At 55.1% G+C, this 66,812-nt stretch overlaps 5 protein-coding genes and 2 non-coding genes across 15 annotated transcripts in view; 1 reads left to right on the top strand and 6 right to left on the bottom strand.

The window, feature by feature from the left end:
• PLXDC1 (plexin domain containing 1) overlaps positions 1–5,682 on the bottom strand; it is a 62,708-nt gene extending 57,026 nt beyond the window's left edge. Inside the window, exon 1 of one of the 2 annotated variants that reach the window (XM_039227953.1) lies at positions 5,458–5,682. In XM_039227953.1, coding sequence (XP_039083884.1) covers positions 5,458–5,533 — 76 coding nt within the window. In that variant the 5' untranslated portion in view covers positions 5,534–5,682. Of the gene's footprint in view, positions 1–4,469; positions 4,522–5,457 lie in introns of those variants that run through there. The other variant, XM_039227954.1, reaches the window with a different exon arrangement.
• A 1,864-nt stretch (positions 5,683–7,546) lies between these two features.
• TRNAC-GCA lies at positions 7,547–7,618 on the bottom strand. The gene has a single exon. It is a non-coding gene; the product is annotated as a tRNA-Cys (tRNA).
• A 696-nt stretch (positions 7,619–8,314) lies between these two features.
• On the bottom strand, positions 8,315–8,386 carry TRNAC-GCA. The gene has a single exon. It is a non-coding gene; the product is annotated as a tRNA-Cys (tRNA).
• A 713-nt stretch (positions 8,387–9,099) lies between these two features.
• Positions 9,100–14,728, bottom strand: ARL5C (ADP ribosylation factor like GTPase 5C). 2 transcript variants are annotated; one of them, XM_039227881.1, is made up of 7 exons: positions 14,644–14,728; positions 13,973–14,033; positions 13,753–13,848; positions 12,728–12,875; positions 11,934–12,017; positions 11,313–11,464; positions 9,100–9,884 (listed from the first exon to the last, which is right to left on the bottom strand). In XM_039227881.1, the coding sequence occupies exons 1-7, from the start codon at positions 14,687–14,689 to the stop codon at positions 9,836–9,838; spliced, it is 636 nt and encodes a 211-aa protein (XP_039083812.1). In that variant the 5' UTR covers positions 14,690–14,728; the 3' UTR covers positions 9,100–9,835. The 2 variants fall into 2 exon arrangements, with proteins under 2 accessions (XP_039083812.1, XP_039083813.1); XM_039227882.1 differs by lacking the exon at positions 13,753–13,848.
• A 4,759-nt stretch (positions 14,729–19,487) lies between these two features.
• On the bottom strand, positions 19,488–37,854 carry CACNB1 (calcium voltage-gated channel auxiliary subunit beta 1). 6 transcript variants are annotated; one of them, XM_039227731.1, is made up of 15 exons: positions 37,619–37,706; positions 35,609–35,688; positions 35,017–35,103; positions 31,613–31,732; positions 30,629–30,751; positions 29,985–30,121; positions 29,691–29,767; positions 29,125–29,585; positions 27,903–27,983; positions 27,416–27,474; positions 27,142–27,251; positions 26,842–26,993; positions 23,863–23,958; positions 23,253–23,438; positions 19,488–21,353 (listed from the first exon to the last, which is right to left on the bottom strand). In XM_039227731.1, the coding sequence occupies exons 2-15, from the start codon at positions 35,612–35,614 to the stop codon at positions 20,889–20,891; spliced, it is 2,160 nt and encodes a 719-aa protein (XP_039083662.1). In that variant the 5' UTR covers positions 35,615–35,688; positions 37,619–37,706; the 3' UTR covers positions 19,488–20,888. The 6 variants fall into 6 exon arrangements, with proteins under 6 accessions (XP_039083662.1, XP_039083661.1, XP_039083663.1 ...); XM_039227730.1 differs by lacking the exon at positions 35,609–35,688 and having other exon boundaries at positions 37,619–37,854; XM_039227732.1 differs by lacking the exon at positions 35,609–35,688 and having other exon boundaries at positions 29,125–29,456; positions 37,619–37,854.
• Positions 37,855–40,448: 2,594 nt separating this feature from the next.
• On the top strand, positions 40,449–45,311 carry RPL19 (ribosomal protein L19). Its single transcript, XM_039227736.1, has 6 exons — positions 40,449–40,546; positions 41,490–41,596; positions 43,008–43,130; positions 43,751–43,871; positions 44,635–44,745; positions 45,103–45,311. The coding sequence occupies exons 1-6, from the start codon at positions 40,542–40,544 to the stop codon at positions 45,224–45,226; spliced, it is 591 nt and encodes a 196-aa protein (XP_039083667.1). The 5' UTR covers positions 40,449–40,541; the 3' UTR covers positions 45,227–45,311.
• Positions 45,312–49,753: 4,442 nt separating this feature from the next.
• Positions 49,754–63,221, bottom strand: STAC2 (SH3 and cysteine rich domain 2). 2 transcript variants are annotated; one of them, XM_039227652.1, is made up of 11 exons: positions 62,828–63,221; positions 55,239–55,545; positions 54,784–54,881; positions 54,512–54,602; positions 53,807–53,919; positions 53,619–53,691; positions 53,460–53,521; positions 52,891–52,988; positions 52,441–52,492; positions 51,920–52,057; positions 49,754–51,339 (listed from the first exon to the last, which is right to left on the bottom strand). In XM_039227652.1, the coding sequence occupies exons 1-11, from the start codon at positions 62,915–62,917 to the stop codon at positions 51,235–51,237; spliced, it is 1,227 nt and encodes a 408-aa protein (XP_039083583.1). In that variant the 5' UTR covers positions 62,918–63,221; the 3' UTR covers positions 49,754–51,234. The 2 variants fall into 2 exon arrangements, with proteins under 2 accessions (XP_039083583.1, XP_039083584.1); XM_039227653.1 differs by lacking the exon at positions 49,754–51,339 and having other exon boundaries at positions 51,926–52,057; positions 52,441–52,506.
• Positions 63,222–66,812: the final 3,591 nt, after the last annotated feature.

Below are 66,812 nucleotides of genomic sequence, written 5' to 3'. Positions count from 1 at the left end.
ATGCTTACTCTGTGCTACAGCTCTTCCAAAGCCTTTAAACAGATCAACTCATTTAATGTTCCCAATAACGCTAGTTTTAGATCTATTTAACAAACTGGGAACAGAGGCACAGAGATGTTAAGGAATCTCCCAAGGTCACACAGCTAGTCCACGGCAAGATTGGCACACGGGCAGGCTGACCTCGGGGTCTGCTCAGGCCACAGAAAGTGTAACAAGGAGTGACCAGCAACCCCAGGCTGTTTCCTAAGGTGCAGGGCAGCCCAGGGAAGGACTGGAGTGTGGGCCGGGCTTACGGGGATCACTGCGTCTGCACTTAGGAGCTGCCCTGGGACACTGTGTCCCCTGGCATGCGGGGGGGCAGCCCGGCCGCAGTAGAACCCCAGGTCCCTCCATGCACCACTGCCCTGCTCTGGCGCAAGAAGCCACTGGCGGACTTCAGGAGGCCACATCACGCCACCCCCGTGTCTGGCCAAACCTCGCTCATCCCCCCCAGCACCCAAGCTTGCCATTCCAACCCCACAGCCACAGCCTCCACCCTCCATGCCCTCAAACTAGTCTCTCCCACTCTCTCCAGGGCATCCTTTCTAGAGGACACACGTGATTCCATCTGTCCCTTGCATCCAGCTCTCCACAGCCCTCCAGCTGAAGGCCCTTCCTGACCAGATCTGTGCTCTCTTCTCCAGCCTCCTGTCTCCCTAAAGCCCTCTCCGGGACCCAGGCCACAGGGCCTCACACACATGGCTTTCCCAGCCGGGACCACTCTGCTCCATAAATGAACCCTTCTTCTGAGGAGCTTTTGCTCATCCTTCAAGTCCCATAAGATGTCACCTCTTCCCAAAGCATCCCCTCACATCCCTCCCCCTCTCCCCAGATGCTACGTGCACCGTCCCAGCCCTGACCTCCACAAGTTGTTGCTGCCTGTGCATCTGCAGACTCCAGGTTCCTGATGCAGAGCAAGCGCTCAGTTAGCACATGTAGATGCTGGAAGAAAGGAAGGAAGGAAGGGAGGGAGGGAGGGAGGGAGGAAGGAAGGAAGGGAGGAAGGAAGGAAGGGAGGAAAAGAGGAAGGGAGGGAGGGAGGAAGGAAGGAAGGAAGGGAGGAAGGAAGGGAGGAAAAGAGGAAGGAAGGAAGGGAGGAAGGAAGGGAGGGAGGGAGGGAGGGAAGGAAGAATGAAGGAAGGAAGCGAGGAAGGAAGGAAGGAAGGAAGGAAAAGAGGGAGGGAGGAAGGGAGGAAGGAAGGAAGGGAGGGAGGGAAGGAAGAAGGAAGGAAGGAAAAGGGGGAGGGAGGAAGGGAGGGAGGAAGGAAGGGAGGAAAGAAAAGGGGGAGGGGGAGGGAGGGAGGAAGGGAGGGAGGGAGGGAGGGAGGAAGGAAGGAAAGAAAAGAGGAAGGGAGGAAGGAAGGGAGAGATGGGGGAAGGAAGGAAGGGAAAGAGGGAGGAGAGAAGGAAGGAAGGGGGAAGGGAAAGAGGGAGGGAGGAAGGAAGGAAGGAAGGAAGAAAGGAAGGGAGGGAGGGAGGGAGGAAAGAAAAGGGGGAGGGAGGAAGAAAGGAAAGAAAAGAGGGAGGGAGGGAGGGAAGGAGGAAGGAAGGAAGGAAGGAAGGAAGGAAGGAAGGAAGGAAGGAAGGAAGGAAGAAGGGAAAGAGGGAGGAGGGAAGGAAGGGAGGAAGGAAGGAAGGAAGGAAGGAAGGAAGGAAGGAAGGAAGGAAGGAAGGAGGAAGGAAAAGAGGGAGGAAGGGAGGAAGGAAGGAGGGAGGGAGGGAAGGGAGTAGGGAAGGGAAGGAGGGAAGGATGGGGGGATGGGGGGTCTTTAAACGCTTTGGTTACTTGAGATCCACAAGGCGGAGAAAACCCTTTCCCCGGGGCACCGGCCCACCGGGAACCCCCCCCCCCCCGCCCCGCCGCGATGCCACAGCAATACAGGAGCACAGGTTTGGAATCATACAAACTTGAGGTTGAACCCTAAATCTACTACTTACTGACTGTGACACTGGACAAATGACCTCATCTCTCCAAACCTCAGTTTCCTTATCTGTAAAAGGGAGATCATAAAACCTACACTTGGAGTCTTTAACAAAATGCTATGCACAAAGCACCCAGCAAAGGTCCCTGCCTTCCCCGAGAAACCCACTGAGGTTTGCTTGCTGGGAAGCCCACTGAGACTCCCACCCAGGACCTTCCCCTGGGGTGAGGGAAGGAAGCACAAGGGAGTAGCAGGAAGGGACCGGCAAGTAGTCAGAGGAGAAGAGAGAAGAGCTTGGCTCTATGTGAGCTTCTCTCATAGGGAGAGTTTGGGGTCCGTGACCACCTCTGATTCACTCACTCACTCAGGACACATTCATCGGAACCCTGCTGTGTGCCAGGCACTGTGCTGGGTGCTGGGGCAACAACAGGGATCAGGCAGACACAACCCCTGTGCCCATGAAAATTCCAGTTGGAAAAGACTGCAAAATGAAGAATGTGGTGAACAAGGCAATGTGTGGTGGTGATGGGTGCTGTAAGACAGACAGAGGGCTGGGTTTCATTGCTTGCCTGGGCAGAGCCATCAGGGTGGGCCTCTCTGAGAAGGTGGCCCTTGAGCTGAGACCCGGAGGAAGAGAAGCCAGTTACTTGAGGACCAGCAGGGACACAGCCTGGATGTGCTGAGGGGTGGACCTGGGGAGAGTGGGAGCAGGTGCTGGCATGGGAGGAGGCTCTCCACTCTAAGAAATTCGGACTTTAAGGCAATAAAATCCAAGCTCTTATTTATTAATGCTTTTTCTGGGTAATAGAAAATTTCCCAATTTGAAAAAAAAAAAAAAGAAATTTGGACTTAAGTCTCAGTTCGGAAGTGTCTGGTGGAAAGGAGGTTGGAAGCAGAATCGTGGCTATAAGGGGCCCTAGACACAATCTGGCCCAAACCCCACTTTATAGAAGAGGAAACCAAGGTGCAGAGAAATGAGGAAGTTGCCAGAATCACCAGGGATTGCTGTTGGGCCTGATCTCCCGGCTCCCAGACCAAAGACAAGCCCTCCTGCCACCTCTTCTTTCTATGTCTGTTTTAGGCACTGCTGGTCCCACTGGGGCCAGACTCTGGCCCCGGCCTCCTAAGGCCATCTTCCTGTCTGTCCATCTGCCTGTCTGTCAGCCTCTAATGGTCTTTCCCCACCTCCCGACTATATCTTTGGGCCACTCATCTTTCTCCTGCTCCTATTCTAATGATGGATGAAGTTTCAAGATTCCACCGAACAAGCCAACCCATCAAGAGGGAGGGCAGACCACAGTGCCCTCCTGAAGGCCCCCTGCCCACGGAGCTTGGAGCCTTGGGGCTGGATGGCACCCTTCACATCCAGCTCCCCGCTGCCCTTTTACCAGGCCCATGGGCTCCACCGCTGATCTGAGCCAGGCTGTCCCTCCTTAGCAGCCCACCCCTAAACTATCTCACCCCTACGTCTCTTCCTCCAGCAGACAACCTCCCCCTACCTCCCCACAGGCCCTTCCTCCAGTCCATCCCGGCCTGGTGAAAAAAACCTCTGGACTGAGAGTCGACAGCTGCCCCCTCTGGCTTCCTAGAGCTTCCTTAGTCCAACCCATGTCTCCTGCTGCAGAGAAAGTCCATTTTTCCTGGCCGAATCTCTGGCAAAGCTGAGAAGACAGGGTGTCCTCTACTTAGAGATGTGAATCAAGCCTCTGCCTGCCCCCCCCTTCCTGGACTCCCCAGGCATCTACTACCCCAACTCGACTCTGAAGGGGCAGCCCTCAGGACCCAGTCTGGCCACCACCCTCTGGCACATGCCTATGACCTCTCAGTGCCCCTCCCCCAACCCTCTCCATGGTTTTCCCAACTCAGTCAGGGGGTCCAGAGCCCCACCCTCGTCATCAACCCAGTCACATCCTGGGGTTCAGAAGATCCCGCCAGGTTTGCGGCCACAAGGGACTTCCAAAACTGACCTGTCCAACCTCTTCTTTTTTATATCTATTTTTTTGAATTATCAATTACCTACACATATCAAAACAAATCTGAAAAGGAAAGACAGTCATAAAAAAGAAAAAAAAAATCTCTCATAATCCCATCACCAAGAGGTAAAGATTTTGCTGACAGCCTCACTTTATCAGTGGAGAAACAGGCCCAGAGAAGGAAAGTAACTTGCTCAAGGTCACACAGCAAGTGAAATGTTGGGACAAGAAGCCAAGTTTCTGGCCCTTCTCTGTGTGGTCTCTCCAAAACCCGGTGGCTCTGAACCAACAGCCTCTTGCCACATGAGCTTCCTCTGCGCTGGGCCCACATTTCCACCATCAGTACCCTTGCCCACCCTCCTTCTCAGCAGGGACCCAAGCCTTTCTCAGCTACATACAAGGACCGTTAATGTCAAGAAGGCGGTCCCTGACGCTGTGCCTGATGTAGCACACCTCAGAGCTGAAGCAGCCCCAACCACAGCATCTCCCTGGCCAACCTCGTGCCACTGCCCTGTCCCATTTAAAGGACACCTACGTCATTGAGGCATAAAGCTCTGTCTTCCCAATTCTGTCAAGAGGCTGGACTGCAAATTACCCACTTCCCCAACTCCAGGAAAGGTTTGGGTGCCTGAGGAGAAAGGAGGGGCATGGAAAATTGCATGCTGAAAAATGGATCTTTTATAATATGAGAGATTCAAGGTAGACCTCAGAAAGGACTTCCAGGTAGGAGAGATGATCACGGAGAACGGTGTAGGGGAGAGGAGTGTGCAAATAGGAGCCCCCCACTATCCAGAGCCAGAGCAACTAATGACCAAAGTCCACAAGGACAGCACAGCACGAATGACAGGAGGACCCTGAGGGCTGGGGGCTGGGGGAGCAGCGAGTCGCTTCTTGGTGGCCCCAGGACTGTTCTCCAGGATCCAAACAGGGAGAGGAAGGCTGCTAGCAGGCCAGGCTGCTACAGAGCTTCCTGTGGGAGAGATGCTAGGTCTCCACCATCCCCCTGACTGCTCCCACCCAGCCCCCAAAACTGACTCAGAACCCAACCTGGGTCAGGTTGGGGACGGGGGTGGGGGGAGGTGGGGCAGGGAAGAGAAAGAGGAGGCTAAGCTGGGGCAGGAGGCACCCCAGGCTCCCATCTCATCAGAATTCATCCTCCTTCACTGTGGCCAGGGGTCCTTACGACTCCCCCACTGTCCTGTTTGGGGCCAGAGCCACTGCTCTATGTAGCCCCCTCTGCTGGGGTCCCTCCAGTGTCCTTCCAGGAGGAAAGAATTGGGGGTATCAATGTCTGCCGCCTTTACTCTCACACATCCTGTGTGTTTAAAGAAAGTGAGTGGGACCCTGTCCACCTGCCACAGCCCACAGAGCCCCTGGCCCCCCGCGGACAGTCCCCCCACCTCACCAGCAGCCCGACAGCACCAGCCCGGGGGTACTTGCCCGTGCCCACGCCTGCCTGCCTGCCCCCTCCCCTCCTGCAGCGCCCCCCACCCCCACCCCCGACCAACTCCGGCCAGTCCTACCTGCTCCGGGCGGGGGGCTCAGCGCCCGGGCAGCCTCCCTGAGCACCAGCACCAGGAGCCAGAGCTCTGCCCGCATGGTGGGTGCCAGGACCCGCCCCCGGCCCGCTGCGGCCCGGGCCCCGGCGAGGGAGGGGCCGGGCTTGGGCGGCTCGGTCCCCGGGGCTGGCGGGCGGAGGAGTGGGTGGCGAGCAGGCGGCGGAGCGCGGGGCCCGGCGGAGCGGCGCGGGCGCGGGCGCGGGCGCGGGCGGGCAGCGAGCAAGCGGAGCGGCGGCCTCCCGGAGCGCGGGAGCGGAGGGGGCGGGGCGGGGGGGCGCGGCGCCTCCTGAGCGCTCCCCCAGTCTTCCCCGGTCCTCCCAGCCCTCCCGGAGCACTCCCACGGCGGGGGCAGGGGGGTGTTGGGGGGGTGGCTGGGGGCGGAGTAGGGGACGGGGCGGGGGACCCCGGGCTGGGAGAAGCCCTGGAGAGCATCTGCGGACTCCCACCTCGCACCTTAGCTCCTGCCCCCCTTCCCCTCCTCCACTCCCGTGGGAAAGCCGGGGAGACCAAACCCTGGTGGGAGGTGCACACCCCAGGAAGGGACAGGCCGCCCCTTTTCTGGAACGATGGACTCCTGCCATACCGACCCCCCAAGCTCTACCAGGCTTCCCGACTTTCTGGGCTGTTCCTCGGAGTTCTGTGGGTTTCTGATGCCCATCCCCACCCCAGGAATCTCCCTTTGTAGCAGAGGCCCCCCCAGCTTCTCTCACCAGCACAGGCCCGAATTTCACCCACTCCCACCCCCATGGCTCCCCCTCCCCCTTCACTCCCCATTTCCAGCACCGTCTTGCCCACCAGCCCAGCAGACGGGGAGGGGGGTGGGGGTGGAAGCGCCTGGTTCACCCCTACTTTAAAAGAGCCTGCACCCCCCCCCTCACCCCCCACAGGAGGTAGCCGAGGCCACCCTTCTCTCTGGGGCCCCAAGCCTGCTCAGGGTCCCAATCAATCTTCAAAGCCAGCCCCATAGCAAGAAGACGTCTCATCCCACCTGCCAGACTTATGACAGACTCTGGGGACAGATCACCGTTTTTTTTCTTCCAGGACAGAATAAAAATACCTGCAATTTAGGAGATTTAATAGCGGGGAATCAGGTCAGGACACGGAGGTGTCTCATCCCTCCCCTGACCTACTTTGTGCGATGCCAAGGAGCTGGAGCACTGGGGGGTGGGCGAGTGAGGGGTAAGGGGCTTCTGGTTTCTGCCGTGGCCTAGGGACTGGACACTCGCCGACCGGTAGGGTATGGACGCTGAGTGCCCTTGGGGGAATTCCCCAGAAGAGGGATACGCCTGGGGACAGGAGAAGGAACAGCGTGGGCTGGAAGTGGGGGGTTCCCTGACACTGAGGCCAGATAAGGGACCTGAGAAGGAAACGAGAACGAAAGGCCCCCTAATCTCTCGGAATCCCAGTTCCTCCTTCTTCTGGATTCAGGGTCCCAGAAACAACCTCCTCCAGCCCTGAATTCTTTAACCCCTTACAATGGGAAAAGGTAAGTAAGACCTGTCTATAAGTTCTTCTCGTTGTCTAATTCAAAATCCCAATTTTGCCTCCTCTCAAATGGGAATAGGCCTCCGCCTCCAGCTGCGGCTTCTTGCTGCCCTCTTGTGGCCACGCGGCGAGCCGCGGTCTGTCTTCAAGGTTTCTTTTAAGGGCTCAGGCTGAAAACAGCAGCTTGGAAAAAATTAGAAGCGAGCGAAGGGAATTTTTTTAATGTAAGCCTCAGGATCTTGAGTGCACATCAGAATCACCTGGAGGGCTTATTAAAATACAAATTTCTGGAAGCCACCCCCAAGTTTCTAATTCAAGAAATCGAAAATCTGCGTTTCCAGCACCCTCCCAGGTGGTGGTGCTGGTCCGGGGACCACATTTTAAGAATCATAGCTTGAGAATTCCCGCTTTTTGCGCTCTCTCGTCTTTCTTGCACCGATTGTCGTCTTCCCAGAAGAAGGATGGCAAAGGAAATGTCAGCATAAAATTGTGGAAGGGGGGAGCGTAAGGATTTAAATAAAATCGGAGAGGTTCACAAGAACCCTGTGGTGCATGAAAACAGACGCCAAGGGGGCACCCGGATTTGAACCGGGGACCTCTTGATCTGCAGTCAAATGCTCTACCACTGAGCTATACCCCCTCTGCTGGTGTCTTGGCGCGGTAGTCTCTTAGTGCTACTGCTGCGCAGGCGCTTTGATGAGTTTGCGAAAAGAAGTGGGATCCGAAAAGTTGTGCAGGATGTCGATCTCAAAAGATTACTCTCCTGGACGCAAAACTTGCTTCCCGAAACTCTGAGCTAAGGATTTCTACTGACAGTGTAAGAAAAATGCAGTTTGGGAATGTGGGAGGGGAAATCCCTCGAGATCGTTCGAGAGCCTTCGATTCGGGGACATTCTCTTGCTCGGGGTTCCCCGTTTCCTGCCCCGTACAGCTCCTTTACTGCTTCTCTTTCCGTCCCGCCCGCTCAGGCGCGCTTCTCTGGGCCTTCCTTGCCCAGCCCAAGTCTGGCCCTTAGATACTCGGCCTCCCTCCCCGGGAAGAGCCGTCGGGTCACTGGCCAGGCGGACCTGCGGTTACGCCCGTCTCAGCCCTAGCACTACCGAGGGGGCCGTCGGTACCGTCCACCTAGGCTTAAGCTAGAGCTCCTTGCCCTCGCACTGCATCCCGCTAGTCGGCACACGCGAGCTGAGTGAGTGAATCTGCGGGGCCGGGACTGCCTCGTCGCCTGCCTGCAAAAGGAGGTAGTAGGGCCCCGCGTTGCGTCCCTTCTTCCTCGCTAGGGCACTTTGAGAGGTGGACTGCAGAACAAAGAAAACACGAAAAGCCAGGTATGGAGAGGGGGCACCCGGATTTGAACCGGGGACCTCTTGATCTGCAGTCAAATGCTCTACCACTGAGCTATACCCCCAACACGCCATCACTGTCTTGTTAGAATAAATTTCTGTAGTATAAGGAAGTATTAAATTATGCTGCTAAGTGCTCTGCCAAAACGATCTAATGGAAAGAGCAGAGAATCTGAATGGGGATGGCTAGGATTGCTTAGTTCTTCCTTCATAATCACACCTCAGGAAAACCACAGGGTTAAGGAATCCTGGGCTGTCTATAACTGTCCAGACTGCCCCAAGATGTCCACTGCTTGACTTGGGAAGGAAAGAGGCACACGGACTCCAGGAGCATCCCAGACTTTGTGGGGCAAGAGCACTGCTCCTTGTACACAGATTGACAGCCTGGGTTTCCATCCTGTCTCCAGCTCTACCTAGATGGGACTCCTGGGCTTTTCTAATCCCTAAGGGCCACTGCTCCCCTCCCTCATGAGTCAGCATCAAGTCACCCTCACCCCCTAGACCCAGGTACAGCCGAAAGCTCCCAGTCCTGGCAAGCCACGTGTCAGTTACCTGGCAGAGGGTGGTAGAGCCCACGACCAAAGAGCCAGCCAGTCCTCTGGACAGATGGACCTTAAGGCACCATCCCTCCATTTCCAAGGAAGATTTCCCCCTACCTGATAGCCCTGTACAAAAACCAAAAGCCAGTTTGAAGCACAGGTAGAAGGAGCTAGCAGAAATAAGAGGTGGGCAGTTTTCACTGGCATTTATTACACTTTTGTAAAAATTCTAAAGCCATGTGGGAAAAAATCATTACAAAAGATGGTCAAGATGAGCACCCTGTAGGAATCGGGGAAATTTGGGAGGAGTGGGATTCACATTGGAAGGGCTGGGAATGAAGGGCGTACGATGAGATGGCTGAACGCTCAAAAGCTGTGGTCAGAGCCAGCATCTCAGAGGAAACAGAGAGGCCTGGGAGGAGTGGAACTCCCCGCCATGCAAGGGACTATCCCTGTCTGGGGTGTCCCGCCCTCCTCCCTCTCCCTTCCCACCAGTGTTTGGCTTTGGTGTCCTTCCCCAGAGCCTGCCCCTTCACCTCTCTGGAATCTCCTTTGCTCAAAGGTGGCTGAGGGAGAGCTGGGATAGGAGCCAGGGGCGAGGGGCGGGGTTCTAAGAAATAAAGAGCAATTCCAGGGGTCTCTTACTTTGGCCCCCATTTCTTTTTTCAAAGAGGTTGCAGGCGGAGGGGACTGGGCTCCACATTCTAGTCCCTCAACATGTCCAACAGCTTGCCTGGTGAGTCCAAGGACACCTACTTCCATGGAGTGAAGGACACCTACTTCCATGCAGCTTTTCTGCTGTCCTGTCTGCAGCAATTCAGGGCGTTTCGGCTAGCTCACACGGTTGAGGGGACTGTGACAATCTCACTTCACTGTCCAAAGCTGACCCAGCTCCCATCAGAGAATCGTAGAAAAGTAATAGTCACTTGGGTTTTCTACCCACGTAGTCCAAGCAAATGGCCGCAGACTGGGACATCAGTTGGCAGTGGTTTGGGACTTCATCCACTGGAGCCCCTCGGGCAGCCTGCAAGGAGGGTGGAACAGGGCAACGATCAGCATATCCTGCGAGGATGACGGGCTCTGAGCCCCCCGCCCCTACCAGAGCTGATTGAGGGGACAACCAATGTCCCATCCAATCTCTCAATCAACGAGTATAAATGGACTGAGTACCTCAGGTGCCATGCTAGGGGTTGGGGTTACTGGTGAAGAAACCAGACGTGCCCTCTGGAGTCTACAGTCTCGCAGAGGAGATGGTTGTGAGTTGGGGGAGGAGGGTGGCCAGGACACTATCAGAAATGTGTGGCTTCATGGGGTGCCTGGGTAGCTCAGTCAGTTAAGTGTCCGACTCTGGTTCAGGTCATCATCTCGCTGTTAGTGGATTCGAGCCCCACGTCAGGCTCTGTGCCGACTGCTAGCTCAGAGCCTGGAGACTGTCCTTGGATTCTGTGTCTCTCTCTGACACTCCCCTGCTCTCTCTCTCTCTCTCTCTCTCTCTCAAAAATAAAACATTACAAAAATTTAAAAAGGAAAAAAAAGAAATGTGTGGTTCCTTGGGCGACCTGCCTCAAGTCTCCAGGTACCTGGGTCCCCAGCCTGCTGTGATCCCACTTGAGAGAGAAAAGAGAATTTTCCAGGCCTGACTGTGACCTAGCTCCTTTACATCCTTCATGATTTACTCAGCAGCTACTTTCTCAGTGGCCCTTCCTTGGCACCTTATCTAAAATGCAACATTTGCCCACATACTTTCAATCTCCTTTGCCTACCTGATCTTTTGCCAGCACTTAACACTTTCTATCTCACTATATATTTTTCTTATTTTTATTATGTATTGTCTGCCCCCTCCCACGAGGGCGGGGGCTTTTGTGGTTTGTTTGCTGCTGTTTCTCTGATGCCTAGAAAAGTGCCTGGCACAAACCCAGAGCTCGATAAATGTTGAATGTTGATGCCACTCACTCTCGCCGGGAACTCACAGAGGGAGTAGGTATAATCACCCTCCTCTTTACAGATAAGAAAACTCAAGGTCAGAAAGACTCAGCAACTTCTGCCTGGAAGGCTTCCCCCCAGGTATTCCCACGGCTTTGGCTGTCGCAGCCCAAAGGTCATGTCCTAATCGAGGGTGTCCCTGACCACCAGAGCTCAATCAGACCCAACCCGGCCCCATCTATCGCTGTTAATCCAATTTCACTTTATTCAAAGCACCTCTCTGTACCTAAGATGTCTGTGCTCGGGCGGAGTGTCGTCTCTCTTTCAGAATCAGCCTGAAAAGAGGCGCTCTGCCCTGCTCACTGCTCACCCACTGCCTCTCAACTGTGGGTGGGTGCTCGACTGACTTGGCCCAGGAGCCAAGCGTGAGCCAGACCCTGACAGGAGAGAAACAAGAGAAGGTTCTGATGGTCAGCTGTCTGTTGGTTGAGCCGGACCCTGGAAGTACAGGTGGGGGGCGGCCACTAACCCTTCCCCAGTGAGGGCACAGCAGCCTTGTATGTGCCACGGGTGGTCTTTGATGGCACTGAGAGTGAGGAATTGAGAGATCTCCACGGTGGTCATGGAGTCCTTCATATCCTGCTTGTTGGCAAAGATGAGAACGGAAGCATCTCGCAGAGCCTGTGGACAGAGGAGCCGGGCGCCAGTCAGCCTGTGGGAGACGCAATGCCCAGGTGGGACACGGATAGGGCAGCCACATCAAATGGAAGCAGCCACATCCATTGACACCGACAGCATCTGGAATGCCTCCCAAGCGCCTCAGAGGATCCCTGCAGTCCCATGAGGAAATAATTTGGTGATCCTCTCCATTTCATACTTGGGAAAACTGAGGATAAGAAAGGTGAAGTGACCTGTTGGGGGTGGGGGTGGGGGGATGTCCCACAATGAAAGAGAAGTGAGGTCAGGACCTCAACGAGCAACTCTGGCTTCTGTGACCCAGTCGTGCTGAGGGCATTAGTGCTCTTCAGGCTGCTGGGGTAGAGGCTCTCAGAGACTGGGGGATCAGGAATGAAGCTCAGAGAGGCTAAGTGAGTAGGCTGAAGTCACACAGCTAGTACACTGGGCTCTCTCCCAACCTCAGGGGCCTTACCTCATGGGCCAGCATTCTGTATAGCTCCTCCCGAGTGGTCAGCAGCCGATCCCGGTCCGTGCTGTCAATCACAAGGATGATGAACTGGCCGGAGGAGGGGAACGGTGAGTGGCGGGCTTTCCCTCTCATGAACAGGTCTCCTGCCCCCTGCGCTCCCAGACTGGCCTCTGCACCTCCCTGATGTAAGCCCCACAGAGAACTGGTCTGGTCTCAAGCTCTCCCTGCTCTGGTTCCATTTTAACTCCCTTTTCCATCCGGGCAGTGGGGGGACACGGCACGACCTCCGTATGCCAGGGGCGGTGCCAAGCCCTGCACATTCACGACTCCAGGGGGGTCCCCCGTGCAACTGGAAACATGATGATCCCCATTTATAAATAAGGAGACGCATTCAGCTGCTTGGCCGCTCTCGCTCTACGACATACAGCTGGTGAGCGGCAGTGCTGGAGGCCACAGTCTGTCTCTGCCTGGCCCCCTCCAGGAAGGAAACCACCGAATTCTACTGCTGCCAGAGGAAGAAAGTAAGGCCGCTGGAGACCAGGGGCCCACCCCATGCAGCGCCTCATACAGAAAGCTGCCAGCAAGCAGACAGAGCTGCCAAGAAGTATTCAAAAATGTTAACGGAACACTGTGCCGCATTATTTGTTGGTTATTATTTAAATTTCACAATTGGGGGAAGTCATTATTACAGTCTCCACCTCACAGAGTGGGGGAAGCAAGGCTCAGAGAGGCTAAGTGACTGGCGCACATCACACAGCCACCTCGACGGCCCCTTCCAGCCCCAACACTCTCCTCACCTCAGTGTTGGAGTAGTACGTGTTCCAGGTAGAGCGCAGCGCCTCCTGTCCCCCTATGTCCCACATGAGGAAGTGTGTCTTTCGCAGAACAATCTCCTCCACATTGCTACCGATGGTGGGAGATGTGTGGACCACCTCGTTCATCAGGCTGGGGAGGGAGGAGAGGACATCAAGGGCTCGGCCCATTCTGTTCCCTCTGCTCCCAAGTCTGGCTGAATCAAGCTCAGAACAGCTCAGCCCGGGTTGACCAAGCCTCTGGGCACAGGGGAGTGCAGGCAGGAGCAGACCAAGTCTTGCCCCTGGCGCAGACCCGAGAGATGGGAATCTAATTAGAGCAGCGTCCCCAAACTTTAATATGCGGTTGAATCGCCTGGGAATCTCGTGAAAATGCAGATTCTGATCCGATGAGTCTAGGCAGGGGCCCAGTGTTTTGCATTTCTAACAAGCTCCCAGTTGGTCTGCTGGTCTGTGGACCACTCTTTGAGTAGCAAGGTATTGGGAAAAGGAGACAGATAAAGTGAAGGCCATCAGAGAGGTGCTTTAACATAGAAAACACGGTTTTATATAGGAAGTGAAAAGCTTACTTTTCTCCGTATGCGCGTGTACTGTTTGATTTTCTCTTTTCTTCTGGTTTAAAATGATCATTTACACACACTACTTTTTCAGGAGAAAATCTTTCTAAGTAAATACTCCGGAGTCTCCAAAGGGGAGAGATGCCCTCCGGAGCCTGCATATTGGGAAAAGCTCCGATGGATAATTACTCAGCACTCATGTCCGCCTCAGCTGGATCGGGAGCCACGGAGCTCAGCCAGACTCCAAGCCGGCCCTCCCCTTTGGGTGTGAAGAAGGGGACAAAGTTGGGAGGCAAAGGTGCTGTGCCCGAGTTAGAAAGGAGGGACCGGCCGCTAGGGGGAGCGAAGCGCAGGGAGGCGGGAAGAGAAGTCCGCCTCTGACAGTTTCAGGGCTGCAACCCGGTCTGGTAGGTTCAGAGGGGTGTATGGCGGGGAGCACCGGGTTGCCCATACCGGGCAGGATTCGAATCCCAGGCGAGGGGCCACAGATCTGAAGGGTCACTGTACCAGGAAGGTTCCACCAGCGTCCGCTCTCCCCACTCTTCCTCGCTACAGGAAAGAACCGGGAACCCAGGGAAGGGCTCCTTGGTGATTGCTGATTGGTCCAAATGTCTGTCAGTCTAGTGGAAAGATCCAACCCCTCCCCACCTCTTTCCATCAGAGGGTCACTTACAGCTGGTAGAGAATGGTGGTCTTTCCCGCATTGTCCAGTCCCACGATGATAACCTTGTGCTCTGGAGTCATCCAGGGGGAAGGACAAGGTCAGGGCCAGACTCCAATAACCAAGGGACTGTGTTCCCCGCCGGGCTTCCCCAGACGGAGACGGAGCGGGCCGGGAGACTTCTGCCCACGGTACCACTTCTGCTCCCCTCCCCCCCCCCCCCCCCCCCCACAAAACCAACCGGACAGGTTTGCTTCCCACCCAGTCCCGGACACCCGCGCCACTCCCAGACAGTGGAGAGGAGAGCTGAGCGCCACCTCCTTCGCTCCGTATTTCCAGAGATATGGTCGTCCGAAAGGTCAGGGGCCCCCTGGGCTTGCCAAGAGAAAGGGTCTGGGGAAAGAGCCGAGCGCGAAGTCACCATCGCAGGAAACCGGCGGCGGCTTTTAGCCAGGATGAAGGAGGCTTGCCCAGCCCTGCGACCTGGGGTGCACCTTAGCGCACGACCCTCGAAGAGCGGGGTGGGGGAGGGGGCAGGCGAGATCGCGGAATCTGCAAGAAGTGCCCACGCAGGACCTCGGAGCCCAAGGTCCCCCAGAGCATCCTCCCCGACCCCAGACTGGGGGAGCCCCAGTTGGGAGCCGGATCAAAGCGGTCGCTTGAATGCACTGTGCGCCCTTTACCCTGGTTCCCGAAGGTGCTCATCAGTTTGGCGATCAGTAGTCCCATGGCGGTTCCAGGCCGGAGAGGGGCCAAGACTCAGCGACCTTTGGGGACCTGGGTCGAGCCAGGGTGCTTGCAGCCCCGCCCCCCGGGGGGGGGCAAGTTTTGCCTATGAGTTCAGGAAGTCCCACGAGTCACCTGAGGGGCCAGGGAATCCCCTGGGACGCCAGCCCCGGGCTATGTATATCATGATGGTGAGGAACAAGCTACTTGTCTAGAGCCCTAGAGGTCAAGGAAAACAGGGTCCAGACTCCACATCCTCCCCTTTGTCCTGAGAAGACTCCAGAGGTTCTCTGGGTGAACTGCTCCCCCACTGCATCTCAAGGATGCTTACCACAGCGACCCACTACCAGGCCCCAACTCTCCCTTCTCCAAGTGCCATGTCTGGGGCACTAGACTGAGGCAAAACCCTACTTGCTGCACCTGCCAGCTATGAGGATCAGAGGGCTCACTGATCCTCTCTGAGATGGGAGAATATTCCAACTCTCAACACATCTCTCTCTAGTGGTTTCACTAGTGTGGGTCTGTCTTGTGATTCCCTCAGGGAAGGGCAGGGTCTCCAGAGTCCCTTGGTGATAGGCAACTTCTAGAAATAAATCAGTACCGCTTCTATGATTCATTGGCAAACTGACTGCTCAGGCACAGCTCCCAGGTCCGGAGGGATGGAGGGGGGTTGGACATCTGAAGATAGGGATGGAGCATAGAGAGAGAGCTCACAGCCAGAGACCGTATAAAGGGGCACCAGATACTAAGAGCTAGCAGAGAGACCCTGGGCCAAGAGGGAGCCAGGCTAGAGAAGAAGAGGAAGGAGGAGACTTTTATTGTTATGTATGTCCTTCTTTCCTTAAACTGTGAAAAACCAGAAAACAAAAAGAGAAGTGAGGAAGGCAAACCAACCCAGGCTGAGGGGAGCAGTTAGTTGAGGTCAGTTACCACACAGGAGAATCGACTCCTGTGCCACGGCCACTGCCCATTAGTGCTCCCCTTTGCTAGGGGAACAGCCTCTAACGCATCTCCTCTCCTCTGCCTCCCTCTGCCTCAGCATAGCCCTATTCACCTTCGTAAAGCACAGTTCAGATGATTCCCTGTTGCCCACTGGCTTCAGATCAGTCTCCTCACCCGACATTCAAGAACCTCCGTGAACAGCCCTCACCTGCCTTTGCAGGTGATCTCCTGTGTCCTGCATCTGCTGGTCGTTGCCCGCTATGCCCAGCCCCTTCCAACTCAGCTTTTGCTTCTGTGTTTCCTCCACCTGAACACTTTCACCCTCCTAGAAAGGTAGACTTCTAAAACCTATTAGCCAATCCGTGGTTTGGTTCTCCAGACAAATGGGGCTTCTCTTTAGCCTGAGATTGTAGACTGGCCGATTTTTGTGCCAATCAACTGTGAGACCTAGAGGGTGGGGTTCATGTCTCGTCCACCTGTGTTCTCCCCACTCCCTGCCTGGTCCCATGCCTGGCACACAGTAAAAACGTGTTGCTATTGAAGTACAGTGAGTGATGCTATAGCTTGAGAGATGGTGTTTTGAACATTTAAAGAGAGGTGTGAGCACAAGTTGAAGAGGAATGAGGAAGGATGGGAAGTTCATGGAGAGAAGAGGGAAAACAGTTGGCTAAATAAGGAATTTTCATCCCACCCCGCCTTGGTGCCTGGAGTTAGAAGGAAGGAGAATTGACTACCAGAGCCCATTTCAGCCCCAGGAAAGCAGCGCGAGTGTGATGTCGGGGGCGGGGTGGGTAGCAGGGGGGTGGGGGAGGGACACAGAAGGGTACTGGGGGAAGCAGCAATATTTTAAGTCCTTTTACCATCTGTTTCCGGCGGGGGGTGGGAGGAGGAACCTCTTAGTGCATCTGCCCCCCGCCCCCCACTACCACCACCAAATTGCAGAATTGAAAGTGACATTCTGCTAGCTGGAACACATTCAGTAAACAGACGAGGGCTGCTTCTGCTGTGAGCCTAGGGCCTCGGTCTTAGGGGGCATTCATTCATTCACTTATCTGACAAATGAGTCAGGAGTTAGGAAACATGCCAGACCCGGTCTGGCTCTTTTGGAGCTGATGGTCTAGTGGGAGAGAGAAATGTACACACCAAAAAACCAAAAACAAAACCAAGCCCTGAGAGACAGGAGGTAGGAGGGCCTGACTTAGAAAGGAGTCATGGCTCACTTTTCTGAGGATGTGATTATTGGCACTAAGACAAGATTTTCCTCTAGGGTACCAGCTGGAACACCCCTTGCTCCCTAGCCGTGGAAGTCCCAGCTCAGCTCCCTTGATTTTTTGGCAGGTGGAAACCTTCAGCCACACCAGGACTCACTGTGGACAGAAGCTACTGGTCAACGAAGGAGATGAGGGATCCCAGATGGGGGGGGGGTCCCCAGCACCTCAGTTCCCCACTCCCTGAGGGGGGTGTGGTGGTAGCACCAGCCTCTATCGACCTCATCCCAACCAACTTCATGGTTGTTGAAATCCTCACATGTTGGGGCGCCTGGGTGGCTCAGTCGGTTAAATGGCCGACTTCGGCTCAGGTCATGATCTCACAGTTTATGAGTTCAAGCCCCGCGTCGGGCTCTGTGCTGACAGCTCGGAGCCTGGAGCCTGCTTCAAATTCTGTGTCTCCGTCTCTCTCTGACCCTCCTCCACTCGCACTCTGTGTCTCTCTGTCTCAAAAATAAGTAAACATTAAAAAAAATCTTCACATGTTGACAGCCACCACCGTGCTGAAGGTACATCAGCTGGGGGCTTGTGGTTACCTAAAGACACGAATCTCTCTTTCTTCATCTCTCACTATCTCCAAGCCACCTAGAAATGGCCCCATCTGCAAGTTCCGGGCAAAGGCAATTTCAGGCAGCAGGCACATGAAGAGAAGACAAACATATTCAGACACCTGCTTCCTCCTCTCCTCGCAGAAGCTGGATCAGGGGGATGAGCACTAGATTTGGGGCTCACAGGCACCACAGAACTTGAACTCCAAAGATCTGAATTCAAGTCCTTGCTCCGTACCTGTGCAGCTACGGACAAGCTGCTGAGCACCAGTGAGCTTTATCGGCAAACTGAAGTTAAGCATCCCTGCCATTGATTCAAAATATCAGCCTCCACCCCTAGATGGAGCTCTCTGCAGTTCCCTGATTCTCCAGACCAAGCACCCAGCTGTCTTCCGCTCTTCCCCTCTTGGATGTCCTCTGGTGGGCACCGTAAACCCACCTTGTCCAAAACTAGACATCATTTCTGCTTCTAACCCTGTTCTTTCCCTTGCTTCCTCTATGTCTGGGAAGACTGTCACCCAGAGTCACCCCCTGATGCCTTCCCCTCTCTCTCCGGCCACCTCCAATTGCTCTCTGAGAGCTCTCCATTCTAACTGCTAGATGGGGGCTCCTTTCCCATTCCATTGTTGGGGCCTAATGCAACCCCTCTCCCCATTTCTTACCTGGTGTATTGTAGCTGTTTCCAGGGTAGGCCCTCCAACCTGTGCTCCAATCTATAACTGAGGCAACTTTGCCATTGCTACTTACAACCCTTCCCTTTCTGCACGCCAGCTTCAGGACAAAGCCCAAACTCTTTGACATGACTCAAGGCCTCCCGGAACCTGGTTCTGCCGACCCCTCCCTGACCACCACCTTGAAAGCACACTTTGCCTGCGGAGTGCCAAGAATACGCCATGCATGTCACCTGCTTCCTCTGTCTTAAACACTTCCCCCCAGGTTAACTCCCCATCAGTCTGCTAGGCTCCACTCAAGCCTCACCTCCTCTGAGAAGCCTCCCCTGTCCTCCCCAGGTTAAGAGAACTACCCTTCTTCCAGGTTCCCACAGAACCCAGTGCTTCTCACAGCAGAGAGCTCATCATGCTGTCCTGAATCGTCTGTGGCTCCCTCTTAGACCTGGGCTTGGCACTTGGTAGGTGCTCAGCAAATATTCAGAAAGGAGTAAAAGATTGATTCCATCGAAAGGCAGTGGATTAAGAGAGCTAGGCTGGGACACAGAGACTGGACTCCAATCCCAGCAGTCTTTGCCATCAACTCCCTGGGACCTTGGACCAGCCACTTGACCTGTGGATCCACCCAGTTCCTTTCCTTGGGTCTGTTAACCCTTCACCTGGAAGACCTATATGTCTGTTGCCCTACACACACACACACACACACACTTTGGGCAGAAGCATTCAGACAAGGGGCCCAGGACCTCTAGTTCCCCAGGCCCACCACCCCAGAAACAAGAACCAGGAGAATGGACGAATGTCACCTGCTGACTTTGTCACTCTTGATGTTCTCAGACTGGGGCTGGGGAAGCCCCTGTTCTCTCTCCGCTCCCCCCTCCCAAGTAGACCTCTTCCCCTCCCCCAACGCTGGCTAGCAGGGCACCAGTGGACAAGGGGCCGGTAGGAAGTCAGCCACTCTCTCTCAGGTGTTGGGAAGCAGCAGAGGCCATGGGAACAGAAAAACGACCACATGCCCCGAAGACATCGTGCCAGTGGGTCTGGATCTTATCCACTGAGGGATGCCCGCGACACCCCATTTCCCCACCTCAGCTTCCCATTTTTTCCAGCTCTACCTATGGGGAAACAGGCCAGACTTGGGGCTGGCTGAATGGGAAGGTGAAACTGGCCACACAGCTCCCATCGAGCTTGACCATAATGCATCAGAGCCACAGAACAAAGTGCTCTCTCTCCTGTTGAGCAAACGACTTGGGGCACAGCTCATTCCTGTGCCCACCCCTTCCTATCCCCCTGCATGTGGGCAGCTCCCATAGGCCCAGGCTGGCCACCGTGCGGCAGGAACAACAAAAAAAAAAAAAGCAGGCTCGGGAGGTGGCCGCAAAGGACACGACGGCGGTTTTATATGTGGCAAAATACTTCTAGGGGAGTACAGACAGACAGACAGACAGATGGGGGCACAGGACACCAGACAGGGAGGGAGGAAGGTTGGGCAGTGGTGTCTTCTAACCAGTAAGTGGAAGCTGCTCCCCAACCCAGGTGGGGGGTGGGGCAACATTGGCACAGGAGGTGGCGAGACAGGCATGAGGTGCCCATCCCTGAGGCGGGCAGCCGGGCAGGACCCAGTCCTCGTTGGCACAATCGGCTCTCTCTGGCCCAGCTGGGTGCTGGAGAGGGGCAGGGCTGCTGGGCTGGAGGGATGCTAGGCAAAGGGACACTCTGGGGCAGAGGGGGTACCCAGGCCTCTCCTAGAGGGAGTGGACACGGGTGAAGGACAGGGTCACAAGAGGCAAATCCAAAGCAGCGGCGACAGCAGCAGCCAAGCCCCGCAGGGGAGATCCGAGGTCCCGAGGCAACCACTGGGGTGGCGATCACCTCTCGGGCACCAACCCACAGGGCCTCTCCCCTGGGGCCTCCGGGTGAGAGTGAGGGAGCAGTTTTTTGGTTTCAAAATGAGGCGGACTAGAGTGTTCATGGGTGCCACACCCAGGTGAAACAGGGTGAGGGGCTCAGACGCGGAGGGGCCCCCTCTTCTGATGGCAGTAGGCAAAGGATGTTGTAGGCAAAGCTCATTCCCGGGATAGGTGAAGGCTGAGGCATGGAAGCGGTGGGGTGGGGGGCAGTGTCTCTGGCTGCCCACACCTCAGGGGTCTAGTTCCTGGGCAGGCAGAGGGCACTACATCTGATGCCTGCCGCTTTCTACCCAGACCCCTCCCCAGGACAAACTCTCCGTGGGGCTTCCATCCCACAGCTTTCACCCACCAGACAATGCTGCCAGGAAGCTGGGGGAGGGGTGGGCATGGTAAAGGACCCTGGATCTGGGGCTTGGGGGAGAGAGCCCTCATGGGAGAGAGTCTGTGGTCTCCCTCTCCAGGAAAAGCCCCCCACCCTTCCCAAGTACTCCAGGTTGGGGAAAGAAAGGGCTACCCCATTTAGGACCCTTGTTTAGAGCCCCAAGAAGAAAGAGTTAAGGAAGTGCACCTTTTCTCTGGAAGTGAGGGGATAAAGCCCCCTGATGTGGGGAAAAAGGGACACTGAAAGGTGGGCATTCCCCTATCCGTCCACAGCAAGTAAGTGAAAAACCTACAGGTGTGGCTTAATCACCTTAGATCCCCCAGGAGGTGGGATCTACCAACAAAGAAACCCCCCAAATCGAGCAAAGGCATCTGAAAGGAGGGAGACAGCGCCCCCTGGAGGAAAGATACATCCCCGTGGTGAGCCCCTCTGTCCCTCCCCTCTCCGGGGCTCGGAGCCCTGCCCCCCACTGTGTGGCCCCTGCTTCTCAGCGGATGTAGACACCTCGCCCCCAGCCTTCCAGCTCATTCTTGTTGCGCCCCAAAACCGGACCCCCACCCTCTGCGCAGTAGCGGGCCTTATTCCGGCCGCGGTTCCGGTTGTCGGTCAGCTCCTCTTCGTAGTCTTCTTCCTCATCCTCCCAGGATCCCTGCCGGGCTGGTGAGGTGCTGCCCCCTGCAGGGTCTCCAAGCCCTGGGCCCTCGGAGGGGTCAGTTTCCATGTCCACACATGAGTCTCCCAGCTCCGTGTAGGCAGAGTTTCGGTTGCCAGAGGTGTCGGCATCAAACGTGTCTTGACGAGACAGTGCCCGCAGGGTGCCCGCCCGACCTGGTGGGTGGCTGCTGGGATAAAGGCCTGGGGGCTGGCCCAGCTCCCCCGGGTACTCGTGCACGCTGGCGTGCTCCCCGGTGGCACGTTCCAGCGACTGGTCCCCGGAAGCAAGGTAGGGTCCCTGGTTAGCAGACGGACGGCACACACCATGCAGATCAGGCAGGGGTGAGAGAGACACAACAAAGCAACGCAGGTTAGTAATGGCACCAACATATTCAGCCTGGTTAAAGGAGGTGGGTACTGGCTCTAGGGGATGGGCAGCCAGGCAAATGGCTCGACAGCCCAGCCAGAGGACAGACCTCAGGGCATTTGCTCCTCTACCGGGACAGGAGGCCTGCAACATTCATAAGGCATGAAGAGGCATGAGCTCTTCTGGTAACCATGGTAGAGAGCCCACGAACAATTAGTCATTGCTTCTTCAACACACGTTATTAATGCCGTCTTGGGCTAAATCATCATTAACAGCTCATTAGTATCGCCACTTGTTAGTGGTTGATTGGGTTAGTCACTGCCCCAGTTTTCCAAATATACGAAGGGGATTTCAGCTCAGAGCTCACTACCCCCGGCTCCTTCAGCCCAAATCAGACCCTAACCGCAGGCACCCAGGGCCCCACACTCCCCCCTATCCATTCCCTAGTCAGATAACAAACTTTCCAAGGCTGGTGGGATTCCCCGGGTGCCCCCAGCAAAGACCAGGGCAGCAGGCTGGAGAAAGCTGATGGGTGTCTATCTCCCACTAGCGACAATGAGAGGGCCTAACATCCTCAGTCCCAGATGCCACATGAAGGTGATCTGATGGTCACTGTGGTTGGATGAGATGCAAGAAGGCCTGGGTTCTAGTCCCATGGCCTGCCACTTCAAGCTGGGTGACCCTGAGCAAATGACTCCTCTCTGTGGCTCAGTTTCTCTGCAGTGGTGTGATAGGGATTAGATCACTAGTTTCCAAGCTGTTCCCTGGAGACTGAAGGTGGAGTGGGAAGGGCACAAAAGTGCTTCAGGGGTCCCTGAGGAGGTGAAATGGAAGCCAAGCCACCGGCTCCCTCTGAGTAGAGCAAGGACACTTTATATACCGAGCTTCCTTTTAAGTTTCAACGAACAAATGGGCTGTTACTGAAAACAAATTTGAAAAGCAATGGTCTTAAGATGATTTCATGGCTTTCTCCTGGCTCAAGTCCAGAACCTAATAATGATGTGAACTCAGAGATGGGAAGCAGCTCCCATGGGAGGAGGCCGAGCCAGGGCAGGGCACCCACAGGAGGGCCTTCCCTGGAATCTGTTTCACTGGGAGAAGGATGGAAGAAAGTATGGCATCAACTCATAGAAGATGCTTCATTCTGGGTCCCCTCTGAGGAAACTCCTGGGATTAGGGCTCTGGGAGAGGGGACAGTCTCTTTGGGTTTCATGGCCCTGCTCCGTGGGATTCCCTGGGTCTGAGGGCCCTAGATCTGTTGGGTCTAAAATGCTGTGACCTCTGTTGGGTCTAAAATGGGTGTGGGGGCACCTGGCTGGGTCAGCTGATAGAGCATGTGACTCTTGATCTTGGGGTCATGAGTTCTAGCCCTACACTGGGCGCAGAGATGACTTTAAAAAATAAAATAATAATAAATAAGTGAAATGAGCGTGGAGTCCAGCGAATGAAAATATCAGTCTTCCTTATGTTTTCTTCCTCGTCACTTGTCTCATAACAAGGCCCCGATCAGGCCTCATATCCAAAATCCTCCAGGGCAGCAAATGCAGTCCTGTGGGACCAGGCCCAGGGAGGCACCACCAGGCAGCCCCAAACCCATCAAAAACCACAGACACCAGAAGCTGCCACTCACCACATTTTTTACAAAATAAAGCTCTTCCCTTCCTTCCCCATGTTCCCTACGCTCCAGTTCCGAGCCTGGGGCAGGAGGGGAGATGGGCAGGACTCCTACATGGCGTGCTCCTGCTGCTGGGGCACGGATCTGGCCCGCTGCGAGGGTTCCAGCCCGCCCCAGAAGCTGAGATTCCTCCTGAGTGAGGTGAGCACCTGTACCTGGAGGTTGGAGACAGGGGCAGGGCTGGCGGCCAGAGCTGCAGTCGCCATGGTGCGGTTCAGCAGCGGATTGGGCGGAGTGCTGCTGGGCGGGTGCGTGGCCTTCCAATAGGCTTCCAAGTATTCGGCCAAGTGCTCGCAGGCATCCTCCAATTGGTTCTCGTCCAGGATGATGTCAAACATTTCCTGCGGAGGTGGGGTTAGGGGCAGGGCTGGAATGAGCTGGGCGTGACCAAGGGGGTGAGGGGTGTGGCCTAGGTGCAGTGGGTGGAGTCAAAGGGTTGAAGGACAAAGTTAAAAAGAAACCTTCGGATGTCCAGGAAAAGGAGGACTCTCAGATATATACATTGTCATAGCTACCAAAGGTCTTGGCACCCAGACTAGCCCGACTCTCTCATTCTAGATAGAAGGCAACCAAAGCTGGAAGAGGGGCCTGCCTCGCCACAGAGAAGTGGTGCTTCCAGGGTCCAGCATTCATTTCCCCCAAAAGACCAGTGCACATTAATAGACCCCACCCTGGTGCTCCGGTCACTCTATCTCTCTTGTAGGCCAGAGGAAACAGGACAACCCAAACGCCCCCCCTTCCCTTTCCCTGGGTCTGAGCACTCACGGGGGGACACTGTGCCAGCTTCTCTGAGGCCGCTATTTGGACATTGAGGTGTTTGGACTGAGACTTCCCTCGGGACTTGATGAGCCTCTGAAGTACCTGGTTTGGGAGGAGAGAGAGAAGCTAGAAGGACTCCACAGTACGCCGTATCAGAGAGGCAGGTCCTGGTTACAGCCAGTGTGTCAGAGCCAGGGGATGTGGGATGACTCTCAGCCCTGGCCACTTCTTCAGAAGTGACCTCACCTGCCCTATGTCCATCCTTAGACAATGCTCAGGCTTTCCTGGGAAGTGGCTACTTGAAAGGCAGTGACTCTCCTTCCTGAACCCTCTAACCTTCTTCACAGGCTTCATTCTCCAGGAAAACATCTCCACGTTAACCGTGGCAGCTAGCCTTTATGGGATGCTTGCTCTGTACGGGCACTATTCTGTGCTTTCTACACAGTCAATTCATTTAGTCCTGACAATATCTCATTAGGTAGGCACTATTACTATTCTCATCTCGATAACAATAATGATAATGGTGAATAATAGCTCAACATAAAGCCACAGCCTCAACTAAATGACTGAAGTTAACATCACCAATGACACAACAGATACCATGTGCCTCCTGATGCAACACATACAGACAGACACACCGCTTTGGTGCTATTCCCACCAAAAATGCAAAATCTAAACCTCATCACAATGAAACATCAAGCAGACCCATGCTGAGGAACAGTCTACTAAATCAATGATCTGTACTCTTTAAAAATGTCAGTATCATGAAAGTGTAGGAAAGGCCGAGGAAATGTTCCAGTTTAAGAATGCTAGGGGTGCCTCGGTGGCTCAGTCGGTTAAGCGTCTGGCTCTTGATTTAAGCTATGTCATGATCTCACGGTTCAGACTGTGAACATGAGATCAAGCCCCACATCGGGCTCTGAACTGACAGTGCAGGAGCCTGCTTGGGATTCTCTTTCTCCCTCTCTCTCTGCTCCTCCCCACCTCTCTCTTTCAACAAATGAATGAATGAATGAATGAATGAATGAATGACTAAATTTACATTTAGGAGCACTTGGGTGGCTTAGTCAGTTAGGTGTCCGACTTTGGCTCAGGTCATGATCTCACAGTTCTTGAGTTCGAGCCCTGCATCAGGCCCTCTGCTGTCAGGGGCTCTCTGCTGTCAGCGCAGAGCCCGCTTCAGATCCTCTGTCCCCCTCTCTCTCTGCCCCTACCCCCACTCGTGCATGCATACTCTCTCTCTTAAAAATAAATTAACATTTTTTTTTTTTATTTATTTCTAGGAGAGAGAGCGAGAGAGAGACAGCGTGAGCAGGGGAGGGTCAGAGAGAGAGGGTGTCACAGACTGAAACAGGCTCCAGGCTCTGAGCTGGCAGTCAGCACAGAGCCCGACGCGGGGCTCGAACCCACAAACCGCGAGATCATGACCTAAGCGAAAGTCGGACGCTCAACCGACTAAGCCACCCAGGCACCCCAATAAATTAACATTTTTAAAAATAAATTTAAAAACGGTTCAGAAAAAAAATATATATATATACATATAACATAATACATATATACAGAAAGATAAAATAAATGTGGCAAAATGTTTAAAATTAGTGAAGAGAACTGAATAATATACTTTAAATGCTGAATTGAGTGGTAGAAGAATTATCTCAATAAAGCTGTTAAAAAATGAGTGAATCTGAGTGAAGGGCAGTCAGAGAATGGCAGTTCTTGGTACTATCCTGGCAGCTTTTCTCTAGACTTGGAATAATTCCAAAACAAAAATCTTAAAAAAAAAAAAAAAAAGTAATAGCTATAGAACTTAGTAGGTACAATCCACTTACGTAATCCTCACCACCACCATTTGAGGAGCTCTATTTTGCAGGCGAAATGGGCACAGAGAAGTTAGGTGGCTTGCCCAACGAGCATAGAGCTGGGGAGCAGCACAGCTGGTATATTAACCCTGGGCATTCTGGCTCCAGAGTCCCCACCCTCAACCTCAGTGCCCAGTGGGGGAAATGGAAGCATCTGTTCCTTTCTAGCTCTGCAAAGTGTTTTTGTATCCATTATCTCATTTGATCCTTTCAACCACCCCAGGAAGTACTTAAATCCTATCATTCCCTTTATGCTCACCAGAAACTGAGGACTCAAAAAGGTAAGGGTTAAGTGACTGGGTAGTATCATGAAGTGGTAAGAGTTACCATCCTTGATTGTCATCATGAATCAGACAGAACTCTGGGCTCTTTACATCATCACCTGAAATCCTCTCAACAATAACAAGGGAGAGATTTTAGTTCCCATTTTATAGGTGAAGAAACAGAGGCTCAGAGGCTAAATAAATTCCCCAAAGATCTCCAGCTCAATAAACAACAACAAAACAACAAACTTTAATTAATTAATAAGTCAACCACAGCAAAAACTTGAACTCAATGCTGTCTTCTAACTTCAAATACTTCACCTGAACTTGCCCTCCATGTTTCTCAACCCTCCCCCCCCCCAACTAACATTTAGGAGGGAAAACTCACAGAGCTGCAGTACAAAAAATAAGTAAATTAGCCTTCCTACCGATTCATCTCTATCAAGGTCCAAGTGAGGACAGTGCAGCAAAAAGGGACAAAATCAAATGACAGAAAAGACCTCCCAACTGCCAAGTCGTTGGGTGACACTGCAACAAAAAGCACAGAATTCTTTTGGTTTCCTCAACCCAGGATGGGAGGCCAACCAGAATGGAGACAGGGGACTGGCCTGCGTGACCCTATTAATGATATTTAGACTGGCTAATACATGATGAAGCACATTATACCAGACACTTTGCTAAGTGCTAAACATTCACATTAGGTTCAATCTCACAATGTCCATTTGATGGAGTTTTCCCGAGCAGGCAAATGAGACTCGGGGAGATTTAGTCACAGAATTAATAAGCAGTTGCTGAGATTTAGACATAGGCCACCCAACCCCAGAGCACTACTGTCCCCACTAGGGTTAGGCTCCAGCACCCACCTTTGGAGAAGTAATCTTGATGTAAACAATGATGGGGGCCAGTGAGGTCTTGGAGAGCTGGGCTGGGTGGTTGATGGTGTCAGCATCCAGAGCAACCAACTGAAGGGTCCGGGCCAGCTCAAAGATTCGCTCGATCTCGCTCTGAACCTCAGCTGGGAGACACGGAGTCATGGGGAAGAGGGAATGTAGGGGAGCCTCCCCAAGAGACGGTGGGCAATAGAACACTTCTGGAGATGCCCGCCCTACTGCCTCCCCTTCCCACGTCTGGGCCCAGAAGCGGGGGTCACAGGGTGGGCTTACCCAGGCTGGAGCGTGTGTTGGAGCGCTCAATGATGATGTGTTTGCTGGGGTTGTTGAGGACTGAGCGCTTAGCCAGGGAAATGTCCGCCGTCACACGAGTGATGGAGATCCTGAGGGATGGGCACGGGGATTGAGGGGTCGGGATGGGCTACAAGGTGTGGCTCCCTCCCCAGGCTCCAGGTCCTAGCCCTCAGTCCAGGAGTCCCAGAATCATCATTCAAGCCACCCTGCCCACCCCCAGCAGCAGAGGGCTAGAGTGAGAGAGGGGTCTTACCTGCCATCAAATCGATGCTTCAGGAAGTCAAATAAAGCTTTCTGCATCATGTCTGTAACCTGAGGTTGGGGGTGGCGGGGGAGAAGTCAGGTGTGGGTGGGCTGCTGAGTGTTTACCCCCTCACATTCCATTTTCTTCTTAAATTCCTGAGACATATGGGTCTCTAAGGGGGTGGAGGGTTCTTTCTGGGTCTGATGGGCTTCCAGTGGGGTGTCTGATTCCAAAGGTTCTTCTAGGTGGTATCTCTGGGAGGAGATACCTTTCTGGGGAGGGAGGTTCTTGGGGGGGGGATCCAAACACTTCTGAGCAGGTTTCCCTGTGGGTCAGGCCCCTCTGGGGGGCTTCTCTGAAGGTCTGTAGCCCTCTAGGGAGAGATCCTGGGAATTTGGGCCTTTCTAGGAGATCTGTGTGGGGTATGAAACTTTCTGTAGCATCTCTCTGGAGGTCTGGGCCCCTCTGGGTCCACTCCCCCTCTAGGGGCTCCTACCTCATAGCCCTTGAGCGACGGTCCCACCAGGATGATGGGCCTCATGGAAGGTACCACGTCATAGGGGGGCACATGCTCTGTCTGAGGGGAAAGCAGGGAGGGGAAAGCCCAGAATGCGGATGGCATTAGCCCCTCTTCCCCAGCCTCCAGGTTCCCCCATGCATCCTGTCCTCTCCCGGGTCCCAGAGCCCAGATGTGGGGATTGAGGTGGGGTGGGGTGGGGAGGGAGGGCCAAGGAGAATCGGGAAGGGTGAGAGAAAAGGGGGTGGGTGGGAAGGGCACAAGAATGGGTGTTAGAAGGTCAACTAGCTCATCCCAGGAGGTGGGGAGGGGGACACAGAAAGCTGTGATACTCACCGACTTCTGCTTCTGTTTGGCTGGATCCAGAGATTGCCAAGAGTGGGGTGGGGGCGGGGGGAGAGGGAAGGGCGCCCAGGCAGGGGCAGAGGGCAAGGAAGGAACCAGGGCAAGAGAGGGAGGGAGAGCGGGCAGACGAGGAGAGATAACAGGGCATGCGTGTTAGTGACAGACAGAGCCAGAGAGAGGGGACGGGACCCCATTCCACGGGGGAGCCAGAGATGGCCCTAAATCAGGGTTGGGAGGACTGACAGTCAACCCAGCAGATTTGGGAATATTCAGACATACCCTTCCCCTTTCTGAGTCTTGGGAAAGAGCTGGGAAGGGTGACAGCCCCTAATTTGGTGCCCATCTCCTACCCCTAATGCAGTCCAGGAACCTTCCCATTTTAACGGTTCCTTTAACTGTCCTGCTGTGCAGTCAGGAGACCCCCATGTGCCCACCCTAGACCCACAGAGTCCAAAAAGGACAAAGAAGGGTCACTATTCCAGTCTCCCCTTCACATGCAGGGGCAGGGGCAAGCATGGAATATTCCAGTGCTAGTGAAGGCTGAGGTCAGGTTTCATTACCACCAGACCCTGATTCCAGTGGTGGTGGTGTCAGGGGGTACAGCCCGCCAAGGGCAGTGGTGTTTCGGCTGCAAGAACCATCCCTTCCTGGGGGTGGGCCAGAGTGGGGTTGTGTGTGGAGACGGATGTGCCCATTGCCCACCCTGGCCCCCCCCCAACCCGGGCTCTTTGGCAGGAGGCCCTGCTCCCCACAGGATCAGGCTGGTTCCGCATCTGAATCCATCCTGGCCCCCTCCTCCTGCCCCACAGCTGGGCCCTGACCCCTTGCCCTCTGGCCAGAACCCAGCAAGAATTACCTTCTTGAAGAAGGGGATGCGTTTGCCATGGGGTGGCGGGGTGGTGACACTGCTAACACTAGTCTTGGCAGAGCCGCTCTGCTCCCCGAGCTCTGCCTCCTCGTCCTCTAGCTCTAGGGGGTCTAGTTCAAAGGCTAAGTTAGTCATTTCATTACCTGGACCGCGGTCAGGAGAGAGGAGGGAGGCGAGGTGGGGAGGAGTGGGATGGACATGGAGACACAGTACAGAAGGCAAGGATGGGATGGGGAGAAAAGAAAGAAGAAGAGGTGAATGGAACAGAGCTAGGAGAAATGAATGGGGGTGGGGTGGGGGAGTCAGGCAGAGAGATGGAGCTACCAAAGAAACGGGAAGGAGAGATGAGAGAATGGGCGCGGACGGGCCCAGCTTGGGGGGGACCCTACTCTTCACGGAGGGGGTACCGCTGGAGGTGTTTGGAGGACTCAAGACCAGGGTGCCCCCTACTGCAGGGAAAGGAGGGGACAGGCAATGGGGAGACCACCCCACCCAGGAGCTCCTCCCACCCACCCCACCCCTGCCCCATTCCCTAAGGCGGCAACGGCTCTTACCACTGGCAGGGGGTGTGGGGCGGCGGGTGCCAGTCACCACGTCTCCCAGGCTGGAGCTGGAGTTGTCACCTGATTTGCTGTGTGGGCAGAGAGGCAAACGGAGCTGTGAGCGGAGGGGTGGGCGTGAGGGCGGGGGAACCCTGTTCTCTCACGTGCTGCCTGCCCCCCACTCCCCTGGAGACCCTCCAGCCCCACTGGCGATGCCAGAGGCAGCTCTGTGTGCCCAGGGCACTGGGTCAACGCTCGAGGCCCTGTCCCAGCTGGATGGCCTCTCCGCGGTCCCCAGCTAGATACCTGGAGCTGAGGCGGTTCTGGCGCAGCTTCTGTTCCTGCAGAAGGCGCAGGCTGTCCAGTTTGACGGGGCTGGGGATGAAACCAACCTCACAGCCCTCCTTCACCAGTCGCCCAATCCACCAGTCGTTATTGTATTTCTGCAAACGGCAGCGGGTGGGGTGGGAGAGACCAAGAGCGAGATTGGAGTGGCGGGCCAGTGGCTACCCTCAGGAGAAAACAGCCCTGGACCCGCCAACCGTGCCCAGGAGGTGGCACCCTCAAAGAACCGGCACCTGGCTCTAGCCTCGGAGCAGAGCCCACGAGTCTCAGGACTCCCTCTTGTGCCATGGACCACCTCGCCCCCAGCACATCCCTGTCCCACCACATGCCCGCCCGACCCTCGAAAGGCAGGGAGAGGAGGAAATGCTGACCCCCTACATGTGCCCGCACACTGACCCTCCACCTCCAGATCTCATCACAACCCTCTCAACCACCGTGTGACCTAGGCAATTACCAATGAAAATTAGAGGCTCAGAGATGTGAGGAGATTTGCCTAAGGTCACACAGCAGATTCCGCTAAGCTCCACTTGGCTCAGAGCTCCGGCTGCCCATCTCCTGGCACCCACCACCCTGCCCTCTTTCCAGATACCAAGTGCTCTCTCCACCTCTTTGATGTGCAGGAAGTCCTTGGGCTCGAAGGTGATGGCCACTCCCTGCACCGGAACCTCATCTCCTGGAGACGGGTTGTAGCCGACATTTGTCCGCACAGCAAATGCCACTGGTTTGGTCTAGAGGAGGTGCACAGGGAGAATAACAACCAGAAGGTTAAACCACGACGTAATGTGCTGGGGTGGGGGCGATGTGGATGTTTGCGTTGTTGATCACTAAAATGTATACTGAATGGTGTCAGCAGTATTCCTGTGTGTATGTTACATTTCATAGTAAAAAAATAAAAATTGAATTCAGCCTTCTCAGGATGGAGGGGGCCACAGGGGATGGTAAATATTAGCCCAGAATGATACCCAGAAAGAATATTAGTAATAATAATAATCAAGAGAGTAGCTGTCGTTCACTGTTCCAGGCGTCGTGTTACACATTTTACAAGCAGTAGCTCATTTATTCATCACAAAAACCTTAGGAAGTTAACTACTAGGGATGCCCGGCAAGCTCAGTCAGTGGAGCGTGTGACTCTTGTTCTCGGGTTGTTAGTGCAAGCCCCACATCGGGTATAGAGATTACTTACAAGAAAAAGAATAAAATCCTTTAAAAAACAAAAAAGAAGTTAAGTACTATTATTATCTTCATTTTAATGAATGAGAAGACTAAAGTTCAGAAAGGTTAAGGGGCTTGCCTAAGATCACACAGCTAAGAAGAGTCAGCCCAGGAAGTATGACTCCAGAAGGAAGTGGAAAGTCTCAAGTTCTTATTACGTGTGGAAAAACTATTAGGCGTTTATTATACTATATAAGAAGGCAAGTATTATAGCCCACGTTTTACAGCTGTAAGACAGACGCACATCAAGGCCCTGGGGTATACCAGCTAAGAAGTGGCTGGGCCAAGACTTGACCCTGGGTCTGTCCAGGCCACCTCTAATGCCTGGGGGCACGAGAAATAATGCTAGCATAGCCCTCCAATTCTGTATTTCTCACCTTGGCTTTCTCAAGCTGGGCTAATGCCTGGCGCTCTGCCTCCTTCCTTAAGGCTTCCCGGTCCTCCTCCAGGGACACGTCAGAGTCCGACGGGCGGCTGGTATAGGACTCCGCTGAGCCCTGAAAACAGACAGGGCCGGCTCAGGGCCAACACTGCCTCCCAGTTTCTGGGCCTCGGAAGGCAAAGAGGTGCCAGCCACCTATCATGGATGCCTCAAGCCCCAGCCAGCCCAGCATGATGCCACAGGGGCTAGGGAAAGGTGGCATCAGATGAGAGGAGTCAGGGACTAAGCCTTGCAGGCCCCTGGGGAAAGTGTGGCCCTAGGAAGGGTGACAGCAGCGAGCAGGGGGTTAAGGCAGGTCCAAGGACAGCTGCTTGGGGCCCAGGGAGGGGTGGGAACCTGATAGGGGCACAGCGCAGGGGAGGAGTGCCAGGGGCCGAGTCTCCACTCCCTGTTCCTCCTTCCCTCCCCTGCGCCCAGCACCAGCTGAGATAGACTCAGTAGAAGCCTACTGAGTCCTTCTAGGGACAGTGGCCACCAGCTTAGGCCTGAGCTCTCTGCCCTGTGGGCAGCGGGCAGCCTGCTCTTGCCCTGCGTGATGGGGCCGCCAAAACGTCGGCTATCTTCTGTTCAAAGGTGAGCGAAGATAGAACCCCACTTCTCTGGCCAGAATCGGAGAGGGCCCAACCCTCCGGCTCTCACCAGATACAAAACAGAACCCAAGACTCCTGGGGTAGTGCAGGCAGAAGAGGCAGGTTCAGATCGGGACACGGGGCAGGCCTCTCTCCAACACGAGGGCTGCTGGCTGCTCAGGGGGAGGCAGGCCCAGAAATCTGGCTGTGCCAGGAAGCCCGCCTCGACCACGCTGACCATCCCAGAGCACAAGGGGCTCCGTCAGGAATGCAGGCACATGCGGAAGACGGGAAGCCTGTCCAGACCCCCCGTGTCAGTGAACACGCTTATCCACCGGCGTGCTTGGATGTGCAACGTCAAATGTGTTTAGAAGAGCAAGTTCTATGGTATGTGCTGGGCAGACATGACTGAATGCGCGGCGGGGCACGTGAGCGTGAACAGGGGAGCGCGCTAGGGGTCAGCGTCCCTGACGGTGTGCGGCACGTGCGGCAGGACCTGGGAGGTGTGAATCTGTGTGACTGGGCCCCCCTCCACCAGGCACTGAGGGCCAGGAGGTGATGTGGGGAAAGAGCAGGACTGCGGACACATGAGGGTTCTTTTCCTGAGGGTCACTTGGCCAGGAATGCCCCTTAGTGTGATACGGAGGGGACCCAGGAAAGACAGGAAGCTAAGTCCCACCTCCCCCGGAGGGCCCTGGTCATTAGCTAGTGAGGCTGCCGCTTCCTTGCCCAGCCAGACCACAAAAATGGGAGGCTCGTGGGGCGCCTGGGTGGCTTAGTCGGTTGAGCGTCCGACTTTCGCTTAGGTCATGATCTCATGGTTTGTGGGTTCGAGCCCCGCGTCGGGCTCTGTGCTGACTGCCAGCTCAGAGCCTGGAGCCTATTTCAGAGGCTGTGTCTCCCTCTCTCTCTGACCCTCCCCTGCTCACGCTGTCTCTCTCTCTCTCTCTCCGAGAAATAAATAAAAAAATTAAAAAAAAAATGGGAGGCTCGTAAAGGTGCAAGATCAGGGCTGGGGTGGAGACACTAATGGAAAGTAGGAAAGAGACAAAAAGGAAGGAGAGTGAAAGCCAGCTATCCTACCACTCTCCACGCCTCCTGAGGGCAGCCCTCAGAGTCAGGGAGACAGATGCCCAGAGGGTCAGAGAAGGAGACCCAGAGACAGGGCGGCAGAGAGGCATTTACTGATCCTAACACGCATACGCACACACGCACGCACACACAGACATGCGCGCACAGAGACATATCAGAAATGGCAGGAGCAGAAACGGTGAGGAGGCAAGGAGACCGGCTGGAGTGAGCCCCCCCCCCCCCCCCCCCCGCCACCCACCAGCTTTCCCTTTGGGGCTGCTCCCACCCATCCCTACCCCATCCCTAGCTCACCACTACGAGGGTCCGGCTGGGCGCCTCCATCACAGCGCCCTCAGTGCCTGGCCCTGCCGGCCGAGGGGGTGGCCCAAACTGTCCGTTCCCCCAGGGGGGCTCAGGTTACAAGCAGAGTTGCTACATGTGCAAACTGCTAGGGTATATTTAGCTCAGAGATGTGGCAAGGCCTGCTCCCCCACTCCCCGCCACCTACTGGGGCTCAGAGAGAGGGAGCTGAGAGGAGGAAGGATTAGAGGCTGGGGTCTGATCCCCTGGGGTGGCAAACACTGAAAGAACCAAGGCCTTTTTCTGTCAAGAGGCGTCACACGGAGCACAGTGTCATTCCTCCTAGCCCTGGCCCTGGGCCAGCCCTGCAACAGGAGGAAGGAGGAAAAGACTGCAGAAAGGACTTCCTATCCATCTGTGTACTCGGGAGATGCTGAGATGAAGGGCTCCCGGTTCTGACCCTCTCAAGTCAGGCCTGAGCTCACAGGTGTCAAGCGTCGTGGAGACAGAAGAATCAAAAAGAAGGGCTCACTCCAGTCTGTGGGGGATCTGTGCGGCCCAGCCTATCTCTCCAGCCCGAGGGGGGCTGACCTCCCTTCTGCCCTATGCCCTCACATGCCCTTCCCGTTTCCTCTCCGGCATACTCCCTTTCCTTGTCTGATCCCAAGCCTCTCTCGCCTTTTTTGGGTACCAGGCTTTGTTGAGATGCTCTGTCGTCATAGCAACCACATGCCTCTCTGGCTGCCTCTCCCTGAGCCTGAGATGGCCTGGGGTTGAGAGTGAGAACACAGAAGAGAAAGGCATCTTCCTGACTGATAACAGAAGACCCCAGAAAGCCATTCAGTTATCTCCCTTGGCTCAGGGGAGCTGGGCTCCCTGAAACCAACCCCCTCCGTCCCTCACCACTACCAACACACTTTCTCTCTGCATATTAAAGAACAGTCATAGCTGGAAGTGTGGCGGACCTTTCCCTGACCCTTACCTAACAGGGGTTCCAGGGACCCGAACGGCCTGGCTCTACATTTCTTAGGCTCTGCCTCTACCCCACGCTGTCACAGATTCCGGGGGAGGACATGGAAGCAGACAGCCGGCAGGGGGAGTGGGTGACAGCCCGAAGCAAGCTAGAAGGAGGCAGGCTGTCCCTGAAAGAGATGACGCAGGCAGGCAGCAGGGGCTGGTGCCTGGAGCTGGGGGAGGGGAGGGGAGGGGTGGGGGCCGAGGGAGTGGGTGCAGCTGACAGTATATGCAGAGGTCACGGGGGTAAGGGTGATGGGGTGGTTCCAGGCAAGTGACAAATGACATGGGGGAGGGTGCCTGGAGAAAGCCTCAGATGCAGCTCACCAACGCTGGTCTCCACCAACCAGCCACCTCCTTCCTCTCAGCCCAGCCTCCCAATTACCTGGCGGACAAAACTGTTGGATGTCGTATCCGAGGACGTGCTCCCATCCGACCTTTTGAACCGCCCTTTCCTCTTGCTGTATTTGCCCTGGAGAAGCCAGGAGGGGACAAGAGTGGAATCAGAAAGGGCCTTTTCCAACCCTCATCCCATCAAGCCCAGAGCTTACAGCCAAGCCTTGGGAATATCAGCCCCTGATCTGAACAGCCCCACCCCCCATCTTCTTCCTGAGATGGTACAGCCCTAAGGGGAGGGAAGGCCCTGGGGTGGGGGACAGTGCAAGAGAGCCTCAGGAAGCACACACAGAAACCCCCAAACCAAGGCAGAGAGACTGGGGATGGGGAGGCGCTGAGAAGCTGGAGGCTCATTAGGCAGCAAAGCTAATTAAGATGCTGGGCAGGCTGCAGAGGCCTCCCAGGAAGGGAGAGGCTGCCTGCAGTGTTAGGGGGGCAGAGAGAGCTGGGGAAAGTCCCCCTCCCTTTCCCTCTTAGCTGGAGCAGAGGGGGGGCAGTGGCCGAGAGTGCCTGAGGCCCCCAGAGAGAAGAGGAATCACCAACCCAGGCCCAGCTTAGCTCTTCCCATGACCGAATCTTGCCTTCATTTTTCCGCAGAGTGGGGAGGGGAGTGGCAGCTCTCAGCTCTGGGAGACCCAAAACTAGATTTCCGGGGAAAGGGCTGAAGGCGGGGGGGGGGGGGGGGGGGGGGGGGGGGGGGGGGGGGGGGGGGGTGCATGGGACTGTATTTAGAAAGGAAACATCTAACCCCAAACCACCCCAGCGGGCACCCCCCCCAACCCCTCAGGACTTTTCCTCAGGCCCCTTCTCACAGTCACAGTGGTCACACCCCTCCCTTCAGAGAAAGGGATCAAACTTCCACTTTCTGACCCCTGGCTGCCACTGCCTATGCCCAATCCCCATCGTCCCCACCAGACTGCATCAAGTTCAATGCCCCTTGGCCCTGCCCCAAGACAAGCCCAGGACACAACCCCCACTAATTCATGGGGTAGGCTGGCTCAGTCTCACTTGCTGGTCTCTTGGCTTGGGTGGAGTGGACACTGCTTGACCTCTTGAGCAGCCACACATTCAGGTATTTCCAGGCCTCCTGGAAAGGGGGCTGCTTCTGTGCCCTCCTTAACTCACATACACATGTGGCCCCAGGCCAATCCCAAAGTAGGGGTGGGGGTGATTGAGGGTTCAGGTCCTCCAAGCCCTTGCCCCCACCCTCAATCCTAGAGTTTCTTTGCCAAAGAAGCTAGATAAGACATGATCACGTTAGGGGCTGCTTTGGATCCTTGGGCCTGAGTACAAGGAGCATGGATAGATGGGAGAGAAGGGTACCTGGGAACCCTTCAAAAATCCTCCCTCCCATCCCCCTCCTTCAAACTAGGCAAATATCCAACCTCTAGGATTGAGGATCCCTACAAACTTAAGAGGATCTTTCAGTGAGCCCCTCTTTCACCATACCACCACCCCTACCCCCCTCCACCACCACCCCAGGATGGGAAAAGGGAGTGGCACCCAGAGAGACAGGGGACAGCTGAAAGGAAGGCCCCAGTCAGCTGCCTCCCAGGGGCCTGGGGTGGAAAAGGGAGGTATTTTTAGGTCTAACCTGCTCCCACCCCCCCCCACCCCCATGCCCATCAACCACATTATCATGGTGGTTACAGTTGCTCTAGGCTGGCCACAGCAAGAGAAGAGTTAATGGTATTTTAGCCTTGTAGTGTTGCCAGATTAGGGAATGGCCTTGTCCCAGAGAAATCCCTTGGTAGGACCACCCCAGACCCTAACCAGCCACCCCAGATCCTGCTGGTCACTCCGTGGGCACACACCACACCCAAGAATGCCCCTTCCTGGGGATAACCCGGGACGCATTAGAAGTGTGAGTAGGGGTGGGGTGGCAGACAGCCCCCACCACCCAGGTAACACAGCTTCTTTCCCTCCAGGACAGTGAGTTGGCATCCATCCAACTTTCCAAACTTTGGAGGCGTTTTCTAAGGCTGGGAAGGGGAGGGGGGTGGAGAAGGAAAGATAACGTGGGTGCTGGGGTAGGGAAGCTGGTCCAAAATAAGGATGTAGCCGAGGTGCCAGGATGGGGGTGTCTCGCCCAAGGCTGGCCCCTTCCCCACGGTGTAAGGCCAGTGTCTGCGGCTCCGAAGGCCTGCTGGCACCGCCCTGACCATCGCCTCGGCCATCACCCAGTACCACCCCCGCCCCACCCACCCCCGCCTGGCGCCCCTGAGCGTGCTCTGCGTCGCCCCCTTTGCCTGAGCTCGCTCTCCAGTCTCCCTCAACCCCCGGATGCCCCGCCAGCACCCCGACTCTCAACCCATGGAGCCGGTACCCGAGCAGCAAAGACCCTGACGCGGGGGAGCCGAGGCGAGGGTGGTGACAGGCGGTCCGATCGCCCCCTCCCCGCTCGGCCAAACCGCAAGCCCAACTCCGGGCCAAGCGCCCATCAATCATTAACCCGCAGGGATTAGGGGCGCGCAGACGCCCCTCGCCGCTCCGCGCCGGGCACATAACTCCTTCTCCGTCGTCCCTCGAGTCGACACCACAAGGTCCGTGGGAGCGGCCCCCTGCCCTCGGACCCGGCCACCACACCTCACCTGCGGGCTGGGGTCGAAGACCTCCATGGGGATCTCCTGGGAAGGTGGGTAAGGGCTCCGGGACATGCTGGTCTTCTGGACCATGGAGAGGCGCCTCCCCTCCGGCCGCCGGCCCGGCCAAGCCGGGCGCCCTCAGCGCATGAGAGAGGCCGTCGGAACCGAGAGCAGCGCAGCGCAGCCGGCACCCGCTCCAGCCACCTGGCCCGGCCTTCGGCTGCCCTCTTCCTGCCTGGCGTCCCTCCTCCCGCTCTCTCTCCTCTGCCGCCGCGGCCGCCGCCGCCGCCGCCTCCTCCGCCCCTGAAGGCTCAGCATCTCCCCCCGCCCCCTCCGCTCCCACCTGCCCCTCCTTCCCTCCGCCCTCCCTCCCTCCGCCCGCCCCGGCCCCGCCCCTCGCAGCCCCTCAGCAGGCTCAGCATAGACAATGGGAGGGCAGCCGGAGCGAGGCACGCCCCTCTTGGCTCTGGGCGGGGGAGAGCCTTGGCCGCCGACAGAGTAGGGAAAAGGGTGGCCCGCTCGGGGTCCAGGGGTGGAGGGAGGAGTAAAACCCTGCCTTGGGGCAGGGAGGGGGGGGCGCGGTTTACCAGCGGCTGTCGAGCTCTGATGGAGGTGAAACGCGGATTGGCGCGGCCCCCGGCTTCCGTCCCAAACCACTCTCACTTAGCAGGTCTGCCCATTCCACTCGGGTTTGGGCCGCCGGAACTTCCCGATCCCGTTGATCCAGGGACCTGGCGTTAACTCTTTTCTCCCCGGTGTGGGCCTAGGCCTACTTGAACTTAACAGAGAGGCCCCTCTTCCAACAGGACCGTGCTGGACCGTCGGCCAGCCAACCCGAGGCTCAGGCTGGGGTGGGGAGAATGTCCAAAGGGAGTCCCCACACAGAGACCCAGAAGTCTTTCTGCCCTAGTCCCTAGAATCCCCCCAGACCCTTCCAGAAAGGCAAGGTCCCTGTTCCTTGGAAAAGAGAGGAAAGGGTAGGAAGAAATGTGGAGCTGAGAGAGGAGAGTAGCTAAAATCAAATCTAGTGACTTTTCACCTAGAACTGCTCCCCTTCATCCTTCATTTGGGGACAAATACCCAAGGCCTGGATCCCACCCACCACTACCTATGGAGAGAAAAGAAGTAGGGGATTCTAGGAAGAATTCTGGCTTTGGGGCGCCTGGCTGGCTCAGTCAGTAAAGCATGCGACTCTGTGTCAGGGTTGTGAGTTCCAGCCCCCCCACTGGGCACAGAGGTAAGTTAAAACAAAACACAACACAAAACAAAACACGTGTCAATTTGGCTCAGGCTGTTTCTGGTTGTGTGGCCCTGGAAAAGTCACTACACTTCTGTAAAGTGGGGTTGCCCGTACTGTGGTGTCTTTGTCCCGTGGGATTATTGCGAGGATGCGGGAGAATGAAATTAAATGATGGACTTTCAGATGTCTGGAGATGCTGTAAGGTGCTGAAGAGAGGTCTGTTGTGACAGGAGGAATGGTTACCTCTCTATCCCTGCCCTTGCTCCTCAAAGAGGAGCGATGAGAAGTAGGATGGACAAGATTTGCCCAGGTTCAGTGACTCTAATATAAAGGCCAGCCTGCTGTCTCCTGCTGTCGGAGAAACTGTGGAATACACTGACTCCTTCTCACCCTGGGTTCTGAAAGTGGATGGCCAGCTTAAGTTGTTTCTCTGATCACATTACTTTGAGGGAGAGTAAGGATGAAGTACATCAGCGTTGTTCTCTGAACAGATCCAACCCAAAGCAGGGGTTTGATCTGTCCCTCTGGCCCAAGAGAACCTGGTATGGCAGAGAAGGCATGTATATTGAATTCGGAAAGACCTGGATTTTCAATTTCTGCTACCTCACTCAGCTGTAAAATAAGAACGGTATAAACTGTGTTATTTTGAAGAAGTGGCATAAATTTTGCTTCCCTTCCTCTCTTTCCTCAGCTCTCTTTAGCAACCAGGAAAGTTCAGATCATAGAGATCGGTGATTAGCTAGAGCCATGCAAGGAGTTACACCCAGGACTCAAGTCTAGGTTTCTTGAACCCTAGAATATTCTCTGGGTTTTTGCATTGGGTGTTTCAGAGCAGGAAAAAAGAACTATGTATGATCCTGCCATTCCATTTTGTTTTTTAACTTTCCCAAGTATTCATTCATTCAGCCAATGCACTATTTCTCAAATGCTTACTATATGCAAAGCCCCTTCCCTCCTGTAGTACACAGTGTGAGCCAAACAAGACTGGTTCCTGTCACCAAGGAGTTTGTTGTCTTCGTGTCCTCCTTTGCAAATTAACTCATGTGGTTTTCACAAGGGATCACAGAAATATTAGGATAACGTACACTTTACAAAGGAGCAAACTGATGCACTACGAGATGAAGGACCGCAGTGGCGCAAAAACATAAACTAGTATCTTTGGTGATCTATCCTGTACTGCACGGGTTCTCAATGTACTGCGAGGGTGAATAAAATGTTCCTCTTGGCTGATCTCTACGCTCGTGATCTTCTCTCACTCCATTCACTAATTTTTTTTTCCCCCGCTAATTAAACATCATTCCTGAGAATCTAGGACGCCTGCAAAGCATAGGCCACTCCAGCAAAACTACAACCCGCCTGCGCCCATCCAGTCGTAACTTCCGGCTTCCATTACCCACGTGATCGGGTACGCTTGCTGCGCATGCCTAGTAGGAAGTCGGGCTATACCACTTTGCCTCACCGAAAGGGTATATTTTCTATGTTTTTAAGTTTAAAACCGATTCCCGAGTTTACGCTTGTATTACCTCTGTATTCACAGAGGGTAAGAGTCAGTTTTGGGTGGCAGAAGATGTAAGGACCGGAGGGGAATACGGGCGAAAGCGGAGCAGGGCATGGGCTCTCCCCTTCACAGATAATGGGAGGAGCCTGGCCGAGGGGGAGTTCTTTCCTTTCGGCGCTGCGGCCGCAGCCATGAGGTGAGGGCGCGCGGGCCTCTGATTCTGGTTGTTCCGAGGTGCCGGATGGCGGCAGGGTTTGCTTCCACGGCCCTGGGTGGGCGAAATGAGGTGGAGGCAGCCCTGAAGGCAGCCGGTCCCGGAGCTTGGGGTAGGCCGGAGCACGCGAGGCCCCGGTCTCGAGGGGATGGGGGGGTGGGGTGCGTCCCGACAACTCTAGGCCTCAGGGACGGTGGGCCCCGAGGATCCCCCATACGGATCGCGGGTGGCTTGCGCTGTCAGAGGAACGGCTGCGGCGTGGACTCGGCTGTGGCCCCCTTACTCGCTGGGCGCCCCGAATCGGATCGGAGCCGATCTCTGCTTCTGCTTCCATGTGACGTGCCACGTCTCGAGTAGGCCGCGGGCCTCAGACTGCTTGGAGTGAGGCGATCCTCTAGCTCTTTAACGCCTTTCACTTCATGGACGGTTCCTAAGAAAACTCTAAGACTAGCAGAACATAAGCTTATTACTGTGAGAAGACGAAAACGGGCCCAAAAAGCAAAGGACTAGCAAACAAGATACGCTGGCCTCGGAGTCTTCACATTACACGCTTGGTTTTAGAGCTCAGTTCCAGAAAGGGCCTAAGCCCCCTCTTCATCCTAATTTTATCCGGTTTAACCTCTTATTCCAGAAGAGTGACCTGAGGCAGAAAAGTTAAGGTATAGCTTGGGCTTTGTTTTCACTCCAGGGCAGCCCGTTGCCCCTACGGGAATGCACAGCACAGGCTTTAACAAAGATCCTGTTATAGGAAAGATACATCATATGGGATAGGAGGAAGAAATGTTTGCCCTAAATACACATACCCACTTCCCATGTTTTATGTTAGCATAACATTAAGTGATTGGAAGGCAGGTCTTGGTAAGGATGCTCATTTTTTCCCCGGGAACGGCTTCCAGGGCCTGATAGTGTTTTCTGTTTGTCACAGTATGCTCAGGCTTCAGAAGAGGCTTGCCTCCAGTGTCCTCCGCTGTGGCAAAAAGAAGGTCTGGTTGGATCCCAATGAGACCAATGAAATCGCCAACGCCAACTCCCGTGAGTTCTTGGGATCTTTTTCACCTTGCCCCTTCCTCATCCTTTATGAGATGAAACATGTTACAATTGTATTGACTCTTAACAAACCTAGGAAAGCTCATAGTCTGGGGTCTTCTAAAATGGAGGGTCAGAGAAATTTGGAGATGCCAGGGCCCCTGTCCATTTGCCAGAATGAAAGTTAATGGAACCACCCAATGTCGTATTATTGATTATTGCTAGAGTGGGTATGCTGTTTTACAGCTATGTGAAGGATTTTTTTTTTTTAAATTAATGTTTGTTTATTTATTTCTGAGAGAGAGACAACGTGAATAGAGGAGGGTCAGAGAGAGAGGGAGATACACAGAATCTGAAACAGGCTCCAGGCTCTGAGCCAGCCGTCAGCACAGAGCTCGATGTGGGGCTCGAACCCACAAACTGTGAGATCATAACCTGAGCCAAAGTCAGTCGCTCAACCGACTGAGCCACCCAGGTGCCCCGCTATGTGAAGGATTTTTGAGGAGACAGCACCAGGACTGGGAGTAGAGACGGCCCAGGAAATGATGAAGTGATGGATTGGGAAGACCTGGGACCTCAGGCCTTGGCATATGATTATTCAAGGCAGTTAAACAGATGTCAGTCCTGCAGCTAGCAACATATCCACGTTCCTTCCTTGTAATCACTGTTAAACAGAAAAAAAAGTGTTCGAGGATTTTTGTGAAAGACAGTAAGGCAGGCTTTATTCAGGACCTTTGTTGCAAGTGTGGGAACCACTGCAGTAGGATTTTATAGTGGGTGACATTGCTCTCCAATCTGGACATAGCATGGTCAAGTAGGAGTTTATGGCCAGGAGGGTTGTGTGAGGGTCAGTGTGTGGAAGATTATCAAAAGGAAACCTTACTGGTGAAGGGGGTTGGTTCTGGCTAACCTGAGCTAATTGGATTGTTGCTAAAGGCCAGGCCAGGATGATCAAGCATTGCCTAGGGAACATTGATGAAGTGCCCAGGTGGGCCTAGGAGGTGGTTTGGGAACCTGAGGAAAGTTTGGTCAAGCAGAGAACGTTGGTCAGTACTAGGGAATTCCTTAACCAGTTTGAATTTGTGGCATCGTGACATGTGCTCAGAATATCCTAATCTTGAGACAGGAGGTAATGGTGGAGACCAGATCTGAAGGACTGAGCTGTGTTTGTACACTGTTTTGATCACACATCCCTAAGTACCTAAAATTTGAATGTGCTGTAAAACATCTAGAAAGATGGGAAATGTTTCAACAGAAGAGAAATGAGCAGAAGTTCTAGTGTTTGTACCATTTTAGAGACCACTGGGCTAGGGGTGTGAGCAATGTCTCTGTCCTGCCCTGTTTGGATTCTGGGTTGTGACTGGTGTTCTTGGGGCTAAGCCCCAGCACACTGACTAGATCCATTATGTTTTCCCAGGTCAGCAGATCCGGAAACTGATCAAAGATGGGCTGATCATTCGGAAGCCTGTGACTGTCCATTCCCGGGCTCGATGCCGGAAAAACACTTTGGCCCGCCGGAAGGGCAGGCATATGGGCATTGGTAAGTGTGTTCTACCTCTTTCTCTAAGACTTAAATTTAGAGCTGCCTAAGTCTAGACTGGGATATATCCAGGATCTTCCCCCCTCCCCCATTCTGTCTCCTCTTAAACCCTTTCCTTACTCCACCATATTTGATGAACCTTCTTTGTGTGCAAATCAGAAAATTGACAATAGTGTTGGAGTTGAAGGTGTTAGTAGAAAGGGGTGACGTTTATTGAGCCCCTACACTATGCCAAGGATTCTCCTGGGTACTTGAAAATGTTGTCCAGCAAATCCTAAAACCACTTTTCTAGGGTTAGGATGATTAGGGAGATGAAGGTCACACCACCTTTAAAGCCACTTCCAACCTACTCACTGCCTTGGTGCGCGCCGTCACACACAAGTGCACAGAGTAGCCTCTGCCACCACCCCGTTGAGGCTTCCTTAAAGTGAATAAATGCAAGAAATGCTTAAGTCTCTTCATCTGTAAAATGGAAACTGTGAGGTCAAGCACTTGCCCACGACTGAGTGAATTATAGTCTTTCAGAAATTGGTAGCTGGCCTTGTGACCAGTCAGCTGGCTCTAGCAATGGACTTGAGACCTGGAGGCACTACAGTGGGCTTAACTCCTCTTCCTTGCAGGTAAGAGAAAAGGTACAGCCAATGCTCGAATGCCTGAGAAGGTAACCTGGATGAGGAGGATGAGAATTCTGCGCCGGCTGCTCAGAAGATACCGTGAATCTAAGAAGATTGACCGCCACATGTAAGCACACACCCTCTTTTTGGGCTCCTAAGATTCGCTTGGTACCGCACAGACCCACAGTCTGCCTCATTAGCCTTGGGGAGGGAACCATGTGTCTTGGGCTTTTTTTTTTTTTTTTTTTATATGTTTACTTATTTTGAGAGACAGAGAGGATCCTAAGCAGGCCCCAACATGGGGCTCCATCCCACGAACCTCAAGACCATGACCTGAGCCAAAATCATTGGGTCAAAGGCTTAACTGACTGAGCCACCAAGGCACCCTGTCTTAGGCCTTTGTTGTTGTTGTTGTTGTTTGTTTGTTTATTTTTGAGAGACAGAGTGGGAGAGAAGGAGAGAAAAAGGGAAACACAGAATCTGAAGCAGGCCCCAGTCTCTGAGCCGTCAGTACACAGCCTGATGTGGGGCTTAAATCCATGAACCGTGAGATCATGACCTGAGCTGAAGTCGGACACTTAGCCGACTGAGCCACCCAGGTGCCCCTGTCTTAGGCCTTTTTAAGAAAAATTCTTCCATTCTGTCCTTTGTTGTCCGTCTACCCCCACTTCTCCCAGACACACACCATCAGGATAGCCCAGAAATTGAACTTGCCTGCCAGGCAAGCTCTTGTATCTGGAAACTGCACAAAAAGTCTTGGTTTGGGGGGAAACAGCCCCTACAGAATAGAGCGAAAGGAACCCTGCGTACTTAGGGACCTTGTATAGTGGAGCAGATGGGGGGCCGGCCTTTCATCACCGACCAGAGCCTCTGCGCCTCGTACCCTGCAGGTATCACAGCCTGTACCTGAAAGTGAAGGGTAACGTGTTCAAAAACAAGCGGATTCTCATGGAACACATCCACAAGCTGAAGGCAGACAAGGCTCGCAAGAAGCTTCTGGCGTAAGTCTTTTCAGGAATTGGCCTCTGTCATGGGGGCCGGTGTTTGATCTTTATTATAAGGTTTCTTCTGAGACATTGGAAATATGCTAACACATAATTTTGACTTGCTCTGACAGCTTGTTTCTCAGACAGCAGTCTGTCCGGCTTATAGCTGTTGTGTTAGAAATCTGTGCCCCTCTGTTCCACACACCATCTCTGCAGAGTAGGGACTGGGCCAATGAAAGCAGGAGCTCTCGTGGCCCCGATGGTGCTTTCCTCAAGCTGACGAGGCTCAGAGGGAGGAGTCTGGGCATGTGCTTCTGTCTCAGCGGCTCGGTTATTCTCACACTGACCCACCTCTTCTCTTCCACCATCCAGGGACCAGGCTGAGGCCCGCAGATCTAAGACCAAGGAAGCACGCAAGCGCCGTGAAGAGCGGCTCCAGGCCAAGAAAGAGGAAATCATCAAGACTCTGTCCAAGGAGGAGGAGACGAAGAAATAAAATCCCCTCTCTGTTGTCTGTACATAGTGGCTTCAGCAACGACACAGATCAGTTCTTCAATAAAACAAATCTTTATCTGCCTCTCTTTGCTTGCAGAGTTTCTGGCTGCGTCATGGGTCCGCGGGGCCTGCCTGCTGGGATTGGGATGCAGGCCCTCTCCCGGGTACCTGTTCCATTTCTTCTTGGTTCCCGGCATCTGGTGGTGCTTGAGTCCCTCCATCCATGGGAGAGATGGGGTTTTTCTCAATCTTGTTTTAGTTGAATTAATCTGAAGAGAGGGAAAGAATGACTTCTACCCAAGCCTCCAAAATCCTGTGCTTGAAAACTGCCCTTCACAGCAGGAAGTGGGGTACATGTCTGAAGTGGTCTCAAATGTTGCTGGGGAACCAACAGAAGTTGTGACCTCAGGCGTCACATCCTGTAAGCAAAGTCATCAGGAAGTAGTATGCACGCACTTAACAACTCTTGCCCTGGGCCCGGAAGTGTGCTGTGCTAGAACTCCGCTGCCACCAGCCCCGAATCTAAGCCACCTGGACTTTAACTGCTGACCCCTTCCTAAGCCCCCTAAGGCCTTGAGATCTTTGGAACATCCCGCTTTCTTTCCTACCAAGAGGGCTTTTTGGGGCAACTGGCTGGCTCATTAGTAAGAGTATGTGACTCCATCTAGGGGTTTTCAGTTTGAGCCCTGTGCTGGGTATACAGATTTCTGGGAAAAAAACATTTGTTTAAGTTTATGTGAGAGACCATACAAGCAGGGGAGGGGCAGAGAGTGGGAGAAACAATTCAAAGCAGCCTCCAGGCTCTTCTGTCAGCCAGAGCCCAATGCGGGACTCCCGAACAGATCATCACCTGAGCTGAAGTCAGAGCCTCAACTGACTGAGCCGCCCTGGTGCCTTAAGTTTTTTGGTTTACACCCATCTCCTGGGGCATAAAGGAAAGAGATTTTCTCGGCAGACATAGAAATAAAAGCACGTGATGGGAAAGCTTGTTGAAGCCATTGTGAGTTGCTTAATTCATATCCCCTTTTGTAAATAGTAAATTTTATTTTGCCACTTAGCTGGTAGTAATAACTGCCAATAAATTCTTCAGTAAAGTATCTGCTTTGTGAGCCAAGTACTGTTAGGCACTTTACACTGACTCCTATTGATTCTCTGATCTTCATAACATTGTAAAGTAGGGTTATTACCTTCATCTTGCAGATGAGGGGACATGCGAAATGCTGGGTTCACACGACTTGTGGTGTTGGTGGGAAAACGGATTCAAGATGTTCAGGAAGTAAAATAGTCAGGACTTGGTAGACGTGGATGGTAGTGGCTGAGGAAGAAGTGGCTTTGCGGGGCTGGGCAGGTGACGCTTCCGGTGATCGGAACGAACAGCTGGGTTAGGGAGAATGGCCAGATGTCCAGGTGGGAGGCAATGGTCAGCCAATTAAATAGAGGAGAGCCAGAGGTCTAGGCTGGGGAGAAAAGTTGGGACTGCAGAAGGGACCATCTCCTTTAGCTCTTGGCACAGCTGGACTGGCATGCCTGTCCTTGGTTTCCTTCCTGCCTTCCACCCCTTCCCTGAGGAGCAGTGTCAAGGCCAGCGGGGGACTTCAGGGGGTGTGCAGGATGGACGCTCCCATCTGCACTTGCGCGAGAAAGACAGGACTGATGTGTTCTTGGGAACACCAGAGCCCTCCTATTATCACATCAGTATCCTCGTCCAGCCTGGACAGGTTGGGGCAGGTGGGTAGCCCAAGGCAGGAGAGCCCAGACTCAAATACCAGAGGGTCTTCACCTCCACCATGTGCATCCACACCTGATTTAAGGGTTCCCTGTTGCCACTGTAGCAACCTGTGTGAACTTTATCAGTCAGCTCTTGGCGGTAATCCTTTGTGGTTCCAAGTGCGGGGAGGCTGTGGCCTAGAAGGGGAAGGGTCTTGGCCAAGCTCCCAGCTTGGATTGTGGGACACGGACTCCTCCTTCCCAGGTCTGGCTGGGCCACAAGAAGAAGGATATTGAAGGCCACCCCACCTCCACCCCCTCAGATGTTGGAGGGATGACAGGAAGGAGAAAAAGGTAACCCAAGCCTGGGACCCTTCACCCGGCTTCCGGAGCTTGCAACACAAAGCTGGTTTCCACCCTTGACCAGGAGATGGTGCTGTTCTCTCGCAGGTTGCCGCAGGTGTAAACCCCCCCCCCCCACTTTTGGGGTTGTTTTCAAAGGAATTGGGGTGGGAGAAAGGTTGTAGGGTTTGGGAGGCTTTGGACTTAATCCCTTCTTTCTGAAACTCACCCCAGGCCTGGAGGTGACTTCTTACCATGGGCCACCAATCCCTTCCTAGGGCAGTGCCAGGGAGGGCCCCCTGAGCAGGCAGATCCCCTAAAGTAACCACTGGCTCTCTTTCAGGTCCTGGAACCTTAGAGAAATTCTGATGAAAAGAAATGTCCATTCTCTCAAGATCTTATAACTGGTCCCACTATATAATTTTGCATATCCTTTAAAGGGGCTCACGGCCCTCAGATAAAGACTCCCTGAGCAAGTCCAATTCCACTTCTGGGGGAGGAAACTGAGGCCCGGAGAGGCCAATGACTCCCCGGAATCTTAGCATTGTGGGAGCATGAGCACCTACCTTTGACCGTCGCAACGTGGGAGGCTGTGATTCAGAGCAGGCCGCCCCAGAGGTGCTGCGCAGCTGCAGAGGGCCCCGGGCCAGAGGAGGGGGACAAGGCCGGAGGAAGTGGTGCTAGCACAGAGGGGCTCACTCTGTTTGTGCCCCCCCCCACCTCTGACATTCACCTCTCTGCTCTTTTAGGCCTCCTGTCTCTGGCTCCCAGACTCCCCCTCTTTTTGTATCTCCCCGAAGTCTGGCCTCATACCATATATGCAGGGTTAAGCGCAGGCAGAGATGGAGGGAGGGAGGGCATGCGTGGGGCAGACAACGGGGCCAAATGGTGAGCTGGCACCACCAGTAGCTTCCTGGGCATCCTCTGCCCCAGGCCAATGGTGTTGCTGGCCCAGCCACCCCCAGAGTGGGCACAGAGGAGGGCAGAGGCTACAGTGGGGGCACCAGCTGTTCCCAACCCCCAGGCTGTGAGCCCGCTGTTAGTGGTCAGCCACCCGGAAAAGCTGCTGTACTCAGCAGTGCGGCAAATGGGCTAGGGAGGAGGCGGGGGTCCAGGCCAGCTGCCTGCTGGTGGCAGCCATGAGTGGAGTGTGTAGAAGGCTTGGCTGAAAGGCGCTCGCTCTCTACCGTGGGATAGGCTTTCGATTCCTGGAGCCCCTGGCCCAGGATCTTGGGGTGCCTCTATTTCCATCTCGTTGGTTTAAGGCACTTGAGGGACCCAGGCTGGGAAAGAGCTCAACTGGGAGGCAAGAGACATGATTTCTGAGACTGGCTTGGTCACCAGTTTGCTGGGTGACCTTGGGCAAGTTACTGGTCCGCTCTGGGCCTCAGTGTCCCTCTGTATAAAAGGGGCAAGTTGGGCTGGAGAAGCTGTATGACCTTGAGTATGCCACCTAATAGCCCTGTGCCTCAGTTTCTTCATCTGTGAAAGGGAAGACCACCACTTTCCTCACTGGGTCACTGAAAGGATTAAATAAAATTCCTGGCATGGCTCTCCCAGCACAGCAGGTGCTCCTTTCTGTGGGTTCCCCTCCCTTTAGGACACTGGGCTGGATTTGTGACTCTTTTTTTCATTCCCACCATCAGAGGTCCAAGAAAGGGGAGGTCACCCTCCTCCGGCTCACCCACCAAGCTCTAGGACCTTCCCTGGGTGAAGGGGCCCAAAGAAAGCTCAGCGTCTAGGTCCGCCTGCCTATCAGAAGAGACAGCCCCCTTCCTCTGCCTTCTGGCGGCACCGGCATTGCCCTCGCACCCCCGCAGCCCGCCTCTCCCTCCCTCTGCACTCCCCTCTGCCTATAAATAGCACAGGACGTGCCTGCCTTGGCGATGACGCGGCCAGGCGGGCGGAGGGGAAAGAGGCAGCTCTGCCGGAGAGCAGGTGGGCGGCGGGCACCGCTGCGGGAGGGGCGCCGCTGCCGGCCCTCTTCGCTGGGCTCTCGATGACGGGCATGATTGAGTCATCTCAGGGCCCCTCTGTCGGCGACTGTCCTCGCCGCCAGCTTTTCTGCCCGAGGCTTGGGGGGCTGCCGGGGCAAGGCTGCCCTCGGGTGGTCTCGGAGGGCACCGCTGGGTGGGCAGAAATGGTCCTGATGCGCCGAGTTGAGTGCCCGCCCCGCCCCCTGCGGACCCAGGGGCGCATCCAGCCGGAGAGTGACCGCACCCTCTCCCCTTCCTGCCTCCCGCAACATCCCACCCCCACCCCGCCCACTCTGTTTTCTTCTCAAGCTCCTCCCCAGATCCCCCATCTCAGGCTGGGGCGGTGGAAGGGAGTGGGGAGGCATGGGGACCCCAGCTCCCCACCTGTCAGAGATCCACAAATTCCTCCACCTCCAGGCTTGTCTTCAGGAACCTCCAGTCCCTGCCCCACCCCTTGCACCTTTGCTTCCTCTCTCCCAAGCAGATACACAGAGCAGACAGGGTGGGACAAGAAACATTTATTTAGGGGTCTGAGGGCTCAGCAGTGCCCCAGCCGACCCATCATGCAGCCTCATGTACAGTGGGCATTGAGCCCGCCCCTGGGATATTGCTGGGGGGGGCCTCATGGCAGCAAACAGGGCAGTGTGGCTTGAACTCCCCTCCGAGGGGGAGAAGTGGAGCAGGGGCCAGTGGGTAGGAGGATGTGTCCCTCCCACTGTAGGGGAGGGTGTGACTGTGCCCAGGATGGGGACTGGCATTGGCTGGCACGATCAAGGGCACAAAAAGGAGGCTCTGAGCTTGGGGGGAGAGGGAGGTTGGCACCAGAGAAAAGCAACCTACAAGGGAGGGGTCCTCTTCGTGAATGCCAACCTACCAACAGGGTGCCTACCCCCTTCCTTTTGGGGGGGGCAAATACAAGGATTTGCCTTGACGTCTCCCACTCCCTCTTCCTCCCAGGACTCTGTGCCCAGGACAAGGGCGCACGTACAGCCTGAAGAGGGACCCCTGCACTGAACGAGGGGTCCCAGTGTTTCCTACGAAGCCCAGAGAAAGGGAGTGAGGAGGGGCCATCTGGAGGTCAGTCCTGAGGGCTGGGCTCCTGGGGGGTGGCCTTGTGCAGCCTGAGACAGGAACTAGGAAGTACAGACTCCCCGGGGCGGGTTGGCCATGGGGGACCTGGGGATAGAGTCCTGACAGTGAAATGGGGGCTGGCACGGGCTTGTTTTTTGTTCTCAGTCGGGTTTCTGTTCATGTCCTTCTGGAGTGTCCTTTTCCGGTGGACAAGGGTACGATGAGGCTGTTCTCTTCTACTTGAGGAGATAGTCTCTGGCCCTCCCCTCCTCTGTCCGCCCAAGTTTCAAGTAATAGGAGAGATTCCCGCAGAACTTTCCTGAGAAGTGATGGAGTGACAGAGGTGGTGACACCAGGAGGTGGACTCAGGACCCTCCTGCAGCCCTGAATCCCCTCCCAACCCAGGGCAGGGAGCTGAGGGATTTGGGAAGTCACCTTCCCAAGGCCCCACTTCCAAAGGGGCGGCCGCAGGGTCACACACACATAGACCCAAGCAGAGGCTCGGTGGGGAGGGGGGATGGTGTCCGGCATGCAAAGGTGGTGTGGACGGGAGAAGGCCCTCTGGATAAAGCAGCAAGAACACTCCTCAGGAAAGCCCCCTCTCCCCAGGGCTGCACTCAGCATGGGAACTGGGGGTGTCTGGGCAGTGGCCGGACCTACCTGGAACTTCCTCATCCCCTCCCACTTTCTCCTCCTTCCTCACCCCCAAGTCCCAGAGCAGCAACTCCCTCAGGGCCCCCTGGGACCCAAGAAATAAAACCTTCCTCTGTGCAGAAGGCTCCCGAGCCATGGGGAGTGGCTCCCAGGAGAGAGGCAGAGGGAGGAAGAGTGTGGGCAGATGCCTGTTCTTCTCCAGGGCCAGAAGCAAGGGCCAGGCTTGGGCAGGGTGGCATCTGGGCTCTCTTGGCTCCTCTCAGATCTCGGTCAGGGCGTCGGCTGGCACCAGGCCCCGCTTCTTGCCGCTGCTGACGCGGATGAAGCCGTCAGCATCCTTGCTCCTGGCCACGCCCACGCAGATCTGAGTGGGAGAGACATGGAGCTGAGTCCTGGCACTGCCTACAGCCCTGGCCCCGAGTCCTGCTCATGGCTCCCAGGGGGCCACCCCGGGGAATGCTGGGACCGGATCAGATGTGGTTGCAGACATCAGCTGGGGTGATGGGAGTGAATCCCATGAGGGTACTGGGGTGCGGCAGCAAGGCCAGAACATCAGCAGACACCGGGCAGCACTTTGGGGCTGGCCTAACGCCCCGGAAGAACTCCCATTTCACAGAGGAGGGAAAGGGAGGAAAAGGGCTTCCAGAAGGTTGCCTTATGCAACAACACAGAGGCATAGCCAGCATTCAAACCCAAGCCTCTAGACTCCTAATCCAGTGTTCTTCCCCTCCCCCAAGCCAGCTCTAACAAAATTCAGCCCCAGCCCGTGTTGGTCACCAGCCCCAATTCCCAGCAGGGGCCGACAGGAGGCAGTCACACCTTTCTAACCTGCCTTCCCTCCTGCTGCCAGGCTGCAAGCGTCCTCCTCCAGGGCGGCCGCCTGTGCCCCCGCCGCCCCTCTCCCATGCCCACCTCTCCAGCCGCTGCAGGGCCCACGCACTCACCTGGTTCTCCTTGAGGCTCATGTACCCCTGTTCCTTGTTCCCGGAGAAGGGTTGGCAGCAACGCCAAACGTTCTCGCCTGGCCTTACTCGCTGCACAAAATTGGCTGGGAAGAAGCCAACCCGGTCGCCAATCTTGCCCTGGGGATGAGGCTGGCAATGAGCACCAGACCACCGCCCCCCCACACACACACCCTACATTGCTTCCTCTAGACTTGATGTCCCTCAGAGCCAAAGCCATCAAACTCCAGATCCTGGGGTCTCTGTATCCAGACCCCCCAGTAGTGTGGCTTCTGACTGTGATGGGCATGAGTGGGTAAAGGGACAAGGTTAGACAGGGAGGGTCAATGTGAGAACAAGTCCCAAGTTTTGGTCCTATAGGCTTGACAAGGGCCAGTGTGTGTGTGTGTGGGGGGGGCGGGCGGTTCTTTGGGCCTGGAGAGAAAGTGGAGCAGTGCCCATTGGAGGGAGGGAAGGGTGGGGTGCCTACCGGGGTGCCTCTGCTCCCCACCCTGCCAAGTCACCTTCCACCAGTCCTCGTTAGAGTCATCCACCAGCATGATCCGGTCCCCAGGCCTGGGAGGACAGAGCTGGGGTCGCAAATGGAAAGGAGGGACCTGCCTTTTCTATATCTTAACCATCTTGGGCCCCCGAGATCCCTGGCACGCCCCCTTCCGCTGCTAGGGGAGGATTCTTGATGTCCCGGGAAGACACTGTGACCAGAGGTACAGCAGACTCTCTCTAGGATGGAGCCCGGGGAACGGGGCAGAAGATATGACATGAGCACCAGTCCCTTTTGGACTCTGGGCAGTCTAGCTCTTTTCCGGGCTCAGCTGCCTCAAGCATGCCAGGAGAAGGTTCCCAAAGGTCCCCCTCACACTCGTGTTCCAAGATCTGGGAGCAGAGCCCTGAGGTTGGAGCCAGGTGGCTGTCGGGGCGGGGGGTGGGGGTGCTGGACCACAAAGAGGACTTACTGCAGAGCCAGGTCATTGTTCTCTTGGGGCAGAAACTTGTAGAGAGCGACGTAGGAGTACATGGGCCCCACATCCTTTCGCAGAGGGGGTTTCGCGGGCTGTGGAAAAGTTCTAGATCAGTGATGGGAGGGGGACACAATCCTCACTCCACCCACTCACTGTTCACTCGCCCTGACCTTGCCTACTCTGGGGGCGGGTGGGGGGGAGGGTGGCTAGGAGGCAGGACTTGGTGCACCTGGGTCAATGGCAGGGAGAGGTCAGATTCTCCTACCTTCTGTGTTCACCCTTGGGGGACTGGGCCAAGGATGGAGAAGGGGAACACTCCTCTGTCTGCTGCTCGGGGGGAGCTGGCCCAGGAGTGGGCACGACAGGCATTGGTTCCATGCTGGGAGGGTGCGTGCCCCCTGCCTTTCTTGCCTCCTCACCCTGGCATCGCCCATCCCGTAGGCTGAGGATAAATGATGGAGCGGTGATCCCCCCACTCACCGTGCTCTCGCCCACCTATGGATCAATGACAAGAAGTGACCCCCCCTTCCGATCTGGCCTCCCAGGGCTCAGCGTCACCTCACCTGCTGTCCAGGGCTCTTCTCCTCTGGTCCTGACCCTTCGCTCTCAGCCGGGGCTGTGAACACTAGAGATGCCGGGGCAGGACCCGGGCGTCAGGAAGCAAGGGAGTGAATGGCCTGCACTGTGCTCCATTCCTGCCTCTGGTCCCCACTTCTACTCACCACTGTCGCCAGGGCCGTCCTCTGAGCTGCGGACGCTGCCTTCCCCATCCTCGGTCAGCTCATCCCGCTCGCTCTGAGGACAAACGGCGGGGGGGGCGGGGGAGGCAGGAGGGAGAAGGGCTCAGTCTGTGGACCCTCAGCCTCAGAGACCCCTGTCCCCCCAGGCTTCCCTCTGGTGTCTGACATACTAGGCTCCGCGTGGGTGACTCCGAGGTACTGCTGAAGCTGGAGCGGTTCATCAGTGCCAAGGAGGTGCCGTAGCGCAGGGTCTCGTAGACAGGGTCTACCTTCCCGCTGGCCCCTGCCAAGGAGCCATCCTAAGGCCGGGCACCCAGCTGCCAGGCTTGCTCTGCCCTGAAGCCCCGTATCACTTTCACTCTCTCGGGCCCAGCCAAGGTGTCTTTCATTTCACCACCTGCCCCATCCCGCCCCAGGCCCCTCTCTGCCACACCAGTCTTCCCCAGATCCTCGTGGACTAACTCCCCACCCTTCATACCTCTGGACACCGTCCCTATCCTGGCAGATGAGGACAGCGCCTACTTTATTCTCTATTCTCTATCCTTCTCGGTTCAGGCATTCATGCAAATGATGATTAATGGATCATTTGTTCATGGCTGGCTCCCTTACTAGATCATGATCTCCACCTTCTTCAGTTTCATACCCCCATGTCTAGCACTTAGTAAGTGTTGATAAAATGTCTGTTGAAGGATGAATAAATGAATGAGAATGAATGAATGAATGAATGAATGAATGCTACATTCAGGACAAGGGCGTTCAGAGAAGGGAAGTGCCAAGAACCGGCAGTGACACGTGACTCGGGTAGCCATCTGAGGAATGTGTGGGTTTCTCACCACACTATGGTGGGATCAGGGGCAATGCGGGGGGACACTCACCAGTGGGTGGAGACTCTCTGCTTGTGACACAGGCTGGGGGTGGCTCATGCACCAGGAGGGGGGAGCTGAAGTTTCGACGGAAGGAAGAGGACTATGGCAAGAGGGGGCAGAGAGAGGGCATGGGGAGGTCACAGCCCACAGAGAGCTTGGCCTTCCCCAAGTCCAAGGACTACTCCACAGGAGGAACCAGCCTGGAGGGGGGCACTCGTTTCCCCGCATGCCGGTCCTGGGGAGCACTCGCAGCCAGCCATCCCTGCGTGGTCCCCACTCACCGCCTTGCCTGGGCATTGCTGGTGGGAGATCTCCTCGGAGCACCAGAGGTGGACGCTAACTTTGCATGTCTTACATCGCAAACCCTGCTTGGAGTTTCCTGGGAAGAATGTGCGGTCAACAAGAGGGATTGGGCAAAGGAGGCTGCACCCAAGGCAAGGAGCAGAGGGGGCAGGTTAGGGCATGGGACAGAGGAGGGGGAATTGGGCATCCTCATGGCAGCCTTAGAGTCTCATGCTTACCCCTCATACAGTCAAGGCACCGAAGCCTGAGTCATTAGTAAACACGGCAATGCTGGACACCCACCCACCCCCTAAATTGCTTATTTGTCCACCCAGCATGAGGGGCACAGTTAGGACTGAGGGCCCTGTATAGCAAGAACCCAACATTGGGTCATTCCCTAGGAACAGTCCCCACACCCACCCTGGCCCCTCTCGTTGACAGGTCAGGCACCTACCTGCAATGATCTGGTGGCATAGCTCACAAGGGCTGGCTCTCTTGAAGACGTGTTCCTGAAAGCTGTGCAGCCTTACTGGTTTGAGGGGTGCCAGGGGCCGTGGGATTGGGCAGGGGGAGGGGGCCGGCGTAGGGAGGCTCCTGTCTGTAGATACCGATGGTGGCGAGGGAGGGGGCAGAGGGGTCGGGGGCGTCAGCAGCACCTCGGTGGGGCACTTGAGCTCAGAACCCGAGCGAAGGAAGAAGTTCTCCACACTCTTACTTCGGAGGATGGTCTTGAGGGAAAGTGAGCGCTTGAATCGCTGGAGCTGAAAGAGGAAGCGAGGGTGGGGGTGGGAGGGTGGAAGTGGGGGGTAGGGGGGAGGGAGTGCTGTAAGTGGAAGCCAGAGGGATCCAGCTCTGGGCCAGGATGTCTCCTTGGTCAGCAGCAGCCTGAGACTGAGGGCCAGAGGTGAGATGAAGTACTAAGAGAGAGGCTGCCACCTTCCAGAAGGTGGTCACGCCCTCGGATGCCCACAGGAGCCGGGTGGGTAGCCTCCATGAGCAAAGGGCTTCCGGCTGGGCACGCACAACTGGAGTGGTGAGGGCAGAGGTGGACTGGCCGGTCCCGGCACACCTGCTAGTGCCCCCAGACAACGGAGGCCCGTCCTCATGGCCAGCCCAGTGGACACAGCCAGGTTTTCCAGTTTTTCAAAAGAAACCTAGACTCTTACGTGAATTTGGATAGAAACAAATTCAAGAGGTTTTATTTCCTTTTTATCTTTGCAGAAATGGTAGTGTACTATTTTTCTACGCCTTGCTTTTCTCACTTAACAGTAAATCTTGGAAATCATTCCATACCAATACATAAAGACTTACATCATTCATGTTTATAGCTACACAGAACTTCATTGTATGGGTGTTCCATTTACTCGAGTTAAAAAAAATAATACTTTGGGGGCGCCTGGGTGGCTCAGTAGGTTGAGTGTGGGCCTCTTGATTTTGGGATCAGCTCATGATCCCAGGGTCCTGGGATTGAGCCCATGGTGGGCTCCACGCTGTGTGGAGCCTGCTTAAAATTATCTCGCTCTTGGGAGCTTGGGTGGCTCAGTCAGTTAAGTGTCTGACTTTGGCTCAAGTCATGATCTCATGGCTCGTGGGTTAGAGGCCAACGGTGGGCTCTGTGCTGACAGCTCGGAGCCTGGAGCTTGGTTTGGATTCTTGTCTCCTTCTCTCTCTGTCCCTCTCCTGCTCTTGCTCTGTCTCTTTCATCTCAAAAATAAATGAAAACATTAGGGGCGCCTGGGTGGCTTAGTCGGTTAAGCATCCGACTTTCACTTAGGTCATGATCTCGCGGTTCGTGGGTTCGAGCCCCGCGTCAGGCTCTGTGCTGACTGCCAGCTCAGAGCCTGGAGCCTATTTCAGTCTGTATCTCCCTCTCTCTCTGACCCTCCCCTGCTCACGCTGTCTCTCTCTCTCCTAGAAATAAATAAAAATATTAAAAAAAAATAAATGAAAACATTAAAAAAAAAAGATTCACTCCCTCTCTCCCTCTGCCCCGCACACGCTTTCTCTCTCCCTACAACAAAATAATAATAATAATAATAATAATAATAATACTTTGGGGTGTCTTGGCGGCTCAGTCCGTTAAGCGTCCGACTTTGGCTCAGGTCCTAATCTCACAGTTCTTGAGTTTGAGCCCCACACCAGGCTCTCTGCCCACAGAGCCCACTTCGGATCCTTTGTCCCCCTCTCTCTCTGCCCCTCCGCCACATGCTCTCTCTCTCAAAATAAATAAATAAAAACTTTTAAAAACTAGTAATACTTTGGGGGCTGAACAAAACATACCAGGTCCCCAGTTTTCCATGTGTTCTTGAACAGGGTGAGAGTGGAGGCGTGGTCATCCTTGGACCCTCATCCTCAAGGCTGATTCTTCCTCCAAAATGTCTCTCTGGCACATGGCCTATCTATAATCACCTTATCACCTCCACAGCCCTGCCAGAGCCCTTTGCCTCCACCTCACCCATCGCCCCCTGCTCTCCATACCCTTGCCAGAGACGTGATCCCTGACCTTGCGAAAAACATTTCATGGCTCCTCAGGACGTAGCCAAGGCCCTTGTCCCCGTCATGAGACTCTGCAAATTGGCCAAGCTTTCCCTTCCAATCCATGCCTTCCACCTGCAGCCCAGACATGGAGATTCTTTCTTTTTAAAAAATTTTTAACATTTATTTATTTTTGAGAGAGACAGACAGACAGACAGAGCATGAGTGGGGGAGGGGCAGAGAGAAGAAACACAGAATCTGAAGCAGGCTCCAGACTGAGCTGTCAGCACAGAGCCTGACGCGGGGCTTGAACCCACAAACTGTGGGATCATGACCTGAGCCACCCAGGCACCCCAAGATTCTTGAACTCACCCGTGTTTTATTTCTCCAAGCTTTTGATGTGTTTGTCCTCTTCTCTGCCTCATCCAGGGAGAACCCTCTTTATCCTTCAGGGTAAAGTGGCTGTCCCTCCGTTGGGAAGCTGTCTCTCCTTCGGCAGGAATTCCATATAGTATAACCACTCCCACCTCTGGGGCCCACTGCACCAAGTACTTTCTTCCATTATGAATCCAATCTGGTTTACATAGTGGTCATTTACTTCTTACTCCCCCAGGAGACTGGAGCCCCTTGGGGGCAGGAACAGTTGCTTCAACACCCCCCTTCCACCCCCCAAAAACACACTTCAAGACATAGTAGGTGCTCAGGGAATATTTGTTGACTGAATGATAGCCAAGTGCCTAGAATCCTAAATGGCGCCCATGTTCTGGAGCACTGGGTCAATTCTTCAGAGCGGCCAGAGTTACTTCCAGTGCTCACCCCAGCATACCCTTCTTGAGTCTGCCCAGAGAAAGGTCTGGAAACATCTCTAGCCAAATCCTGGAATGTCTTTCCTCCTATTGAGAGCCCCCCTTACCCCTGCCCACATCTTCCCATCAGTGATAGATAAAGGGGGCCAGTGGCCTAACTTCAGGTAGGGAGACCTGGTTAGGGTTCCCAAATAGCACATCATGCAGCCTGTGTGGCCCCAGGGAGGCCAGCAGGCAGCAAGACACAGAGAGAAGCAGAGAGGGAGACATTTAAGGGTGCCTGGCTGGCTCAGTCGGTAGAGCATGTGACTCTTAATCTCAGGGTTATGGGTTGTGAGTTCAAGCCCTGCAGTGGGCATGGGGCCTACTTAAAAGAGAGAGAGAGATCTGGGCATGAGGTAGGCCCCAGTGTGCCAGCTGGGAGGCCAGAGCCTTGAGGTGTCTGGCACGCTGAGATGCCCAGCTCTTTCCAAATTCAGCTTCCTGGATAGAACTGTGGGTTTCTTTGTGTGTCTAAGAGAAGCAGGCCCCAGGCCCCAGATACCTGGGTGTTAGGGCAGAGATAGAGGGCCAGAGGGACAATTAATTAGAACTCAAATGTATTCTGTGAGCCAGTGTGGCTCTGGAGGCTCTCACAGGTCCAGAGAGGCAGGAGAACTCCCCACTATCCTGCCCTGGGGGGTCAGAGCATAGAGCACAAGAGGTCTGGGAAGATGCTTTGGGGGTGGGTACAAAACTAAACCTACCACCTGAAGGCAAGTCACTTCATTTCCACTGTCTGAGCCTCAGTTTCCCCACATCCAAGAGAAAGGAGGCAGGACTAGATGCTCTCTAGGCAATACAAGGCTCTGCGTCCAAAAAGCAAAAACCTAAACTTAAGGATATAATGAGGGGCTGTCATTGTCAGATACTGGAATTGAGGTAGTACCTCATATAGAGCACCTCAGTATTCCAGGCACCCCACTCCGAGGCGCTGACAATCACTGTCTCACTTTGCAGATGAACTCATAGGCACATAGGAGTTAAATCACCTACACATAGTGAGTCCTCGGCTGGTAAGTGGCAGAGCCGGAACTTGACCAGAAGGGTCTTGCTGCTCTAGGCTCTGCCTTGGCCTTCGCCCCCGCCTCTCAGCTGTGCCATGGACGTGTCCACCAGGTCCATCATGAAATTTAGGGTTGGAAGGAATCTGAAAGACTGGCCACCTAGAGTGGTCCCCGGCCCACACTATCATCTCACAATGCCTCGGCCATGGCGCCTCTGAACGGTTGTCTGACTTTGTTGGTCACCTCTTGCGGCAGGAAGCACACCCTCTCTTGGGACAGTCATTCCATCTTTGGGCAGCTGCAATCGCTGGAAAGTGCTTCCCTATATAGAGCTGAAACCTGCCTCCCTGAGATCTTTGCCTATCGGCTCTGTTCTGCTCTTGGCTCCAGAAAGGGCTACTCCTTCTTCTACATATCAGTCCTTCAAACATTTGAAGTCATCAGTCATGTTCCCCCCTCCCAAGGCTGTTATTGCCATAGTAGTCCCCACAGGATGAGATTCTAAGCCTCCTTACTCTCCAGCCTGTGCCCTTTCCTGGTCTTCCCTTGGCCCCAGTGCCAAGAGCTACCTCTGCAGGGTACCAGCCGTCTCTGGAACAGAATGTTCCCCAGCACTGGGGCAGCCCCAATTCTGCTCGCCGCCTCCCTGGCTCAGCTGTGGGCTCCAGATCCCAGGAGGGCAGAGAAGCGGGAAGGAACAACATACCACCTGGAGTGGCTGGCGGATGTCAAGGGTTGAGGCTGAAGAGCAGGACAGGGGCGCCTCTGCCAAATAGCTTGATTCCTGTCCACTCAGGAGACATCTGGTTTGGGTGCTCAAACCTCATTTTGGCTCAGCCTGGCCAGGTACTCCTAGTTCCCAGAGAGGACTTTTCCCTATCAGCTGTCTTTTTGGTGCCCCCAGCGTCCAAGGAACCACTCCTGGCGTGGGGCGAAGTTGCCATGTGCCCTGGCAAGCTGGCCCACCTGGATGCTATTCCCTCCCGATGATGCACCGGGAGCTCGTCTGGCTTGGAGCCTGGACCACCAGGCCTGCTCTTCTGAATCCCCTCCCAGACACTGAGTTTGGCCTGCCTGCCTCCTCCCCACCTCCCCACACACTGGATGGTCCCTTCTACTCAACTCCCCACAGCCTCTCCTCACTTCTCTCCAGCTCCCGAAAGGGCACTAGGCAGCTGGCGGTGGGTGGCGGCGGATGTGGCACAAGCTGACTCAGATGGCAGAGTTGGCATGGCAGGGTCTTCCCAAGGATGGCACTCAAGGAGGTGAGGGTACCACCCCATGGTAGGATGGCACGGGGACCCAGGGATGGCAATGATGACACTCGGAGGGTCACCGAGTAGCTTGAGTGCAGGGATATGATCCAACCTTAGGGTGGGAAGGAGGCAGGACTCAGGCTGGCAAGAAATACCCAGAGGACCCCAAGCACTGATGAATAAGCCTGGAATGCTGGCTTCACTGCCTAATGGGTACCGGCCGCCTCTGTCGTACCTGCTTCAAACTGAGTTGGGAGGGCAACAACCCTCTCCCTTCCCCCTCACCAAAGCTTCTTTGGGACAGGTTGAGGTGGGGGGATCTAAAGGGGCTGGCAGGGCCCTGAATTCTCTCCCTGCCCACTCCCGCCCTCCTGAATAACCCACCCAGACTGGTAGCCCAGCCTGTGTTGTTATAACAGTGCTTCACAGGGGTGACATTTAGAGGAGGGGGGTAAAGGGACATGGCAAGGGGTGCAGTCTCCCTCCCCTCTTGCGTTTGGGATCTCCACGGCTCAGATTCAGAGGTGATAGCGCTGGATGGTCCTCGGGCTGGGAGGAGGGAGGTTCGAACCTGCCAGGCCCTGACCTCCCCCTGCCCACACAGCTGAGCTTGCAGCCTGTGGGTTTGCTGAGGCAGCACTGCCCAGGCTCCTGCCTGCTTTCGGAGAGCTCTTCAGGAGAGGGGCAGGGAGCCAGGCCTCCTATGGGAGGCAAGGCAGGGCCTGGGAGGCCCCCATGCCCTCAGGAAGCAAGCAAGGGAATTGTGTATGTCGGTCCTGGGTGACTAGAAGGCAACTGAGAAGGCCAAGGATATTGGAACTCAGGATGGGCTCAGCTCCCTGGACCCTCTGCTTAAACAAAAACAAAAACAAAAAGCTGTCACAAATGTTACCAATAATATCCTCCCACCGCCAAGACCTCATTCCTTTCCTGGTGGAGACCCGGATCTCTGAGAGGGAGTTATCTCTATGGTCTAAGAGACCACAGTCTCATTCTCAGAAGGGGGCAGAAGAAGGTCAAGTTGAGATCTTCTGACATGGAGACCTAGTGGGTTCCTCTGGTTTAAAGATGGGATGGGGCGCTACCTGGGGTACCTCAGCCAGGCCCCACCCTGCTCCTACTCATCTACCCCTGGTCCTTTTCTTGATGACCTTGACCTTGAATTAACCTCATATCCTGAGAGGTGGCCTAGACAGAATTAGGAGCAAGATGGACATTGGAAAGAGCTATAGATGAGCTCTTGACACCGAAGGAGCCAAAGATCCCACCCATTTTTGGTCTTTAGTGCCCTCCTCCTCATCTGGACGACAGGAGCAGGTGGGAACAAAACACCAGGGTGCAGGGGAGAGGGAAGGAGGCTTTGGCCTGAAGTCTGGAGAGGGGGCAGAGCTCGCCCTTGACACAGCCTCTTTTTCTCTCCCCATCCCCAGCCTGCTCCGCTCATGCTGCTCCCCCGCAGAACTTCTTCTTGCGGGTCAATCTGAGCACCTAGAACTTGGGGAGGAAGTGGACAGATTAGAGGTGGGGGTTAAATTTAAGCGGTGGCCTCCCCCAAACCCTTAAGCGCCAGGAGTCTGGGCTCCGCCTGCCTTCACTGAGGAATAATTTATTCATTGTGACTCCCGCAGGAGTAACAGTCATACATAATTAGGGTTAATTATGACATTCATTAATTTCCATGACTTCTCTTTTTACTTCCACCCACCCTCTCCCCCGCCCCCCCCGTCCAGCTCCGGGGGTGGTGGGCCGAGGCTGCATGCCCTTCTGCTCTGGAGCCGCAACAGCCGTCCCCCCGCCGCCGCCCGCGATGACCAGCGCTGCCGCAGCCCCCAGCGCGCACTAGGGGAGCTACGCATCCCCCGGACCGTGGCCTCCCATCCCGGAGCTTAACCTGGTTGGGAGGAGGGAATGCAGGACTGCAGTGGGTGCGAGAGACACAACCGGAGAGACTCAGAGATAAACATAGAGAGAAAGCGGGAGAGACACCACGGCTGACAAACAGGTTGTAGAGACATTTTCAGAGAGACACAGGCGAAGAGAGAGGGACAGACTGAGCTACAGACAGAGACCTGGCGGGCGCGGGAGGGGTGCGCCTCGCACGCACACACCGGCGCGTACACCGGCCCACACCCGCTACACACCGCTACACACTCCCGCCGCCTTCGCTGCGCCGATTCCCTCCAACAAAGCCGAGTTACAACCTCCCAGGAGGGTCGCGGCAGCGCGTCCGCTCATCACGCGCGCAAGGGCGTGTCGTGCTTGTGTGATGGGGGCTCCTTGCGGCCCCTCGTCGCGAACCCCCTCGGCCCGGTCGTCGCGCAGAGCTTTAAGCATTACACAGGTCCCGCTACCGTGACCCCAGGGCCATCAGAGCCCACGGTGGTGACCGCGTCGGGAAGAGGGCGCCGGGGCTGGGGGGCGCACTGGGCAGGGGTCCAGGCCTTTCTTTTCCTGAGTTACCTTGGTTTCCTGGAGGGCAGAGACGGTCCCCGGGGGGGTGCGGGTGGCCGCGTCATCCGGTTCGTTCTCCTTCTCGCTCATTTCGGTCATGGTTGGGGTAGAGGGGAAGAAAGGTTGCCAAGACCCGACGGCAGGCCCGCTGGGGGCAGGTTGCAGGTGGCAGACGTCTCTCTGGGACCCTGAAGCCCTTTTCCAGAGACTGTCCCCCAGTGAACCCCAGGAAAAATCCGAGCAGGCAAAGCGACCCCCGGGAGCGGGTGGAGAAAGTTCCCGGTTTGGCCAGTGGAGAGGGGTAATTATGGGGAGCCGCGGGAGCCTGACGACCCCAGGAATAAGGACCGAGGGTCTGCAGAGGATGCTGCTCGCAGCGAGGGGAGGAGGGAAGTGGGGACGCGGGGATGTGCCGAGGGAGGGAGCAAAGGAGCAGTCCGTGTCCGGCCGGCTCCGCCGTCCTCTGCGCCCGCCCCCCATCCCTCTCCCCCTCCCCCTCCCCCTCCCGGCCCCAGCCCGGCACCCGGAGGCCCCTCCGCCCAGTCCTCGCCTTCCAACTTTGATTTAGGAGGTCGCCTGGTCCCTCCCCCTCCCCTCCTCGGCTCCCCCTCGCCGCTATGCAAATCAGGTTCTCAGCGATTGGTTGCCGTGGTGGCCAGGAGCGTGAGCTGGGCGGAGCCTGGGGGGGGTGCTCGACAAGATGGGGAGGAGCCTGGAAGGGTAGAGAAGTGGGGAGGGGGTGGTTTTACACTGAAAGATCCGGAATTGGGGGCGTGACAAAGTCGCGGTTCACATTCGAGTCTGGACGGGATTGAGGGAAACAGAAAAAGGTTGGATCTGCAGAAGGATAGCTGAGAGTGAGATCGAAGTTAGGAAAGCGAAGTAGTGGACGAATGTGAACCCTTCTGCCCCATTAACTGGATGTCTCTGTGAGCGAGACTCCCAATATGCACACCCCTGGACTATGAGGTAGGGGCTTCTTTAAGGAGAGAAAGGACAATTTAGCATCATGTGTCAAAAGGCCAGGCCTGACAATCCCTCCTTTGAGGATGGAGAGCAGGACAACCAGATTCCTTTCTAGGCTTCGTGGTCGCACTTCAGCAGAGAAGGGCCCTCAGTCCCCACACCTAAGGTCCCCAAACCTCTCCAAGATACCCCACCCCTCCTAAAGATCCTACCACAAATGGACTTAGATCAGGGTGTAGGAAGGAGGGGGTGGGGAAGAGGGTTCTTACTCTCCAAGTTGTCCTCTGTCCACTTGGCCTAAATGTATCTCTTAAATGCATGTTGCTTAGCTGCCATTTCCCTAGTCTTCCTCCTTCACCTCCAGCCCTCTTTTCTTCCTGGGCCTTCTGGCCCTGACCAAATCTCCTGGCCTGTCCAAAGAAAGGGAGGTAGTTTGGGAATTGAAGGAATCCTTCCTTGGGTGTGGGTGGAGAAACTTCTGGATCAAAGTCTCCCTCCTCCAGGGGCTCCTCTGCTGTGGGTGATGAGACTGGAAGGGAAGGTGGCACTCAAGAGGGTCCTACCTTTATGCCAGCCCTGGAGAACAGAGGCTGAGCCCTCTGTCCTCCCTGTTAGCCCCTGCACATAGCCATTCATTCGTGCAATCTCTGTCCTCTCAAGAGTGAGCTCACCATCGGATCACTGCTCAGGTTGCTGGGTCCAGGAATAGAGATTTATTTGCCAGTTGCAGAAGTGAGGGTGGATGGTTGTGGGGGCTTGGATCCCTCCCCCTCCAGATCCACCCACTGCAGTGGCAGACTGACTCTGAGTGTGGCCTTCCTGAAAGGAGCTTCGAAAGATCCTGGCCTCAGCCCTCAAGCCAGTCTCCCCAAAGGCCCATTCGTTAACCAGCCTTCTCCCAATTCCTTCTGAGGCGAGGGCTGCCATCTCCCCTCCTGGTCAGCCCAGATGAGCCCAACACCCCTACCTGGGCAATGAAGGGACTTAGGGAGGCATGAAGCATCCTGCGATAGGGTCATCAGGCCCTCAGTCTGTCCTGGGCTGGAGCAAACAGGGGCCTCATCTGTACTGAAGACCTCCTGAGGGGAGGTACCCCTGTTTCCCCGCAAACAGCAGAGATTGAGTTCCTTAGATGCATGTTGTATATAATCACTAATTAACGGTGTGACCTTGGGTAGGCAGCTAAACCTTGTGGAGCCTTGATATCTTCTCCAGCAAAATAGAGATAGTGCCTACCTCACTGATAGAGTGAATGAGATAGTTCCCCTTAGCCCAGGGAAGACAGGCAGGGAAAGTGATTTTCCTCTTTTCCTCCTTTCTTCAGAGAGATTTGTCCCTTTCCAGTGCTTTCGCTGTTAGTTCATGGGGGAACCAACTCGGAAAGAAAGTCCGACTAGACAGAGGGAGGAATTTCCAGGGGTATCAGTGCTACCAGTGACCCAGGAAAGCGAGGGTAGGTCGGTGGGCCCTGGGGCCCGTCTGGTGGAGGCATCAGAAGCCCAAGGTGGCAAGAATGGGGAGGAGGCAGGGGGCTGGATCCCATGACCTCTGGATGTCCTTTCTGGCCTGCAGCCTTCGTGTTTCAGAGCAGTCTTTCATGAACTAAGTCTGAGTCATTGTCTCAGTGCTGACAACTCCCTCTGCAGTGACTGGGAACGGCAGGAGTAGCCGGGCTAGCTTCTGGAGGAGAAGGAACACTGTCCCATCTCAGAGTCAGAGGGCAGCTACGAGGGGTGGGCAGAGCAAGGGGCAAGGTGCTATCAGAAGGGAAGTAGCAGCCACACGCAGAGGGAAGGCTCCCTAGGCCAGAAGTTATAAAAGAACTACTGGGGGGCGCCTGGGTGGCTCAGTTGGTTAAGTGTTCGACTTCGGCTCAGGTCATGATCCGCGGTTCGTGAGTTCGAGCCCCGCATCTGGCTCTGTGCTGACAGCCGCTCGGGGCCTGAAGCCTGCTTTGAATTCTGTGTCTCCCTCTCTCTGACCCTCCCCTGCTCACGCTGTCTCTCTCTCTCTCAGAAATAAATAAAACACTTAAGAGAGAGAGAGAGAGAGAGAGAGAGAACTGCTGGGAGCCTCTGAATAGAAGAAAAAGTAGGAGCCTCTTAATAGGAGTGAAAGTGAGTGCTAGGCTCTTGGGAGCCTGGGGACAGGGGGATGGACCAGATGACTCCAAACTGCATGGGGCACAATGTTCAGCACACCAAGAAAAACTGGTTCTCAGGGCCCCTGGGTGGCCCTGCATCTGACTTTGGCTCAGGTCATGATCTTGCGGTTCTTGAGTTCAAGCCCCACATGGGCTCACTACTGTCCTTGTGAAGCCTGCTTTGGAGTCTCTCTTCCCCACCCCCATTGCTCTCTCTCTTAAAAATAAATAAAAACATTTAAAAATAATTTTTTTAAAAAGCTTGGGGAAAGAAAGAGAGACTGGTTCTCATCCTGGTCTGCCCTTTTCTTCCTGTTTTGTGACCTTGAGCAGAGAGAGACCTATCTATCTCCGGAAGGACTTTGGTTTCTCTCTTTTTAGATTGGCAGAATTGGAATAGTTTAGGTTGAAATGGAGAGCTGGATTAGAATAGGGGCAATAATTGTATATCTCTCAGTGTTCTTTTGAGGGTTAAATGAGTTAATATACATAAAGAGCTGGACAGAGTAAGGGCACAAAATAATAGTTTTGATCTAGCGATCTACCTATTTATTTATTTAAGGATTCTTGACCTTGAGCTTGCAGGTGAGCTTCAGAGAGTTCATGAATGCCTTGAAGCTGTATAGAAAGTTGGAGGATCAGCATTCTCTGGGGACAGTCTAGAGCTTTCACCTTCCCCTCAGAGAATCCAAGATCCCCAATAGGTAAAGAACCATTGGCCTAAATGGTCCCCAGGTCCACTCTAAGCAGCTGAGATTCTTTGATGGGAGGGATTGCTTCTCCTTCCCTAAGGACCGACTTATCTTCTGTCACGAACACCTTCAGTTCAAGCCCCTTCCCGCTGTGGCCTCTGCCCTCATGAGTTGCTAAGGACACCCCCAGCTG

This window comes from Hyaena hyaena, unplaced genomic scaffold (genome assembly GCF_003009895.1).
Source record: "Hyaena hyaena isolate Hyena2069 unplaced genomic scaffold, ASM300989v1 scaffold_29, whole genome shotgun sequence".
In the NCBI taxonomy this organism is placed as follows: domain Eukaryota; kingdom Metazoa; phylum Chordata; class Mammalia; order Carnivora; family Hyaenidae; genus Hyaena; species Hyaena hyaena.
Note: the sequence above shows the minus strand (reverse complement) of the source record. Positions and strands in the feature narration are given on the sequence as shown.

Coding starts and splice junctions, on each gene's coding strand:
- RPL19 (XM_039227736.1), top strand. Junction 43,131..43,750: donor GGGCAGGCATATGGGCATTG/GTAAGTGTGTTC, acceptor TCTTCCTTGCAG/GTAAGAGAAAAGGTACAGCC. Junction 43,872..44,634: donor AAGAAGATTGACCGCCACAT/GTAAGCACACAC, acceptor CGTACCCTGCAG/GTATCACAGCCTGTACCTGA.
- STAC2 (XM_039227652.1), bottom strand. CDS start 62,917: ATGACCGAAATGAGCGAGAAGGAGAACGAACCGGATGACGCGGCCACC. Junction 55,546..62,827: donor CTGCCCTCCAGGAAACCAAG/GTAACTCAGGAA, acceptor TTCCTCTTTCAG/CTCCAGCGATTCAAGCGCTC. Junction 52,989..53,459: donor AGAAGAGCCCTGGACAGCAG/GTGAGGTGACGC, acceptor ACTTTTCCACAG/CCCGCGAAACCCCCTCTGCG.
- ARL5C (XM_039227881.1), bottom strand. CDS start 14,689: ATGGGACTACTGATCGCCAAACTGATGAGCACCTTCGGGAACCAGG. Junction 14,034..14,643: donor GAGCACCTTCGGGAACCAGG/GTAAAGGGCGCA, acceptor GGATGACTCCAG/AGCACAAGGTTATCATCGTG. Junction 12,018..12,727: donor CGTACTACTCCAACACTGAG/GTGAGGAGAGTG, acceptor TCCTCCGGCCAG/TTCATCATCCTTGTGATTGA.
- CACNB1 (XM_039227730.1), bottom strand. CDS start 37,702: ATGGTCCAGAAGACCAGCATGTCCCGGAGCCCTTACCCACCTTCCCAG. Junction 29,768..29,984: donor CAGAACCGCCTCAGCTCCAG/GTATCTAGCTGG, acceptor CTGCCCACACAG/CAAATCAGGTGACAACTCCA. Junction 21,354..23,252: donor CCCCTGTCTCCAACCTCCAG/GTACAGGTGCTC, acceptor TCTGCTAACCAG/GGACCCTACCTTGCTTCCGG.